The sequence below is a fragment of the Oncorhynchus kisutch genome, linkage group LG7 (assembly GCF_002021735.2).
Source record: "Oncorhynchus kisutch isolate 150728-3 linkage group LG7, Okis_V2, whole genome shotgun sequence".
NCBI classification, from domain to species: Eukaryota; Metazoa; Chordata; class Actinopteri; order Salmoniformes; family Salmonidae; genus Oncorhynchus; species Oncorhynchus kisutch.
Window position 1 is genome coordinate 54,137,488 of NC_034180.2, and position 72,089 is coordinate 54,209,576.

Consider the following 72,089-nt stretch of genomic DNA (forward strand, 5'->3'; position numbering starts at 1 on the left):
ATTAGCCTCCTTCCTCACGAAGCCACACTGACAACATTCTTAACAGAATTAGCCTCCTTCCTCACGAAGCCACACTGACAACATTCTAAACAGAATTAGCCTCCTTCCTCACGAAGCCACACTGACAACATTCTTAACAGAATTAGCCTCCTTCCTCACGAAGCCACACTGACAACATTCTAAACAGAATTAGCCTCCTTCCTCACGAAGCCACACTGACAACATTCTAAACAGAATTAGCCTCCTTCCTCACGAAGCCACACTGACAACATTCTTAACAGAATTAGCCTCCTTCCTCACGAAGCCACACTGACAACATTCTTAACAGAATTAGCCTCCTTCCTCACGAAGCCACACTGACAACATTCTAAACAGAATTAGCCTCCTTCCTCACGAAGCCACACTAACAACATTCTAAACAGAATTAGCCTCCTTCCTCACGAAGCCACACTGACAACATTCTAAACAGAATTAGCCTCCTTCCTCACGAAGCCACACTGACAACATTCTAAACAGAATTAGCCTCCTTCCTCACGAAGCCACACTGACAACATTCTAAACAGAATTAGCCTCCTTCCTCACGAAGCCACACTGACAACATTCTAAACAGAATTAGCCTCCTTCCTCACGAAGCCACACTGACAACATTCTTAACAGAATTAGCCTCCTTCCTCACGAAGCCACACTGACAACATTCTTAACAGAATTAGCCTCCTTCCTCACGAAGCCACACTGACAACATTCTAAACAGAATTAGCCTCCTTCCTCACGAAGCCACACTGACAACATTCTAAACAGAATTAGCCTCCTTCCTCACGAAGCCACACTGACAACATTCTTAACAGAATTAGCCTCCTTCCTCACGAAGCCACACTGACAACATTCTTAACAGAATTAGCCTCCTTCCTCACGAAGCCACACTGACAACATTCTAAACAGAATTAGCCTCCTTCCTCACGAAGCCACACTGACAACATTCTAAACAGAATTAGCCTCCTTCCTCACGAAGCCACACTGACAACATTCTAAACAGAATTAGCCTCCTTCCTCACGAAGCCACACTGACAACATTCTAAACAGAATTAGCCTCCTTCCTCACGAAGCCACACTGACAACATTCTTAACAGAATTAGCCTCCTTCCTCACGAAGCCACACTGACAACATTCTAAACAGAATTAGCCTCCTTCCTCACGAAGCCACACTGACAACATTCTAAACAGAATTAGCCTCCTTCCTCACGAAGCCACACTGACAACATTCTAAACAGAATTAGCCTCCTTCCTCACGAAGCCACACTGACAACATTCTAAACAAACCAAATGATTTTCAGAAAAAAATATAAAAAAAGATGAACAAAACAGACAAAAGGAAACAACTATGAGGTAACAATTAGAAAGGAACCAATCAATGCTCTTATAATGTTCAGTTGTCATTGGTCTGTATGTTAAACTGTCCCCCCGCCCCACCACCTAGGCCCCAGCTGTGTATTTGAACCCTGTCTTTCTCTCCCCCCAAACCCCAGGCCCCAGCAGCCTTTGGCCTGGTCTCTTTCCTAATGCATGCTGGTCTAGAGAGGAACCGAATCCGTAAACACCTGCTGGTCTTCGCCCTGGCAGCACCTGTCCTCGCCATGGTTACCTTCGTAGGACTCAGCCAGGTCAGTTGGGGGGGCAGAATGAGCCCAGAATGCTATTCTGTCCTCTCAGTATTCCTGTCCCCAGAGCCCATAGAATGAAATGAAGCCCTGAGTATTCCTTCCAAATGTTGTTCTCCCTCTATGGCTTTTCAAAAATGTATTCCACTTCATGCTCCAGTCATGAGAATTGATGCTCATTCTAATTCCTCTGTTCTTTTTTCTCTCTTCTTTCTTCCTGGTCTCGTCGACCTCTAGTCCAGTAAAGAGGCACTGTCAGATGTGAATGCCACGGGCGTGGCCATGTTGTTCTCTGCCGGGACCTTCCTGTACGTTGCCACGGTACATGTCCTTCCCGAGGTGGGCGGGACCGGACACAGCCACTCCCCCACACCGGGGAAGGAAACAGCGAAGGGACTGAGCAAGGTGGAGGTTGGGGCTCTGGTTCTGGGCTGTCTGATACCTCTGGTGCTGTCTGTCGGACACCAGCACTAGAGACACACACACAGAGGAGGAGAAGAGAGAACGGGTAGGAAGGAGGAGGGTCTAGAGGGAAAGCAGCCAAACAGATCTCTCTCTTGTGTCTTATGTATCTGTTCTTTGACTGCTGATTGGTTGGAGTGGGACAACGACTGGCGGCCGGATCAAAACCATTTAAAACCCACGCTGGAAGACACAGGGATGACGATGTCATTAATAACAACTTTTTCTACGAGAAGTGTTGTCTGTTGACAAGAGACTTGTACTTGTTTAAATGTTTAAATAAATATATATATATGATTTTGAGCTCTAGGTAGACTGTACAGATAAGCAAGAGAGTTTGGATCGTGGTCGTGTCCTGTTTCAGACGAACTGTCGACTGACTCCTGAACTCTTATAAATAAACTTAAAAACCTAAATATTGTTGACATCTTGCAGTAAAAGTAAAGTTGTTTTTTAAATCAGTGATAAAAATAAAAAAAATAGCTGGTTTTCAGACTTTGAATAACTTTACTCTACTGTAAGATGAAATGTGATAGTTATTTATGTTCTTGCTAGTGGGAATCGAGTATTTAGAAGTTTTACATGTAATTAGTTAAATTTCTATGACTTTTGATCGTACCTAATGGTTACTTATATATATATCTGCTCTACTATGAGACGTCTGAGAGAAATGTGTCTATGAGACTGATTTCCACAGACCCTAACCTTTTGTTAACTGAAATGCCTGTCTACCTTCAGCCACATAAAGGAGCGCTTGCCACACGACCGGCCTCTAAATGATACACTGAAACATCTAAACCTATAACAGCTGTTCTTTCTCACACATTTAGTTCGGTTGTTTACCCCCTGGACCTGCTTCCCTGGTACAGGAAGTGGAGACGTGATTGTGGAGTAGAGTGAGGTTGCCACTATATGCTGATCTTTGGTCAGTTTTGTGTGTGTCCCCCCCCACTCATTGTTAAGGTCAAAGCTGTACCTAGGGGAAACTTCACTCCTGAGCGATGATTATATGGAGACAAAATGGCTACTAGTCATTTTGACGGTGGTGGTGGTGCTCAAATAGACTAGTAGCCATTTTGTCTCCATACAATCTGTGAGTAGTCTTTGTACAGTGTATGAGTAGTCAGAGAGATGCATTATAATGACCTCTGAACTGAGGGACCAGCATTATGGAGTGTAGGGAGACAGACCAGCAGACAGACAGCTTTGTCTGGACCACTTTTGTTTTAATCTATCAAATCAGATGTTATTAGTCACATGTGCCTAATACAACAGGTGTAGACTTTACCGTTAAATGTTTACTTACCCTAAACCAATAATACAGAGATAAAAAGTAAGAAAGATTAGCAAAGTAAGAAAGATTAGCAAAGTAAGAAAGAATAGCAAAGTAAGAAAGAATAGCAAAGTAAGAAAGATTAGCAAAGCAAGAAAGAATAGCAAAGTAAGAAAGATTAGCAAAGTAAGAAAGAATAGCAAAGTAAGAAAGAATAGCAAAGTAAGAAAGATTAGCAAAGTAAGAAGTTTTTCACAATTCCTGACATTTAATCCTCGTAAAAATTCCCTGTCTTAGGTCAGTTAGGATCACTGGTTTATTTTAAGAATGTGAAATGTCAGAATAAAAGTAGAGAGAATGATTTATTTCAGGTTTTATTTCTTTCATCACATTCCCAGTGGGTCAGAAGTTTACATACACTCAATTAGTATTTGGTAGCATTGCCTTTAAACTGCTTAACGTTTTGGGTAGCCTTCCACATGCTTCTCACAATAAGTTGGGTGAATTTTGGCCCATTCCTCCTGACAGAGCTGGTGTAACTGAGTCAGGTTTGTAGGCCTCCTTTTTCAGTTCTGGTGTAACGGTGTAACTGAGTCAGGTTTGTAGGCCTCCTTTTTCAGTTCTGGTGTAACGGTGTAACTGAGTCAGGTTTGTAGGCCTCATTTTTCAGTTCTGGTGTAACGGTGTAACTGAGTCAGGTTTGTAGGCCTCCTTTTTCAATTCTGGTGTAACGGTGTAACTGAGTCAGGTTTGTAGGCCTCCTTTTTCAGTTCTGGTGTAACGGTGTAACTGAGTCAGGTTTGTAGGCCTCCTTTTTCAGTTCTGGTGTAACGGTGTAACTGAGTCAGGTTTGTAGGCCTCCTTTTTCAGTTCTGGTGTAACGGTGTAACTGAGTCAGGTTTGTAGGCCTCCTTTTTCAGTTCTGGTGTAACGGTGTAACTGAGTCAGGTTTGTTATTTTAATTGTATCTTTATTTAACAAGTCAGTTAAGAACGACAGATTTGTACCTTGTCAGCTCGGGGGTTTGAACTTGCAACCTTCCAGTTACTAGTCCAACGCTCTAACCACTAAGCTACCCTTCTGCCCGTGTGCTCACACACGCTTTTTCAGTTCTGCCCACAAATGTTCTATAGGATTGAGGTCAGGGCTTTGTGATGGCCACTCCAATACCTTGACTTTGTTGTCCTGAAGTCATTTTGCCACAACTTTGGAAGTATGCTTGGGGTCATTGTCCATCTGGAAGACCCATTTGTGACCAAGCTTTAACTTCCTGACTGATGTCTTGAGATGTTGCTTCAATATATCCACATAATTTTCCACCCTCATGATGCCATCTATTTTGTGAAATGCACCAGTCCCTCCTGCAGCAAAGCACCCTCACAACATGATGCTGCCACCCCCGTGCTTCACGGTTGGGATGGTGTTCTTCGGTTTGCAAGCCTCCACCTTTTTCCTCCAAACATAACAATGGTCATTATGGTCAAAGAGTTCTATTTTTGTTTCATCAGACCAGAGGACATTTTTCCAAAAAGTACGATCTTTGTCCCCATGTGCAGTTGCAAACCGTAGTCTGGCTTTTTTACAGTCGTTTTGGAGCAGAGGCTTCTTCCTTGCTGAGCGGCCTTTCGGGTTATGTCGATATAGGACTCATTTGACTGTGGATATAGATACTTTTACCAGCACCTTCACAAGGTCCTTTGCTGTTATTGTACACCCCCAATTGGCTCAAATTATGTCAATTAGCCTATCAGAAGCTTCTAAAGCCATGACATAATTTTCTGGAATTTTCCAAGCTGTTTAAAGGCACAGTCAACTTAGTGTATGTCAAATCAAATAAAATTTATTTATATAGCCCTTCGTACATCAGCTGATATCTCAAAGTGCTGTACAGAAGCCCAGCCTAAAACCCCAAACAGCAAGCAATGCAGGTGTAGAAGCACGGTGGCTAGGAAAAACTCCCTAGAAAGGCCAATACCTAGGAAGAAACCTAGAGAGGAACCAGGCTATGTGGGGTGGCCAGTCCTCTTCTGGCTGTGCCAGGTGGAGATTATAACAGAACATGGCCAAGATGTTCAAATGTTCATAAATGACCAGCATGGTCGAATAATAATAAGGCAGAACAGTTGAAACTGGAGCAGCAGCACAGTCAGGTGGAAGTTGAAACTGGAGTATGTAAACTTTTGACCCACTGGAATTGTGATACAGTGAATTATAAGTGAAATAATCTGTCTAAACAATTGTTTGAAAAATTACTTGTGTCATGCACAAAGTAGATGTCCTAACCGACTTGACAAAACTATAGTTTGTTATTTAACACATGTACATGTATTTAGGGTGAAGTGACTAGGATAATATAATATATAATATAATAATAGGATAGATAATAAACAATAGCAGCAGCGTATGGGAAGAGTAAAAGTGTGTGGCGTCAACATGCATTCGTATGTGTGTGGGTGCATATGTAGTGTGTGTGTGTGTGAGCGTATGTTGTGAGTGTCAGTGTAGTGTGTGTGTGTGTGTGAGCATGTGTGTGTGTGTGTGTGTGAGCATATGTTGTGTGTGTGTGTGTGAGCATATGTTGTGTGTGTGTGTGTGTGTGTGTGTGTGTGAGCATATGTTGTGTGTGTGTGTGTGTGTGAGCATATGTTGTGTGTGTGAGCATATGTTGTGTGTGTGCGTGTGTGAGCATATGTTGTGTGTGTGCGTGTGTGAGCATATGTTGTGTGTGTGTGTGAGCATATGTTGTGTGTGTGTGTGTGTGTGAGCATATGTTGTGTGTGTGTGTGTGTGTGAGCATATGTTGTGTGTGTGTGTGTGTGAGCATATGTTGTGTGTGTGTGTGTGAGCATATGTTGTGTGTGTGTGTGTGAGCATATGTTGTGTGTGTGTGTGTGTGTGAGCATATGTTGTGTGTGTGTGTGTGTGAGCATATGTTGTGTGTGTGTGTGTGTGAGCATATGTTGTGTGTGTGTGTGTGTGAGCATATGTTGTGTGTGTGTGTGTGAGCATATGTTGTGTGTGTGTGTGAGCATATGTTGTGTGTGAGCATATGTTGTGTGTGTGTGTGAGCATATGTTGTGTGTGTGTGTGTGTGTGTGAGCATATGTTGTGAGTGTCGGTGTAGTGTGTGTGACTGTGTGGGTTGAGTCCAGCATAGAGCCAGTACAAGAAAATGGGATAAATAGATAGAATTTGATGAACTGTTCAGCAGTTTTATGGCTTAGGGGTAGAGCCTTTTGGTCCCAGACTTCTGCGCTCTGGTTCAAACACATCAACACAGTCATGACGAGTGCACGAAAATGCCTCTTACCCCTCAGGAGGCTGAAAAGATTTGGCACGGGCCCTCAGATCCTCAAAAAGTTCTGCACTCATGAGAGCATCTTGACTGGCAGCATCACCGTTTGGTATGGCAACTGCTTGGCATCCGACCACAAGGGAACTAAAGGTGCTCTGGTTCCACTTGTCACCTGGTAGCAGAGAGAACAGACTTGGATGGCTGGAGTCTTTGACAATGTTAACTTGTTTAAAGTTCTTACGTCAGCTACGCAGAACATGATCACGCAGTCATTTGTAACAGCTGGTTCTCTCATGTATGGTTCAGTGTTGCTTACCTCGAAGTGAGCATAGAAGGCATTTCGCTTGTCTGGTAGGCTCGCGTCATGGGTCAGCTCGCAGCTCGGTTTCCCTTTGTAATCCGTGATAGTTTTCAAGCCCTGCCACATCCAACGAGCATCAGAGCCGGTGTAGTAGGATTCGATCTTAGTCCTGTATTAACGCTTTGCCTGTTTGATGGTTCGTCGGAGGATGTAGCGGGATTTCTTATAAGCGTCTGGGTTAGAGTCCTGCTCCTTGAAAGAGGTAGCTCTAGCCTTTAGCTCAGTGCAGATGTTACCTGTAATCCATGGCTTCTGGTTGGGATATGTACGTACGGTCACTGTGGGGATGACATCGTTGATGACTTATGTAGTAAACTCCTCATAGCCTTCAGATGAATCCCGGAACATATTCCAGTCTGTGCTAGCGAAACAGTCCTGTAGCTTAGCGTCCGCTTCCTCGGACCACTTCCTGTTTGAGTTTTCGCTTGTAAGCAGGAATAAGGATAGATTTATGGTCAGATTTGCCAAATGGAGGGCGAGCTTTGTACACATCTCTGTGCGGAGTAAAGGTGATCTAGAGTTTTTGTGCTTCTAGTTGCACAGATGACATGCTGGTAGAAATGAGGTAAAAACGGATTTGAGATTTCCTGAATTAAAATCACGAGGAGCACCACCTCTGGGTGAGCATTTTTCTTTTTTTGCTTATGGCCCTATATCGCTCGTAAGTGCCAGCATCCGTTTTTGGTCGTAAATAGACAACTACAAGAAATATAGATGAAAAGTCTCTGGGTAAATAGTATGTTCTACAGCTTATCATGAGGTATTCTAACTCAGAAGAGCAGAACCTCAAGACTTACTTAATATTAGAGATCGTTCACCAGCTGTTGTTGACAGAGTCACAAACCACCCCCATTGAGTTTGCCCGACGCTACCCTTCTATCAGATGAATAGGAAAACCACTAATAATATTAACCATGTCCTTGTTCAGCCACGACTCGGAGAAACATTGGATATTACAGTTCTTCAGATCATGTTGATCTCGAATGGAGCTTGTCCAGTTTATTCTCCAGTGATTGCACCTTTGCCAATAGAACGGTGGAGGGAAGCGGGTTTATCCACTCGCCTACATAGTCTCGTCAGGTATCGCCGGCCTCTATAGCGTCACCTCTTCCTTCTTTGAGTGTCTGGGATTTGGGCCTGGTCCGGGTTGAGCCGTATCGCGGCCTGAATCACTGAGGCAGAAATCCTCATCATCGCTGTTCTGATGTCCAGAAGCTCTTCTCAGTCGTAGGAAATGAAGGTGGGAAAATGTAGGTACTGTAGAGAAATGCTATTTCTTATGCAGGTGACCAACCTATTGCTAATGCAGGGCTACAACTCAAAGTAAAGCCTGTGGGGTCCCCTACAGGATAGCTCCCGCATTACACTAACTGCCAAAACCAGCGCACACACATAATCTCCTTTGTAGCTGAACATTGTGTGCCCGAAGAGGATTCTACGATGACGGACAGACAACTGAGCCAATGGCGGAAGACTACAGACTACACCCCAGCTGAACCAATCCAAAGATCCGATCTTCCAGAATCAACCTACTTTCTGTTCTATATATAAGTGGTGTACTGATTGTAACGGTCTCTTTGCCTGCAGTTCCGTACGAACTAGCGGAGGAGCCGTAATTACGCTGTTCTAGATATCTTCACTCTGAATAAACTGTAGCTTGTCATACAATTTACCACCTTGTCTGAATCGATCCTTGACCGACTCGCCCGTCTACATATCTAATTTCTAACAGTACAAAAAAAAGGTATGATCAGCGTAAAAATAAATACACAGGAGCCTCGTCACTGTTCAGTCTGTAAAAAGTTTATTTAATTTAATTTGGACCAATCAAAACAGCAGTTATGACGTAGATGTGTTTCGTTTTTTTTTCTTCTCTCGGATTGCTTTCGTTTATCTTCAGCCGTTAAAAGATCTTCATTCGTTTGAAACAGCGCGCTTGTCACCCCAGGCACATCGTGGTAAAAATCATAGTACATGATCGCGCGTGCAATGATGTCTGGGGGAAAAAAACGGTTTTGTTGTTTTAAAGTAACGTATTTTCCTTTGTAAGATCGCAAACGGACGTGGCAGTTTCACCACTATGGATTCCAGCTCTTAAAGGGATACTGCGAGATTTTCAGGATTTTTCTCATTTTTATGTCTCTGCGTGCAGTTTGGACATTATTGAAATTAAGATATCGATAGCGTAACGCAATAGCTGAAAGACTCCCAGTACAGTAGTCAGCTCCTCTCAGAAGCATGGAAACAGTCCTTCTAACATCTCCAAAGCTGGGTCATTTATAGTCTTACAAAGATAGACATTAGTAATCAATATTTGATAAATTTGTAAATTTTTACTGATAATCATAAGAAACAAGATTCCACTCATGTTGTATCTGTCTCAATGGCGCTGCCCGTGCTCTAACAGACGAGGAAGTGGATAGAATCTCATTCCTTATGACTATCAGAAAAAATGATCTATTTTATAAAATCTCAGTTACTATGAATAACTTTGTTTTTACCCCCGTAGTATCCCTTTAAGAGCAATAATCATGTTCCTGGTGTACGTCCAGAGAGTTGGTCCCTGCTCTGCCAGGAGAGAGGCATTGGATTAATCATGTTCCTGTTGTACGTCCAGAGGGTTGGGCTCTGGTCTAAAGTAGTGCTCTATATAGGGAATAGGGCTCTGGTCTAAAGTAGTGTACTATATAGGGAATAGGGCTCTGGTCTAAAGTAGTGCACTATATAGGGAATAGGGCTCTGGTCTAAAGTAGTGCACTATATAGGGAATAGGGCTCTGGTCTAAAGTAGTGCTCTATATAGGGAATAGGGCTCTGGTCTAAAGTAGTGCTCTATGTAGGGAATAGGGCTCTGGTCTAAAGTAGTGCTCTATATAGGGAATAGGGCTCTGGTCTATAGTAGTACCACTATATAGGGAATAGGGCTCTGGTCTAAAGTAGTGCTCTATGTAGGGAATAGGGCTCTGGTCTAAAGTAGTGCACTATATAGGGAATAGGGCTCTGGTCTAAAGTAGTGTACTATATAGGGAATAGGGCTCTGGTCTAAAGTAGTGCACTATATAGGGAATAGGGCTCTGGTCTATAGTAGTGCACTATATAGGGAATAGGGCTCTGGTCTAAAGTAGTGCACTATATAGGGAATAGGGCTCTGGTCTAAAGTAGTGCACTATATAGGGAATAGGGCTCTGGTCTAAAGTAGTGCACTATATAGGGAATAGGGCTCTGGTCTAAAGTAGTGCACTATATAGGGAATAGGGCTCTGGTCTAAAGTAGTGCACTATATAGGGAATAGGGCTCTGGTCTAAAGTAGTGCACTATATAGGGAATAGGGCTCCATTTGGGATTCACCCTTTGCCGCTTACATTGGGAAAGGACCTCTGCTAAATATCCTGCTTTAAGTCTGACTTTGTTATCATGGGGGATTTACCTGCTTGTTCTTTTCATGGGGGATTCATCTTTGTTTTCGTGGTAGATTTAACCTCCATGAACAAATGGCTCACAGTACTTATGTGATGGCTCTTTGGTTCTCATATCAAGATGGAATTAACTACAGGCTACGTCCCAAATGGCACCCTTTTGACCAGAGCCCGATGGGTCGTAGTGCACTATGAAGGGAATTGGGTTGCATTTGGGACAGAAACAGACTCCTGGCTTTAACAATGTGTCTGTATTCCTAAGGATTTTAGCGCTGGCTACAGAAGGAAGTCGTCTGATGTCGTAGACCTGCGTATTATCACACGCCCCTGTGACGGGAGCTGTTTCTATTGGTTGATGTGGAGGCTGGCTGCTGCCCTCCTCATTTCTGATTGGCTGGGGTTTGTAGGTGTCACTGTAACCGTGCCTACCCAGCAGAGTTCGTATGTATTTATGATGTATGTACGTGTATCACAGGAAGTTGGTGGCACCTCAGTTGGGTTTGGACGGGTTTTGTGGTAATGACTGGAGCGGAATTAGTGGAATGGGATCAAATACATGGTTTCCATGTGGTTGATGCCATTCCATCTGCTCCGTTCCAGACATTATGAGCCGTCCTCCCCTCGGCAGCCTCCACTGACATGTATGTGTTGATGCTGTACATAATAACTTTGTATCTCTGTGCATCCCAAATGGCACCCTATTCTCTATATAGTGCACTACTATAGACCAGAGCCCTATTCCCTATGTAGTGCACTACTTTAGACCAGGGCCCTATGGCACCCTATTCCCTATATAGTGCACTACTTTAGACCAGGGCCCTATTCCCTATGTAGTGCACTACTTTAGACCAGAACTCTATGGGCCCTGGTGTAGGTAGTGCACTTAAAAGGTCATGCTTGTCATGAAATGTGATGATATTTGAAAGAAACCAGATCAAAGAAGGAATATAAAAGTATGAGCAATGACTGTTTCTTCTACATTGATCAACGTTTGATCATAAAGTTACTAGTCCCCTCCTCCATGTCAAACACTTGGATTCATTATTCATGGGATAGAGTGATGTCACCTTAACTCATTTAAATAAACCAAATGGGTAACATGCTATTCTCTGAACTCATTTAAATACACCAAATGGGTAACATGCTATTCTCTGAACTCATTTAAATACACCAAATGGGTAACATGCTATTCTCTGAACTCATTTAAATACACCAAATGGGTAACGTGCTATTCTCTGAACTCATTTAAATACAACAAATGGGTAACATGCTATTCTCTGAACTCATTTAAATACACCAAATGGGTAACATGCTATTCTCTGAACTCATTTAAATACACCAAATGGGTAACATGCTATTCTCTTAACTCATTTAAATACACCAAATGGGTAACATGCTGTTCTCTGAACTCATTTAAATACACCAAATGGGTAACATGCTATTCTCTGAACTCATTTAAATACACCAAATGGGTAACATGCTATTCTCTGAACTCATTTAAATACACCAAATGGGTAACATGCTATTCTCGGAACTCATTTAAATACACCAAATGGGTAACATGCTATTCTCTGAACTCATTTAAATACACCAAATGGGTAACATGCTATTCTCTGAACTCATTTAAATACACCAAATGGGTAACATGCTATTCTCTGAACTCATTTAAATACACCAAATGGGTAACATGCTATTCTCTGAACTCATTTAAATACACCAAATGGGTAACATGCTATTCTCTGAACTCATTTAAATACACCAAATGGGTAACATGCTGTTCTCTGAACTCATTTAAATACACCAAATGGGTAACATGCTATTCTCTGAACTCATTTAAATACACCAAATGGGTAACATGCTATTCTCTGAACTCATTTAAATACACCAAATGGGTAACATGCTATTCTCTGAACTCATTTAAATACACCAAATGGGTAACATGCTATTCTCTGAACTCATTTAAATACACCAAATGGGTAACATGCTATTCTCTTAACTCATTTAAATACACCAAATGGGTAACATGCTGTTCTCTGAACTCATTTAAATACACCAAATGGGTAACATGCTATTCTCTGAACTCATTTAAATACACCAAATGGGTAACATGCTATTCTCTGAACTCATTTAAATACACCAAATGGGTAACATGCTATTCTCTGAACTCATTTAAATACACCAAATGGGTAACATGCTATTCTCTGAACTCATTTAAATACACCAAATGGGTAACATGCTATTCTCTGAACTCATTTAAATACAACAAATGGGTAACATGCTATTCTCTGAACTCATTTAAATACACCAAATGGGTAACATGCTATTCTCTGAACTCATTTAAATACACCAAATGGGTAACATGCTATTCTCTGAACTCATTTAAATACACCAAATGGGTAACATGCTATTCTCTGAACTCATTTAAATACACCAAATGGGTAACATGCTATTCTCTGAACTCATTTAAATACACCAAATGGGTAACATGCTGTTCTCTGAACTCATTTAAATACACCAAATGGGTAACATGCTATTCTCTGAACTCATTTAAATACACCAAATGGGTAACATGCTATTCTCTGAACTCATTTAAATACACCAAATGGGTAACATGCTGTTCTCTGAACTCATTTAAATACACCAAATGGGTAACATGCTATTCTCTGAACTCATTTAAATACACCAAATGGGTAACATGCTATTCTCTGAACTCATTTAAATACACCAAATGGGTAACATGCTATTCTCTGAACTCATTTAAATACACCAAATGGGTAACATGCTATTCTCTGAACTCATTTAAATACACCAAATGGGTAACATGCTATTCTCTGAACTCATTTAAATACACCAAATGGGTAACATGCTATTCTCTGAACTCATTTAAATACACCAAATGGGTAACATGCTATTCTCTGAACTCATTTAAATACACCAAATGGGTAACATGCTATTCTCTGAACTCATTTAAATACACCAAATGGGTAACATGCTATTCTCTGAACTCATTTAAATACACCAAATGGGTAACATGCTATTCTCGGAACTCATTTAAATACACCAAATGGGTAACATGCTATTCTCTGAACTCATTTAAATACACCAAATGGGTAACATGCTATTCTCTGAACTCATTTAAATACACCAAATGGGTAACATGCTATTCTCTGAACTCATTTAAATACACCAAATGGGTAACATGCTATTCTCTGAACTCATTTAAATACACCAAATGGGTAACATGCTATTCTCTGAACTCATTTAAATACACCAAATGGGTAACATGCTATTCTCTGAACTCATTTAAATACACCAAATGGGTAACATGCTATTCTCTGAACTCATTTAAATACACCAAATGGGTAACATGCTATTCTCTTAACTCATTTAAATACACCAAATGGGTAACATGCTGTTCTCTGAACTCATTTAAATACACCAAATGGGTAACATGCTATTCTCTGAACTCATTTAAATGAGTACAAGTGAACAACATCGGAGAAGGCATTTGCAGAGGGTCGTGGTTTTATATAACTAGGTAGCTACTCTACTCGTGGCAAAATGTGACTGTAGAGTGTCCGCAAATATAGTTAAATAGTTTACCGTATCTATGGCAACGATAATGATATGTTTCCCATTACGTCTGTGTCTGGTGATTAGCTATTTACTAGTGAGCTAGGTCTACAGCATGGAACACAAGTGGAGGAGAAGGCTCGTTCATCCGCCAGTACTGGTGTGAACCGCATCACGAGAGACACGCCGAATGGGAGCTGTATACAAACATTTCGATATCATTCACGCAAAATTTTCTTGATGATTTTACTGCAACGCCGCATCCAAGTGTCTTGACGTAGGCCTTTTTTTTTCAAAGAGCCGTCTGTCAAAACGAGCTCATGAATATAAGCCCACTCAGTTTGTCTTTTTTTCAAACTTCCTGGTAGTTAGCCATGAGAGGAAAAAGTACTTTTCAGAATGACCGTTCAGAACCTTTTTTTAATGGGGTTTGCCATTGGAACGCCTTCCAAGAATACTTAGAGGTGCTCTACTCATCTTTACCCACAGAGGGGGTGTGTGAGGCTCGCTCTCATTCTGTTGGCCTGGGCAGCATAGGCTACAGTGCTTCAGTGGTTTCTGGCCTTGCAGAGCAGGGGGAATAGGAAGGATCAGGTCACAAAAGGTTTGAGTGGGGAGTCCAGTCTAAATATAAATACCATTTTATTATAAGTTATCTCTGAATTGAGTTTTACATGGGAATAGTTAATTTAACTAATATTATATTATGAGAACACAAGAAAAACAACCATTGTATACAAGCAGAATAGACAGAAACCAAAGATGCTTTTCTGGGGTCAGGGAGAGGGTTGCTTATCACAGTAGAGAGGAGAGAGTAGCTTATGACAGTAGAGCGGGGAGTAGCCTATGACAGTAGAGAGGAGAGGGTAGCCTATGACAGTAGAGAGGAGAGGGTAGCCTATCACAGCAGAGAGGAGAGGGTAGCCTATGACAGGCTACTCCCCTCTCTACTATCACAGGATCGGATCCCAGCCGGCGAACCAAAACAACGTCGCCGTAAAAGGGGGAAACGAAGCGGTCTTCTGGTCAGGCTCCGGAGACGGGCACATCGCGCACCGCTCCCTATCATACTACTCGCCAATGTCCAGTCTCTCGACAACAAGGTAGATGAAATCTGAGCAAGGGTAGCATTCCAGAGAGACATAAGAGACTGTAACGTTCTTTGCTTCACGGAAACATGGCTAACTCGAGAGACGCTATCGGAGTCGGTGCAGCCAGCTGGTTTCTTCACGCATCGCACCGACAGAAACAAGCATCTTTCTGGTAAGAAGAGGGGCGGGGGGGGGGGGGGGGGGGGTATGCCTTATGATTAACGAGACGTGGTGTGGTCACAACAACATACAGGAACTGAAGTCCTTCTGTTCACCTGATTTAGAATTCCTCACGATCAAATGTCGACTGCATTATCTACCAAGGGAATTCTCTTCGATTATAATCATATTCCCTCCAAGCAGACACATCGATGGCCCTGAACGAACTTTATTTGACTCTATGTAAACTAGAAACCACATATCATGAGGCTGCATTCATTGTAGCTGGGGATTTTAACAAGGCTAATCTGAAAACAAGACTCCCTAAATTCTATCAGCATATCGATTGTGCTACCAGGGCTGGTAAAACCCTGGATCATTGTTGTTCTAACTTCCGCAACGCATATAAGGCCCTCCCCCGCCCTCCTTTCGGAAAAGCTGATCACGACTCCATATGTTTCGCATTGCGTCCAACAACATTGACGAATACGCTGATTCGGTGAGTGAGTTCATTATACCCACAGCAACGATTAAAACATTCCCAAACAAGAAACCGTGGATTAATGTCAGCATTCGCGTGAAACTGAAAGCGCGAACCACAGCTTTTAACCAGGGCAAGGTGACCGGAAACATGACCGAATACAAACAGTGTAGCTATTCCTTCCGCAAGGCAATCAAACAAGCTAAGTGTCAGTATAGAGACAAAGTAGAATCTCAATTCAACGGCCTAGACACAAGAGGTATGTGGCAGGGTCTACAGTCAATCACGGATTACAAAAAGAAAACCAGCCCCGTCGCGGACCAGGTTGCTCCCAGACAGACTAAATAACTTTTTTGCTGGCTTTGAGGACAATACAGTGCCACTGACACGGCCCGCTACCAAACCTGCGGGCTCTCCGTCACTGCAGCCAACGTGAGTAAAACATTTAAACGTGTTAACCCTCGCAAGGCTGCAGGCCCAGACGGCATCCCCACCCACGTCCTCAGAGCATGCGCAGACCAGCTGGCTGGTGTGTTTACGGATATATTCAATCAATCCTTATCCCAGTCTGCTGTTCCCACATGCTTCAAGAGCGCCACCATTGTTCCCGTTCCCAAGAAAGCTAAGGTAACTGAGCTAAACGACTACCGCTCTGTAGCACTCACTTCCGTCATCATGAAGTGCTTTGAGAGACTAGTCAAGGACCATATCACCTCCACCCTACCTGACACCCTAGACCCACTCCAATTTGCTTACCACACCAATAGGTCCATAGATGACGCAATCGCAACCACACTGGACACGGCCCTAACCCATCTGGACAAGAGGAATACCTATGTGAGAATGCTGTTCATCGACTACAGCTCAGCATTTAACACCATAGTACCCACCAAACTCGTAACCGAGCTCGAGACCCTGGGTCTCGACCCCGCCCTGTGCAACTGGGTACTGGACTTCCTGACAGGCCGCCCCCAGGTGGTGAGGGAAGGTAACAACATCTCCACCCCGCTGATCCTCAACACTGGGGCCCCACAAGGGTGCGTTCTGAGTCCTCTCCTGTACTCCCTGTTCACCCACGACTGCGTGGCCATGCACGCCTCCAACTCAATCATCAAGTTTGCGGACGACACTACAGTGGTAGGCTTGATTACCAACAACGACGAGACGGCCTACAGGGAGGAGGTGAGGGCCCTCGGAGTGTGGTGTCAGGAAAATAACCTCACACTCAACATCAACAAAAGAAAGGAGATGATTGTGGACTTCAGGACGGAGGCACAGCAGCGCCTCTTCAACCTCAGGAGGCTGAAGAAATTCAGCTTGTCACCAAAAGCACTCCCAAACTTCTACAGATGCACAATCGAGAGCATCGTGTCGGGCTGTATCACCGCCTGGTACGGCAACTGCTCCGCCCACAACCGTAAGGCTCTCCAGAGGGTAGTGAGGTCTGCACAACACATCACCGGGGGCAATCTACCTGCCCTCCAGGACACCTACACCACCCGATGTCACAGGAAGGACAAAAAGATCATCAAGGACAACAATCACACTGAGCCACAGCCTGTTCACCCCGCTATCATCCAGAAGGCGAAGTCAGTACAGGTGCATCAAAGCAGGGACCGAGAGACTGAAAAACAGCTTCTATCTCAAGGCCATCAGACTGTTTAACAGCCACCACTAACATTGAGTGACTGCTGCCAACATACTGACTCAACTCCAGCCACTTTAATAATGGAAATTGATGGAAATTTACGTAAAAATGTATCACTAGCCACTTTAAACAATGTCACTTAATATAATGTTTACATACCCGACATTACTCATCTCATATGTATATACTGTACTCTATACCATGTACTGCATCTTGCCTATGCTGCTCTGTACCATCACTCATTCATATATCTTTATGTACATATTCTTTATTCCTTTACACTTGTGTGTATACGGTAGTAGTTGTGGAATTGTTAGGTTAGATTACTCGTTGGTTATTACTGCATTGTCGGAACTAGAAGCACAAGCATTTCGCTACACTCGCATTAACATCTGCTAACCATGTGTATGTGACAAATAAAATTTGATTTGATTTGAAATCCCTGAGCAGTTTCCTTCCTCTCCGGCAACTGAGTTATGAAGGACGCCTGTATCTTTGTAGTGACTGGGTGTATTGATATACCATCCAAAGTGTAATTAATAACTTCACCATGCAACACTACATGTTATAGCTGGGACCCTTTGGATGACAAATCAGAGGAAGATTTTCAAAAAGTAAGTGAATATTTGATCCCTATTTGTGAATTTATGACACCTGTGCCGGTGGAAAAATATTTTGTGGGGAACTGTCCTCCAACAATCACATGGCATGCTTTCGCTGTAATGGCAGTTAGATGAACAAGAATTTAAGCTTTCAGCTGATATAAAACACTTATATGTACCTACGTGTTTAATATTCATAATTGTTATGATTATTTAATTGAATTGGGCAGCCCTCCAGTTTCCCCGGAAGTTGTCTCGCTAGCGGGATGCCTAGCCCTAAAGCAAATGTTTACTCCTGATCTTATTTAGGCTTGCCTTAACAAAGAGGTTAAATACTTATTGACTCAAGACATTTCAGGTTTTTATTTGTATTCATTTGTAGAAATAATTCCACTTCATGGGGTACTGTGTGAAGGCCAGTGGGTGTGAATAGTTTCTGAAGGCACTGTAGCTTCCTAACCAAGTACAGCCATTTGGGATGGGGACCAGTATGTTCAGCAACATGAAGTTGGTAGAACATTCTTTTTAAACTGTAGAAATGTGAACCTACTGTCTCCAGCATCTTATGTTCTCACTCCTTCTTCAGGTGTGTCACGCTGAGCTGCACCTGGCCACCTGTTTCCAGCCTGTTAACAGACACCTGGCCACCTGTTTCCAGCCTGTTAACGGACACCTGGCCACCTGTTTCCAGCCTGTTAACGGACACCTGGCCACCTGTTTCCAGCCTATTAACGGACACCTGGCCACCTGTTTCCAGCCTGTTAACGGACACCTGGCCACCTGTTTCCAGCCTATTAACGGACACCTGGCCACCTGTTTCCAGCCTGTTAACGGACACCTGGCCACCTGTTTCCAGCCTGTTAACGGACACCTGGCCACCTGTTTCCAGCCTATTAACGGACACCTGGCCACCTGTTTCCAGCCTGTTAACGGACACCTGGCCACCTGTTTCCAGCCTGTTAACGGACACCTGGCCACCTGTTTCCAGCCTGTTAACGGACACCTGGCCACCTGTTTCCAGCCTGTTAACGGACACCTGGCCACCTGTTTCCAGCCTGTTAACGGACACCTGGCCACCTGTTTCCAGCCTGTTAACGGACACCTGGCCACCTGTTTCCAGCCTGTTAACGGACACCTGGCCACCTGTTTCCAGCCTGTTAACGGACACCTGGCCACCTGTTTCCAGCCTGTTAACGGACAGCTGGCCACCTGTTTCCAGCCTGTTAACGGACACCTGGCCACCTGTTTCCAGCCTGTTAACAGACACCTGGCCACCTGTTTCCAGCCTGTTAACGGACACCTGGCCACCTGTTTCCAGCCTGTTAACGGACACCTGGCTACCTGTTTCACGGACGCATCCGACTACAGGCTCTCGTTGCCATAACAAAGGGGTTGAATACTTACTGACTTAAGACGTTTCAGGTTTTCATTTTAAATTAGTTTGTAAACATGAAAAGCATTTTATTTAATAAAATATGTTTTTATTAAAAATAAATATATGTTTATAGTATATGTCCTCTATTAATGATTCAAGGACATCTGGAAAAAATAATGTATATAGTTATTGAGCCAATAGGATGTGAGCAGCTTTTTAACCACTGTGACATGATGGTATAAACAAACTAGCTACATACATTACAGGCAGTTTGACCTGACCTCTACACCAAAGATGTACTCTTGAAAATAGAAATGCAATTGTGAATCACCCATATAGCCAACACACACACACACACACACACACACACAATTTCAAGTCGACTTGGAAACCACGTTGGGATTTATTTTTCTCGTCTTTGATTGTTGATTTGTATTTACATAGATTGCCAAGTTTTGAAAAAAAAGAGCTTTGAATAAATTTTGAAGGTAAACTGACAGAGATAGATTTGTATCTGATATAATTATAATATGAAACCAGTTTCTAACTTAGCCTGGTCACAGATCTGTTTGTGCTGTATTGCTTGACAATGACCACAGGATTTGACAAGACAACACAAACAGATTTGGGACAGGAATAGGTTCAATGCTACATGGGTATATTCTGTTCTCGATCAGAAACACAAGGTAAGAAACACTCATCACACTCACTGCTAAACAAGCATCTCACTGTAAATTATACAAATTAATATATACATAGTATTCAACTTGTCTTTATCCACATTTTGTTACATTACAGCCTTATTCTAAAGTGAATTAAATCCCCCAAAAATTCAGCTCATCAATCTACACACAATGCACCATAATGACGAAGCAAAAAACAGGTTTTTAGAAATGTTAAATTTATCCAAATAAAAAACTGAAATATAACATTTACATAAGTATTCAGACCTTTTACTCAGGGGGATGGTGATGCTGCTACCACCATGCTTCACCGTAGGGATGGTGCCAGTTTTCCCCTCGATCCTGACTAGTCTCCAAGTCCCTGCCGCTGAAAAACATCCCCACAGCATGATGCTGCCACCACCATGCTTCACCGTAGGGATGGTGTCAGTTTTCCTCCAGACGTGACGCTTGAGATTCAGGCCAAAGTGTTCAATCTTGGTTTCATCAGAGAATCTTGTTTCTCATGGTCAGATTCCTTTAGATGTCATTTGGCAAACTCCAAGCGGGCTGTCATGTGCCTTTTACTGAGGAGGAGCCAGCTCTAGGAAGAGTCTTGGTGGTTCCAAACTTCTTCCATTTAAGACTGATGGAGGCCACTGTGTTCTTGGGGACCTTCAATGCTGCAGAAATGTTTTGGTACCCTTCCCCAGATCTGTGCCTCGACACAATCCTGTTTCGGAGCTCTTCGGACAATTCCTTCGCCTTCGACTTCATGACATGGTTTTTTCTCTGACATGCACTGTTAACTGTGGGACCTTTATATAGACAGGTGTGTGTCTTTCCAAATCATGTCCAATCAATTGAATTGACCACAGATGGACTCCAAAGAAGTTGTAGGTACATCTTAAGGATGATCAATGGAAACAGGATGCACCTGAGCTCAAATTCAAGTCTCATAGCAAAGGGTCTGAATACTTGTGCAAATAAAGGTATGTCTGTTTTTCGCTTTGTCATTATGGGGTATTGTGATGTCATTATGGGGTATTGTGATGTCATTATGGGGTATTGTGATGTCATTATGGGGTATTGTGTGTAGATTGATGAGGACCATTTTTATTTAATCTATTTTAGAATAAGGCTGTAACGTAACAAAATGTGGAACTAGTTAATGGTTCTGAATACTTTCTGAATGCACTGTTTATCTTAACACATGACCACGGTGGAAAATAAGCCCTCATGTTTTAGGGCAGGGAAACATAACATCATATTGAACCTAATATTGTGGTAATAATGTTCAACCTAGGCCTTGTTCTGGTTCAATACATTACAGACCCATAACTCTAACCTAGGCCTTGTTCTGGTTCAATACACTACAGACCCATAACTCTAACCTAGGCCTTGTTCTGGTTCAATACATTACAGACCCATAATTCTAACCTAGGCCTTGTTCTGGTTCAATACATTACAGACCCATAACTCTAACCTAGGCCTTGTTCTGGTTCAATACATTACAGACCCATAATTCTAACCTAGGCCTTGTTCTGGTTCAATACACTGAAGCCCTTTAAGAGCCCATTGAGGATAGCCCTGCGGGTCAGCGTTCTGTAGGTCGGCGTTCTGTAGGTCGGCGTTCTGTAGGTCGGCGTTCTGTAGGACAGTGTTCTGTAGGTCGGTGTTCTGTAGGTCGGTGTTCTGTAGGACATTCAGGACAGTTCTCCAGGGCATCGTGGTAGGAGGCAGAGATCTATTGGCTGTAGGTCGGTGTTCTGTAGGTCGGTGTTCTGTAGGTCGGTGTTCTGTAGGTCGGTGTTCTGTAGGACAGTGTTCTGTAGGACAGTGTTCTGTAGGTCGGTGTTCTGTAGGTCGGTGTTCTGTAGGTCGGTGTTCTGTAGGACAGTGTTCTGTAGGTCGGTGTTCTGTAGGTCGGTGTTCTGTAGGTCGGTGTTCTGTAGGTCGGTGTTCTGTAGGACATTCAGGACAGTTCTCCAGGGCATCGTGGTAGGAGGCAGAGATCTATTGGCTGTAGGCGTGGCTGTAGTGTTCTGTAGGACATAGACTATTAGGTTATTTTGGCAATAGATGTGTTCTGTAGGGTGTGGTAGGTAGAGGTGGAGGTGGGGGGCACTAGGTAGGTGGAGAACGTCATCGCCCTTTCCATCCTTGCCATGATCTGCAACACATATAACACTATATAAAACTATATAACACATATAACACTATATAACACTATATAACACTATATAACACATATAACACTATATAACACTATATAACACTATATAACACTATATAACACTATATAACACATATAACACTATATAACACTATATAACACTATAAACACTATATAACACTATATAACACTATATAACACTATATAACACATATAACACTATATAACACTATATAACACTATATACACTATATAACACTATATAACACAACACTATATAACACTATATAACACATATGTCACTATATAACACATATAACACTATATAACACAACACTATATAACACTATATAACACAACACTATATAACACTATATAACACACATGTCACTATATAACACTATATAACACTATAACACTATATAACACTATATAACACTATATAACACTATATAACACTATATAACACATATAACACTATATAACACTATATAACACAACACTATATAACACTATATAACACAACACTATATAACACTATATAACACACATGTCACTATATAACACATATAACACTATATAACACTATATAACACAACACTATAGAACACAACACTATATAACACTATATAACACTATATAACACAACACTATATAACACTATAACACTATACAACACTATATAACACATATGTCACTATATAACACATGTAACACTATATAACACTATAGAACACATATGTCACTATATAACACATGTAACACTATATAACACTATATAACACAACACTATATAACACATATAACACTATATAACACTATATAACACAACACTATATAACACATGTCACTATATAACACTATATAACACTATATAACACTATATAACACATATACCGCTATATAACTATATAACACTATATAACACTATATAACACTATATAACACTATATAACACAACACTATATAACACATATGACACTATATAACACTATAACACATATGACACTATATAACACATAACACCATATAACACTATATAACACTATATAACACAACACTATATAACACTATATAACACACATGTCACTATATAACACTATATAACACTATAACACTATATAACACTATATAACACTATATACACTATAACACTATATAACACTATATAACACATATGTCACTATATAACACTATATAACACTATATAACACAACACTATATAACACTATATAACACAACACTATATAACACTATATAACACACATGTCACTATATAACACTATATAACACTATAACACTATATAACACTATATAACACTATATAACACTATATAACACTATATAACACTATATAACACATATAACACTATACAACACTATACAACACTATATAACACATACAACACTATATAACACTATATAACACTAACACTATATAACACTATATAACACTATATAACACTATATAACACATATAACACTATATAACACTAACACTATATAACACTATATAACACTAACACTATATAACACTATATAACACATATAACACTATATAACACTAACACTATATAACACTATATAACACTATATAACACTATATAACACTATACAACACTATATAACACTATAACACTATATAACACTATAACACTATATAACACTATAACTCTATATAACACTATAACACTATATAACACTATAACTCTATATAACACTATAACACTATATAACACTATAACACTATATAACACTATAACTCTATATAACACTATAACACTATATAACACTATATAACACTATATAACACTATATAATACATAACTCTATATAACACTATATAACACTAACACTATATAACACTATAACACTATATAACACTAACACTATATAACACTATAACACTATATAACACTATATAACACTATATAACACTATAACACTATATAACACTATATAACACTATAACTCTATATAACACTATATAACACTATAACACTATATAACACTATATAACACTATATAATACATAACTCTATATAACACTATATAACACTAACACTATATAACACTATAACACTATATAACTCTATATAACACTATATAATACATAACTCTATATAACACTATATAACACTAACACTATATAACACTATATAACACTATATAACACTATAACACTATATAACACTATATAACACTAACACTATATAACACTATATAACACTATATAACACTATAACACTATATAACACTATATAACACATATAACACATATAACACTATATAACACTATATAACACTATAACACTATAACACTATATAACACTATAACACTATATAACACTATAACACTATAACACTATATAACACTATAACACTATAACACTATAACACTATAACACTATATAACACTATAACACTATATAGCACTATAACACTATATAACACTATATAACACTATATAACTCTATATAACACTATATAACACTATATAACACATATAACACATATAACACTATAACACTATATAACACTATATAGCACTATAACACTATATAACACTATATAACACTATATAACTCTATATAACACTATATAACACTATATAACACATATAACACATATAACACTATAACTCTATATAACACTATATAACACTATAACACTATATAACACTATAACACTATATAGCACTATAACACTATATAACACTATATAACTCTATATAACACTATATAACACTATATAACACATATAACACATATAACACAATAACACTATATAACACTATATAACACTATATAACACATATAACACTATATAACACTATATAACTCTATATAACACTATATAACACTATAACACTATATAACACTATAACACATATAGCACTATAACACTATATAACACTATATAACACTATATAACTCTATATAACACTATATAACACTATATAACACTATAACACTATATAACACTATATAACACTATATAACACTATATAATACATAACACTATATAACACTAACACTATATAACTCTATATAACACATAAACACTATATAACACTATATAACACTATATAACACTATATAACACTATATAACACTATAACACTATATAACACTATATAACACTATATAACACTATATAACACTATACACTATAACACTATATAACACTATATAACACATATAACACTATATAACACATATAACACTATATAACACTATATAACACTATAACACTATATAACACTATAACACTATATAACACTATATAACTATATAACACTAACACTATATAACACTATAACACTATATAACACTATATAACACTATATAACACTATATAACACTATAACACATATAACACTATATAACACTATATAACACATATAACACTATATAACACATATAACACTATATAACACTATATAACACTATATAACACTATATAACACTATAACACTATATAACACTATATAACACTATAACACTATATAAAACTATAACACTATATAACACTATATAACACTATAACACTATATAACACTATATAACACTATAACACTATATAACACTATAACACTATATAATACATGTAACACTATATAACACTATATTAAACACTATATAATCACTACATATAACACTATATAACACTATAACACTATATAACACTATATAACACTATAACACTATATAACACTATAACACTATATAACACTATATAACACTATATAACACTATAACACTATATAACACTATATAACACTATATAACACTATAACACTATAATAACACTATATAACACTATAACACTATAACACTATATAACACTATAACACTATAACACTATATAACACTATAACACTATAACACTATATACCTAATATAACACTATATAACAACTATATAACACTATAACACTATATAACACTATATAACACTATAACACTATATAACACTATAACACTATAACACTATATAACACTATATAACACTATAACACTATAAACACTATATACACTATAACACTATAACACTATATAAAACTATAACACTATATAACACATATAACACTATAAACACTATATAACACTATATAACTCTATATAACACTATATAACACTATATAACACTATATAACACTATATAACACTATATACACTACTATATAACACTATATAACACTATATAACACTATAACACTAATAACACTATATAACACTATAACACTATATAACACTATATAACACTATAACACTATATAACACTATATAACACTATAACACTATATAACTCTATATAACACTATAGACACTATATAACACTATATAACACTATATAACACATATAACACTATATAACACATATAACACTATATAACACATATAACACTATATAACACATATAACTCTATATAACACTATATAACTATATAACACTATATAACACTATATAACACTATATAACACTATATAACTCTATATAACACTATATAACACTATAACACTATATAACACTATTTAACAACTATAACACTATATAACACTATATAACACTATAACACTATATAACTCTATATAACACTATATAACACTATAACACTATAACACTATATAACACATATAACACTATATAACACATATAACACTATATAACACTATAACACTATATAACACTATAACACTATAACACTATATAACACTATATAACACTATAACACTATAAACACTATATAACACTATAACACTATATAACACTATATAACACTATATAACACTATATAACTCTATATAACACTATATAACACTATAACACTATATAACACTATATAAACACTATAACTATATAACACTATATAACACTATAACACTATATAACACTATATAACACTATATAACTATATAACACTATATAACACTATAACACTATATAACACTATATAACTCTATATAACACTATATAACACTATAACACTATATAACACTATATAACACTATAACACTATATAACACTATATAACACTATATAACTCTATATAACACTATATACACTATAACACTATATAACACTAATATAACACTATAACACTATATAACACTATATAACACTATATAACTCTATATAACACTATATAACACTAACACTATATAACACTATATAACACTATAACACTATATAACACTATATAACACTATAACACTATATACACTATATAACACTATAACACTATATACACTATATAACTCTATATAACACTATATAACACTATTTAACACTATAACACTATAACACTATATAACACTATATAACACTATATAACACTATAACACTATATAACCACTATAACACTATATAACACTATATAACACTACTATAACACTATATAACACATATAACACTATATAACACATATAACACTAAATAACACTATAACACTATATAACACTATATATAACTATATAACACTATATAACACTATATAACACTATATAACTCTATATAACACTATATAACTCTATATAACACTATATAACACTAACACTATATAACACTATATAACACTATATAACTATATATCACTATATAAACACTATATAACACTATATAACACTATAACACTATATAAACTATACACTATATAACACTATATAACACTATATAACACTATATAACACTATATAATCTATATAACACTATAACACTATATAACACTATAACACTATATAACACTATATAACTCTATATAACACTATATAACTCTATATAACACTATATAACACTATAACACTATATAACACTATATAACTCTATATAACACTATATAACACTATAACTCTATTATAACACTATATAACTCTATATAACACTATATAACTCTATATAACACTATATAACACTATAACACTATAAACACTATATAACACTATATAACACTATAACACTATAACACTATATAACACTATATAACACTATAACACTATAACACTATATAACTCTATATAACACTATATAACACTATAACACTAACACTATATAACACTAACACTATATAACACTATAACACTATATAACACTATATAACACTATATAAACACTATATAACTCTATATAACACTATATAACACTATATAACTATATAACACTATACCACTATATAACACTATATAACACTATATAACACTATATAACACTATATAACACTATATAACTCTATATAACACTATATTAACTATACACTATATAACACTATATAACACTATATAACACTATAACACTATATAACACTATATAACACTATAACTCTATATAACACTATAACACTATATAACACTATAACACTATATAACACTATATAACTCTATATAACACTATATAACTCTATATAACACTATATAACACTATAAACATATATAACTCTATATAACACTATATAACACTATAACACTAACACTATATAACACTAACACTATATAACACTATAACACTATATAACACTATATAACACTATATAACACTATATAACTCTATATAACACTATATAACACTATATAACTATATAACACTATAAACACTATAACACTATATAACACTATAACACTATATACACTAACACTATATAACACTACTATTAACACTATATAACACTATAACACTAACACTATATAACACTAACACTATATAACACTATAACACTATATAACACTATATAACACTATATAACACTATATAACTCTATATAACACTATATAACACTATATACTATATAAACACTATAACACTATATAACACTATATAACACTATATAACACTATATAACACTATAACACTATATAACACTATAACACTATATAACACTATATAACACTATATAACACTATATAACACTATATAACACTATAACACTATAACACTATATAACACTATATAACACTATATAACACTATAACACTATATAACACTAACACTATATAACACTATAACACCATAACACTATATAACACTATATAACACTATATAACACCATAACACTATATAACACTATATAACACTATAACACTATATAACACTATATAACACTATAACACTATATAATACTATACATATATAACACTATAACACTATATAACACTATATAACACTATAACACTATATAACACTATATAACACTATATAACACTATATAACACTATATAGCACTATATAACTCTATATAACACTATATAACACTATATAACACTATATAACACTATATAACACTATAACACTATATAACACTATAACACTATATAACACTATAACACTATATAACACTATATAACACTATATAACACTATATAACACATATAACACATATAATCCATTATGACATTTAATATTGAAGTTAAGGTAAAGATGTTCCCTTTAAATACTTATTTTCCACCATAATTTGCAAATTAATTCATTAAAACTCTACAATGTGATTATCTGGATTTTTTTTCTTCTAATTGTGTCTGTTATAGTTGAAGTGTACCTAGGATGAAAATTACAGGCCTCTCTCATCTTTTTAAGTGGGAGAACTTGCACAATTGGTGGCTGACTAAATACTTTTTTTGCCCCACTGTATATTTTTCCTTTACAGGCAGATAAAAAGCCCATGTTTGTAATTCTGCCAGCTGACTCCAGTTCACCTCCCCTCTGGCCAGCTGAAGGACACACACAATTTACATCCCAAATGGCACTCTATTCCCTATTTAGTACACTACTTTTAACCAAAGCCCATGGTCAAAAGTAGTGCACTAAATAGGGAATAGGGTGCAGGCAGAGGGGACGCAGGCAGAGGTCTGCAGTCAGTATAGTACGCCTAACATACTCCTCTCTGCCAGACCGGTCTAATGCGACAGGGAACAGCTCTAATATATTTCAGACTTTATATTTCATCTCATCATTTAGAATCGAGATGTTGGCAGATTTTCTAGTCTGTTAAAAGCAAAATAATACAGGACAGGTGCCAGTCTGAGAGAGGGATCTGTGCAGATGGATGAGAGAGGATCTGTGCAGATGGAGAGAGAGGGATCTGTGCAGATGGATGAGAGAGGGATCTGTGCAGATGGATGAGAGAGGGATCTGTGCAGATGGATGAGAGAGGGATATGTGCAGATGGATGAGAGAGGGATCTGTGCAGATGGATGAGAGAGGGATCTGTGCAGATGGATGAGAGAGGGATCTGTGCAGATGGATGAGAGAGGGATCTGTGCAGATGGATGAGAGAGGGATCTGTGCAGATGGATGAGAGAGGGATCTGTGCAGATGGAAAGAGAGAGGAAGGGAGAGAGAGGGATCTGTGCAGGTGGATAGAGAGAGGAAGGGAGAGAGAGGGATCTGTGCAGATGGAGGTAGAGAGGGATCTGTGCAGATGGAGAGAGGGATCTGTGCAGATGGAGCGAGAGAGGGAGGGATCTGTGCAGATGGAGGGAGAGAGGGAGGGATCTGTGCAGATGGAGAAAGAGGGCTCTGTGCAGAGAGAGAGAGAGAGGGAGGGAGGAATCTGTGCAGAGAAAGAGAGGGATGGAGAGATACAGAGGGTAGGAGAGAGAGAGAGAGAGAGAGAGAGGGAAAGAGAGAGGGAGAGAGAGAGAGAGAGGCTAACTGACTAGGTTTTTTTGTGTTTGTTTCATTAGTCTATTATTGACACAGTCCAAACATGTTTTGCTTGTCAGCAATCAAGTTTTCAAAATATAGCAATCTGGCAGGTATGATCGACTAATGAACAAATACCAGTTTTCCTTTAAGGGATTTCTCTCCCACACTGAACCCTGTTCGGGAATGAGCAGAAAGCTCTGCAGTAATGTCCCTCCCTGCTCCACACAGTCGTCAATGTTATTATGTCTCCAATAAATGTCCTTTAGGAATCTACTTTCTAGATGAGAGAAATCTGCAACTGTAAGTCAGTTGAGAGACACACTTTCTGCTGTGTGCAGGAATGAAAAGCTGGAGGCGTTTGCCCCCCCCCCCTGTCTCTCCAGCCTGCAGCCTGCCAGCAGCCCTCCCCTCCTCTCCCTCCCCCTTTTTTCCAGCCTGCCAGCTCCCCCTCCCCTTCAACCGCCTCTTCTCCTGCCAGCACCATTCCCCTCCTCTCCCTCCTCTCTCCAGCCTGCCAGCACCACCCTCCCTTCTCCAACCAGCACCAACACTGACAGCCCCTCCCCTTCTCCAATCAGCACCAACACTGACAGACCCTCCCCTTCTCCAACCAGCACCCCTCCCCTTCTCCAACCAGCACCAAAACTGACAGCCCCTCCCCTTCTCCAACCAGCACCCCTCCCCTTCTCCAACCAGCACCAAAACTGACAGCCCCTCCCCTTCTCCAACCAGCACCCCTCCCCTTCTCCAATCAGCACCAAAACTGACAGCCCCTCCCCTTCTCCAACCAGCACCCCTCCCCTTCTCCAACCAGCACCAAAACTGACAGCCCCTCCCCTTCTCCAACCAGCACCAACACTGACAGCCCCTCCCCTTCTCCAACCAGCACCAACACTGACAGCCCCTCCCCTTCTCCAACCAGCACCAACACTGACAGCCCCTCCCCTTCTCCAACCAGCACCAAAACTGACAGCCCCTCCCCTTCTCCAACCAGCACCAACACTGACAGCCCCTCCCCTTCTCCAATCAGCACCAACACTGACAGCCCCTCCCCTTCTCCAATTAGTACCAACACTGACAGCCCCTCCCCTTCTCCAACCAGCACCAACACTGACAGCCCCTCCCCTTCTCCAATTAGCACCAACACTGACAGCCACTCCCCTTCTCCAACCAGCACCAACACTGACAGCCCCTCCCCTTCTCCAACCAGCACCAACACTGACAGCCACTCCCCTTCTCCAACCAGCACCAACACTGACAGCCCCTCCCCTTCTCCAACCAGCACCCCTCCCCTTCTCCAACCAGCACCAACACTGACAGTCCCTCACGTTCCCACGTACCCCTGCCCTCTCTGTCTCAGCTCTAACTTCTGCCACCCCTCAGCTCCGCCCCATCCCCTGGTGCTGTTACCATGGTAACCCTTACATCGGAGGCCAAATCACCGCCGTGTGTATTTCTCTTTCTGTTTTAATCAGAGAGACACTGGCCTCTAAAGCTTGTTGGCTACGATGGCAGGTTGTGTGTGTGTGTGTGTGTAGCGTGTTTTGTGTGTGTGTGTAGCGTGTTTTGTGTGTGTGTGTGTAGCGTGTTTTGTGTGTGTGTGTGTGTAGCGTGTTTTGTGTGTGTGTGTAGCGTGTGTTTGGTCACGGATGTAGTAAGGAGGAATAACACACATACTGAACACGATACATATGATATGTAAAACCAACTACTACATTTAATTGGATAACATCGTAAAAAGCTTGTACATACCTGTTAAACTTCACACAGAGAGGCAAACTGGATGGTTGCCGGGGATAGAAGGTGGGGATTTGGGGTTCGAGGGTCTCTGGCTAGAACACAGCACTTTCCTGTTAAGTCACGTGACATGAGGAAGGTCCAGGAGGAGAGACTGGAGCAGAGACTTGAGGAGAGACAGGAGGAGGGTCTAGGAGTGTATAAAACATAGTGATATCTAATCTCTATGGTATAGAATGTACTCCACTGCAGAACCAGGAGGGTATAGAATGTACTCCACTGCAGAACCAGGAGGGTATAGAATGTACTCCACTGCAGAACCAGGAGGGTATAGAATGCCCTCCACTGCAGAACCAGGAGGGTATAGAATGTCTTCCACTGCATAACCAGGGGGGTATAGAATGTACTCCACTGCAGAACCAGTGGGGTATAGAATGTCCTCCATTGCAGAACCAGGGGGGTATAGAATGTCCTCCACTGCAGAACCATAGGGGGTATAGAATGTCCTCCACTGCAGAACCAGGAAGGTATTGATGTACTCCACTGTAGAACCAGGAGGGTATAGAATGCCCTCCACTGCAGAATCAGGAGAGTATAGAATGTCTTCCACTGCAGAACCAGGGGGGTATAGAATGTCCTCCACTGCAGAACCAGGGGTGTATAGAATGTCCTCCACTGCAGAACCATAGGGGGTATAGAATGTCCTCCACTGCAGAACCAGGGGGGTATAGAATGTCCTCCACTGCATAACCAGGGGGGTATAGAATGTCCTCCACTGCAGCACCATGGGGGGTATAGAATGTCCTCCACTGCATAACCAGGGGGGTATAGAATGTCCTCCTCTGCAGAACCATCGGGGGTATAGAATGTCCTCCACTGCAGAACCAGGAGGGTATGGAATGTCCTCCACTGCAGAACCATAGAGGGTATAGAATGTCCTCCACTGTAGAACCAGGAGGGTATAGAATGTCCTCCACTGCATAACCAGGGGGGGTCTAGATTGTCCTCCACTGCAGAACCATGGGGGGTATCGAATGTCCTCCACTGCAGAACCAGGGGGGTCTAGATTGTCCTCCACTGCAGAACTAGGAGGGTATAGAATGTCCTCCACTGCAGAACCAGGGGGGTCTAGATTGTCCTCCAATGCAGAACCAGGAGGGTATAGAATGTCCTCCACTGCAGAACCAGGAGGGTATAGAATGTCCTCCACTGCAGAACCAAGAGGGTATAGAATGTCCTCCACTGCAGAACCAGGAGGGTATAGAATGTCCTCCACTGCATAACCAGGAGGGTATAGAATTTCCTCCACTGCAGCACCATGGGGGGTATAGAATGTCCTCCACTGCAGCACCATGGGGGGTATAGAATGTCCTCCACTGCAGAACCAGGAGGGTAAGGAATGTCCTCCACTGCAGAACCAGAAGGGTATAGAATGTCCTCCACTGCAGAACCATGGGGGGTATAGAATGTCCTCCACTGCAGAACCAGGAGGGTATAGAATGTCCTCCATTGCAGAACCAGGAGGGTATTGAATCCATAATAGCAGCAGAGGGGATGGAACAGGAGAGAGTGTCCAGGAGGGTATAGAAAACCTCTGCAGCAAAACTAGGAAGGTTCTATACTACACTCCACTGCACAACCAAGGCTCGGATGTTTCCTGTTATATGACATGAGGAGAGACAGGCATAGGATCCTGGAGGACAGTCCAGGAGTGTTTATAGAACATACCGGTCTCTATACTATAGAACACCTCTACAGTAGAATCAGGTTCCAGGTAGATTATATTCTACAGTAGAATCAGGGGCCAGGTAGATTCTATACTGCAGTACAATCAGGGGCCAGGTGGATTATATTCTACAGTAGAATCAGGGGCCAGGTAGATTATATTCTACAGTAGAATCAGGGTCCATGTAAATTATATTCTACAGTAGAATCAGGGGCCAGGTAGATTATATTCTACAGTAGATTCAGGGGCCAGATAGATTATATTCTACAGTAGATTCAGGGGCCAGATAGATTATATTCTACAGTAGAATCAGGGGCCAGATAGATTATATTCTACAGTAGATTCAGGGGCCAGGTAGATTATATTCTACAGTAGAATCAGGGGCCAGGTAGATTATATTCTACAGTAGGATCAGGGGCCAGGTAGATTATATTCTACAGTAGAATCAGGGGCCAGGTAGATTATATTCTACATTAGAATCAGGGGCCAGTTAGATTATATTCTACAGTAGAATCAGGTTCCAGGTAGATTATATTCTACAGTAGAATCAGGGGCCAGGTAGATTCTATACTGCAGTACAATCAGGGGCCAGGTAGATTATATTCTACAGTAGAATCAGGGGCCAGGTAGATTATATTCTACAGTAGAATCAGGGTCCATGTAAATTATATTCTACAGTAGAATCAGGGGCCAGGTAGATTATATTCTACAGTAGATTCAGGGGCCAGATAGATTATATTCTACAGTAGAATCAGGGACCAGATAGATTATATTCTACAGTAGATTCAGGGGCCAGGTAGATTATATTCTACAGTAGAATCAGGGGCCAGGTAGATTATATTCTACAGTAGGATCAGGGGCCAGGTAGATTATATTCTACAGTAGAATCAGGGGCCAGGTAGATTATATTCTACATTAGAATCAGGGGCCAGTTAGATTATATTCTACAGTAGAATCAGGGGCCAGGTAGATTCTATACTGCAGTAGAATCAGGGTCCATGTAAATTATATTCTACAGTAGAATCAGGGGCCAGGTAGATTATATTCTACAGTAGAATCAGGGGCCAGGTGGATTATATTCTACAGTAGAATCAGGGGCCAGGTAGATTCTATTCTACAGTAGAATCAGGGGCCAGGTAGATTATATTCTACAGTAGAATCAGGGGCCAAATAGATTATATTCTACAGTAGAATCAGGGGCCAGGTAGATTATATTCTACAGTAGAATCAGGGGCCAGGTAGATTCTATACTGCAGTAGATTCAGGGGCCAGGTAGATTCTATTCTACAGTAGAATCAGGGGCCAGGTAGATTCTATACTGCAGTAGAATCAGGGGCCAGGTAGATTATATTCTACAGTAGAATCAGGGGCCAGGTAGATTATATTCTACAGTAGAATCAGGGGCCAGGTAGATTCTATACTGCAGTAGAATCAGGGTTCTCTCTGATGCCTCATCAGCAGCTGGCTGGGTTGTGTTGTGCTGACATCACTCTGAGTGATGTCACGTTGCTCTGCCACAGCTGCTTCGTCAGCGGTTGGTTGGTCGGCTCGGCCGTACGGTGAAGACAGGAGGCGAGTACAGCCAAGGGCTCAGAAACAGCACAGTACAGAATACACTACACACTTAGAAAAACAACTTCCAAACAGGTTATTTGGCTGCCACCATAGGAGAACTCTTTTTGATTCCAGGTAGAACCCTTTTCGGTTCCGGGTAAAAACTCTTTTGGATTCCATGTAGAACCCTCTCTGGGAAGGGTTCTACCTGGAACCAAAAATGGTTCTTCAAAGGGTTATCCTATGGGGACAGCCGAAGAACCCTTGTAGATTCTAGATTGCACCTTTTTTCTAAGAGTGTACAACACACAGTTTCTCCATCTGCATCACAACACACAAAAGAGTCCCTGGTCTGCTTTAGGGCTCTCAGACCACTCACTTGTGCTTCCTTTCCCCTTTCTATCTGATTCTCTCTCCCCCTAAAGAGAGAGAAGGGCTCCGTTAAAAGCAGCCAATGTGGCTAGTTGTCATGGAGTTGTGCTTCCCGGGGCAACAATGGTTCTTTTCATTCCAACAGCACAGCTCTCAGTTGGGTAGATCTGATAAAGAGGGAGCATGGAGGGGGCTGTGTTACTAGGTGGAACACTCTGATCCACATAATATATTATGTCCCAAACTGTTGGTTTATAATCCACAAGAGCAGATCTTTGTCCAAGTCAACCTGCATACACTATTTTATTTTATTTATTATTATTCTTCATTGATTTGCATATTATAAAGTGTACTTTTGGCATTAAGATAATTTGTCTAAACAATACAAAGGAATGATTCTGATTTCACCAAATAAATGGGTGAGGTGTAAAGAGGAAAGGGTAGGACAGGAGACACCATTCCTCATGAGAGACATATGTTTTAAAGCTGTGCAGCATTTGCAGCTAGTTAGGAGGCTATAAGCAGTCAGAGAGCACTATGATGACACACCAAATGATGACCACCAATCAGAGAGCACTATGATGACACACCAAATGATGACCTCCAATCAGAGAGCACTATGATGACACACCAAATGATGACCACCAATCAGAGAGCACTATGATGACACGCCAAATGATGACCACCAATCAGAGAGCACTATGATGACACACCAAATGATGACCACCAATCAGACACCATTATGATGACCACCAATCAGAGAGCACTATGATGACACACCAAATTATGACCACCAATCAGAGAGCACTATGATGACACACCAAATGTGTTGGATGGATCCTTTTAGACCTCTTCTAATGCCTCTTAATAAGGGAAAAGTAATCCAAAAGAATCAGATTACGTTACTGAGTTTGGGTAATCCAAAAGTTGATTTTGCACAGGTAGCTAGCAACTGTAATGAATTACATTTACAAAGTAACCTGTCCAACCCTGGCTATAGCCTGGTTAACCAGTAGTAACCACTAATCCAGGGTAGTAACCAGTAGTTAACAGCAGTAACTAGTTACCAGGAACCAGTAGTCCCGGGTAGTAACCAGTAGTTACCGATGGTCCAGGGTAGTCAGTAGTTACCAGGAACCAGTAGTCCCGGGTAGTAACCAGTAGTTACCAGTAGTCCAGGGTAGTCAGTAGTTACCAGGAACCAGTAGTCCAGGGCAGTAACCAGTAGTTACCAGTAGTCCAGGCTAGTCAGTAGTTACCAGTAGTCCAGGGTAGTCAGTAGTTACCAGGAACCAGTAGTCCAGGGTAGTAACCAGTAGTTACCAGTAGTCCAGGGTAGTCAGTAGTTACAACTAACCAGTAGTCCCGGGTAGTAACCAGTAGTTACCAGTAGTCCAGGGTAGTCAGTAGTTACCATTAACCAGTAGTCCCAGGTAGTAACCAGTAGTCCAGGGTAGTCAGTAGTTACCAGGAACCAGTAGTCCAGGGTAGTCAGTATTTACCAGGAACCAGTAGTCCCGGGTAGTAACCAGTAGTTACCAGTAGTCCAGGGTAGCCAGTACTTACCAGGAACCAGTAGTCCAGGGTAGTAACCAGTAGTTACCAGTAGTCCAGGGTAGTCAGTAGTTACCACTAACCAGTAGTCCAGGGTAGTAACCAGTAGTTACCAGTAGTCCAGGGTAGTCAGTAGTTACCAGGAACCAGTAGTCATGGGTAGTAACCAGTAGTTACCAGTATTAGAGGGTAGTCAGTAGTTACTAGGAACCAGTAGTCCTGGGTAGTAACCAGTAGTTACCAGTAGTCCTGGGTAGTAACCAGTAGTCCAGGGTAGTAACCAGTAGTTACCAGTAGTCCTGGGTAGTAACCAGTAGTTACCAGGAACCAGTAGTCCAGGGTAGTAACCAGTAGTTACCAGTAGTCCAGGGTAGTCAGTAGTTACCAGGAACCAGTAGTCCCGGGTAGTAACCAGTAGTCGAGGGTAGTCTGTAGTTACCAGAAACCAGTAGTCCCAGGTAGTTACCAGCAGTTACCAGTAGTCCAGGGTAGTCAGTAGTTACCAGGAACCAGTAGTCCAGGGTAGTAACCAGTAGTTACCAGTAGTCCAGGGTAGTCAGAAGTTACCAGGAACCAGTAGTCCTGGGTAGTAACCAGTAGTTACCAGTAGTCCAGGGTAGTCAGTAGTTTCCAGGAACCAGTAGTCCCGGGTAGTAACCAGTAGTTACCAGTAGTCCAGGGTAGTCAGTAGTTACCAGGAACCAGTAGTCCCGGGTAGTAACCAGTAGTTACCAGTAGTCCAGGGTAGTCAGTAGTTACCAGGAACCAGTAGTCCCGGGTAGTAACCAGTAGTTACCAGTAGTCCAGGGTAGTCGGTAGTTACCAGTAGTTACCAGTAGTCCAGGGTATTAACTAGTAGTAACCAGTAGTTACCAGGAACCAGTAGTCCCGGGTAGTAACCAGTAGTTACCAGTAGTCCAGGGTATTAACTAGTAGTAACCAGTAGTTACCAGGAACCAGTAGTTACCAGGAACCAGTAGTCCCGGGTAGTAACCAGTAGTTACCGGTAGTCCAGGGTATTAACTAGTAGTAACCAGTAGTTACCAGTAACCAGTAGTCCCAGGTAGTAACCAGTAGTTACCAGTAGTCCAGGGTATTAACTAGTAGTAACCAGTAGTTACCAGGAACCAGTAGTCCCAGGTAGTAACCAGTAGTTACCAGTAGTCCAGGGTAGTCAGTAGTTACGAGGAACCAGTAGTCCCAGGTAGTAACCAGTAGTTACCAGTAGTCCAGGGTATTAACTAGTAGGAACCAGTAGTTACCAGGAACCAGTAGTCCCGGGTAGTAACCAGTAGTTACCGGTAGTCCAGGGTATTAACTAGTAGTAACCAGTAGTTACCAGTAACCAGTAGTCCCGGGTAGTAACCAGTAGTTACCAGTAGTCCAGGGTATTAACTAGTAGTAACCAGTAGTTACCAGGAACCAGTAGTCCCAGGTAGTAACCAGTAGTTACCAGTAGTCCAGGGTAGTCAGTAGTTACGAGGAACCAGTAGTCCCAGGTAGTAACCAGTAGTTACCAGTAGTCCAGGGTATTAACTAGTAGTAACCAGTAGTTACCAGGAACCAGTAGTCCCAGGTAGTAACCAGTAGTTACCAGTAGTCCAGGGTATTAACTAGTAGTAACCAGTAGTTACCAGTAACCAGTAGTCCCGGGTAGTAACCAGTAGTTACCAGTAGTCCAGGGTATTAACTAGTAGGAACCAGTAGTTACCAGGAACCAGTAGTCCCAGGTAGTAACCAGTAGTTACCAGTAGGCCAGGGTAGTCAGTAGTTACGAGGAACCAGTAGTCCCAGGTAGTAACCAGTAGTTACCAGTAGTCCAGGGTATTAACTAGTAGTAACCAGTAGTTACCAGGAACCAGTAGTCCCAGGTAGTAACCAGTAGTTACCAGTAGTCCAGGGTATTAACTAGTAGTAACCAGTAGTTACCAGTAACCAGTAGTTCACCAGTAGCATGAAGGTGTGCCTCATCACTTGTCATCCAGGCTGGCTTTGAACTGGAATTGGGCCTCTAGATCCATCTTATCAAATGTCCTCATGTTGGTCTCCTCCCTGACCCGGTCCCGTACGTGGAAGGAGGCGCGGGCGGTAGAGCGAGCGCTCTCCAGCACGGCTCTCTTCTCCCTGAAGATCTGCTCACTCTTCTCCAGCTTCCTCTCGATGGACTGGAGGAGCTCCATCCTCCTGGCTAGCTCTTCCCCTTCCACACGCTGTCTGTTGAGTCGTTGTAGTCTCTCCTTCTCCTGCCTGCTCTGTACTGCTCTCTGGGATTTCTCCTTGGCCCTCTCCTCTGCCACCAAAGCTGCCTGCTGGGCCCGTCTCTCTGCTTCCTTGGCCCGGGCCTCCACCTGCTGTTGCTGCTGTTTCTCCCTCTTCTCCGCAGACCTCCTTGCCTTCTGAATCTGTTGCTCCTCCCTCTTAGCCTTCTCCTTCAGCTCCTTGTCTCTCCTCTCTACGATCTGTTCATAGTTCTCCAGGGAACGGCTCAGCTTCTCCTCAGCAGCCTTCCGTGCATCCTCCCGCTCCTCCTCCTCTCTCCGGGCGATCTCCCTGATCAGGGCTGCGTGGCGCCTCCTCTCGGCCCGGTTCAGTCCCCGGCGCTCCTCGTGGGCCTGGTGCTCCTTCTCCTGCTTCTTCAGCTCAGCAATGGTAAGTTTCTCCTTGAGGAGTAGCTGCTCCTGCTCCAGCACTGCAGCCCTGTCCTCCTCTAGAGCCTTGAGGTTCTGCTCCTGCTGTTCCTTCTTCTGTTTCTCCTCCCTGGCAGCCTGCTGGAGCCTCTGCTGCCTACTGCGCTCTTGCAGCTCTGCCAGCTCCCTCCACCGCTCCTCGCTCTCCGCCACCTGACGCAGCTTAGCGGCCGACGACTCTCTCTCCTGCTGGCTGAGCCGACGCTGGCGGTGGGACACCTGCGACTGCCACGCCCGCTGGCACTGCAGCACCGCCCGTTGCTTCTCCCGGTCCTCCCGCTCCCGCTGCAGGTCCCCCAGGCGCTTCTCGCTGTCCCACTGCAGGTGAGCCACGTAGCGCGTCTGGCTCATGATGTCCTCCTCCTGGTACCGAGCCAGCATCAGAGCAGCGATCTTCCTGTCCCGCTCCGGCACCGCCTTCAGCCCCCGCCGCCGCACCTCCTTGACGATACGCTCCACCTTCTGGGTGGTCTGGAGGGAGTGGCTGAGGTCCCCAAGGCTAAGGCTCCTCCCCATCAAGGAGTTGAAGGTGGCCAGGGTGCGGGCACGGGGGGAGGAGGACTTGGCCCAGGGGTCTCTGGGTCCATCCCAGCTGTAGGAGGAGGAGGCGCCAGACTCCTCTCCAGAGGAGGTGCAGGTGGTGGTGGAGGTGGTGGTAGAGGTGGAGATTGTATCCATCCTCCTTTGTAGGGACTCAAGGGAGTGGCTCTTCCCTCTGCCCTTTGGAGTGGACACAGGGTGGCCGTTGTGGTGAGGGAACGGCCCTCCTAGACCCCCTGTGATGCCATTGAGAGCTGCTGTAGTCGGGGTGACTGGGCTCTGCACGGAACTCTTGAAGATGGTGGATGTCATGGAGGTGGTTGTTCTGGGGAAAGAGGAAGGTTTGGAGGCTGATCTGGGGAAGGTGTTGGAGGCTTTCGGCGTGGTGGTCGTGCTGCTGCTGGGGATCTTTCTGACCACTGGAGGTGGACCTGAGACAGGGCGGGGTGCCTTGGTTAGTTCTGAGGATTTAGGATGTTTAGCAGAACCAAAACCACAGTCCAGACCTTTAGAAGATGAGGAAGCAGAGCTGAATGAGCTGGTCTTAGAAGACTGCAGAGAGCTACTTTTAGCTAGAAGATTTGCACTAGTTTTATTAATGCTTGGACCTGGTGTTGTAGAAGAAGCTCTAGAGGCCTGTCCTGCACTACTGGGGGAAGGTTTAGATTTAGTAGGACTAGAGGCCACAGGGCCTGGTTTAGATAGCGGAGTTAAGCTGGATGTGACTGGTGCTCTGTGCTGTTCCTCTGTTGATGATGCAGCATGTCCGTTGACTGCAGCCTGAAGGATTCTCCTCTTATCTTCCCGTATGATCCTCTCTCTCTCCTCCCGGCATGCTCTCAGCTTGGCGTGCCTGTCCTTCTCATACACCTCAAACATGCCCGTCGCCACGCGCATGGACCGTCCCGGGGCCTCACGGGCGAAGTCTGACAACGGGCGCGACAAGATCTCCACGGGTTTGACCCCGCAGCGGGCGCAGGCCTCCAAGGAGCGGGGGCTGGTCAGGACATAACGGCTTCCCTCTGCCACCGGGGTGTCGAAGTTATATAGGTCCAGGTGCAGCTTGGGGCATGGTTCTCTGGGCTCTGGGTCGCTGCTTGGAGGCTGGAGGTCTTGAGGTAGAGGGTTCAGAGCTTGGCTGCTGTTCGACAGGGAGGTTGCTGCCTCCAGACTGACCTGAGGGCTCTGTGGCTGGGTGTGTGGACTGGGAGGCTGGAAGTCTGGAGGGCCTTGAAGCTGGAGCTGGGTGTGTGGACTGGGAGGCTGGAAGTCTGGAGGGCCCTGAAGCTGGGTGTGTGGACTGGGAGGCTGGAAGTCTGGAGGGCTTGGAGATTGAAGCTGCCTGTACGGAGGGCCCTGAAGCTGGGGCTGGGTGTGTGGACTGGGAGGCTGGAAGTCTGGAGGGCCCTGAAGCTGGAGCTGGGTGTGTGGACTGGGAGGCTGGAAGTCTGGAGGGCTTGGAGAATGAAGCTGCCTGTCCTGAGGGCCCTGAAGCTGGGGCTGGGTGTTTGGACTGGGAGGACTGGCCTCCTGTGCAACAGGGGGAGGAGCTACCATCCTCTCCCACAGCCCAGCAGAGTGTATGGGTGTGGTCTCTGCATCATTGCCACCCACACCCTCGCCCTCCTCTGTTGCTTTCCCATCAGCCTGGTCTGGTAGTCTGGTGGGTGCAGAGGCCTTGTCTGGTAGTCTGGTGGGTGCAGAGGCCTGGTCTGGTAGTCTGGTGGGTGCAGAGGCCTGGTCTGGTAGTCTGGTGGGTGCAGAGGCCTGGTCTGGTAGTCTGGTGGGTGCAGAGGCCTGGTCTGGTAGTCTGGTGGGTGCAGAGGCCTGGTCTGGTAGTCTGGTGGGTGCAGAGGCCTGGTCTGGTAGTCTGGTGGGTGCAGAGGCCTGGTCTGGTAGTCTGGTGGGTGCAGAGGCCTGGTCTGGTAGTCTGGTGGGTGCAGAGGCCACCGGCAGGGCATCCATCTGTTTCCCTTTGGTCTGGTCCTCTGGCTCAGACGGGTCAACCATAGCTGGCTAATATTAGAACAAGAGAGGGAGGAGGGAGGGAGGAGGGGGGGAGGAGGGGTGGGAGGGAATTAATGTAGAGGAATGGGGTGAATAGAAGACAGAAATTTAAGCAGCAGGATTATATCAGGCCATCTCTGTCCTACTCTGTCCAGGGCTTAATCTGTCTGTATGTCTGTCTGTGTGGGTGAGGGAATATCTAGCGCATATTTGACATGCGACAGACGGTGCTTCCTGCTGTAGACATTCATACATGACTCACATTCACTGATTATGTTCCTGTTGAGGCCCTTCTATCTTCAGGGGACTTTCATTAACCGACAAACAAGAAGTAATGGCATTATCCTACGATGAGGGAGGAACCTATTCATTGATATGAATTATTTTACATGGCTATGAACAAGCACAGGATGCCTGCTGCAATGCACATATCATACACAGCCTAACAGACTGACCCCTTGTTACAGCCAATTTTTTCCACATCCCAATTAAATGTGCATTACAGAGAATAGAATAGAGCCGTATAATAAAATTTAAAAAATTAAAGATGACTTTAAATAATACTATTTTATTACATATTAATAAGTAATTCATAGGCCTACACACATCAAACATAGTGTATTCCCATGTTAAAGCTGATATACTAGTCTATGTCTGCAGGCCTCCGTTTGCCAAAACAACTCCTGTCACATTGCATCAACAGATTATCAACACAGATGACACATCTCACCCCAAACCGAGATAGTTGTTTCCCCCCCCCAGATTAAAACAATGATCATTAATATGTATAGGCTATAACCTACTGACTGAAACAAAACCGTCACTAACCTGCCACTTTAACGATTGTTTCCTAAACCGATGCTATCTAGTTCCAAATGAGTGCGTTTAGTCCCCTCCACACCCTGCATACTACCAGGTGACGGAGGAATTACTCTGTGCGCTGACAGACCCAGCGATGGAAGATCACAGACGTCACCGCGACCTCTGAGCGACGCGACACAGACGGCGTCTTTCTCCCTCTGTTACACAGGGCCGTTGTTGATGACACGACTCGATGCATGTCTTTCAACTCTTCGTGTTTACATTTATCTGCAGCTTCTATTAGTAATAATAATAATTATTATAATATATTTTTAACCGCAAATAGCTAGGCTGTGGGGTCGGTCTTGGTCTCTGTGCTAGGCTGGTGTGCTCAGTCTCCACCTGCTGTTCTACTCTCTCCCGCATCTCTCCACCCCTCCATCTCTTCTCTTCATCCGCTACTACAGCCCCCGCCTGCTTCTGCTGCTGCTTGTGACAATATGGTAAAAATATATATATATATTGTGCAATGGCACTGCAATGCAATCTCCCCTTCTCCCTTTGTCTGCTCATTTTACATTATAAAACGACAATATTATATTACTGCAACAATATAATAATATTGGATTATTATATTAGATTATTTCCAAAATATTATATTAATGCAGTATTGCATTTCTTATCTATTTTGCAGCAATATACCTAAGGCCTATGTAGGCCATATGAAGCCTATACTTGTAAACGATTGACCACTAGGATTTTTATACAATGTTACATTTCCTAGGCTTTAGCAGAAAACAAATCGAAAACAGTAGTTACCCAGTAACTCGCTTACCTTATTAAAGATCCCGAAAGCTTCCAAAAAATACATGTTTATTATTCAAGCTATTAATAGACAGGATGCTGTGTTCAACGTTCTAATTCTGTGTTATTTCATCCATCTGCAGCTAGCCATCTGCCATAGACAGTATATATCTGCCCGGGGGCTTTGGTGGGGGTGGCCAAGACTGCAATGAACCCATATAGCCACTAGGGGATGCTGTAAGCTCATTGTATGAGCTTTACAGCGCTGGAATTTACAGTGCCTTCAGAAAGAAGGACTTATTCCGCATTTTGTTACGTTACAACCTGAATTCAAAATGGATTAAATCACCCATCTACACACAATACCCCATAATGACAAAGTGAACAAAATATTTTTTGGCATTTATGCAAATCTTATTTGCATAAATATTCACACCCCTGAGTCAATTGTTTGTAGAAGCACCTTTGACAGTGATTACAGCTGTGAGTCTTTCTGGGTACGTATCTAAGAACTTTCCACACCTGGATTGTGGCTGAGAAGGAAATGCCCGAGATAGCATATGGTCTGCCTGTTGGTACCTGTTGTCTATCATATTGTGATTGTCTTGTATATATTAGGGATTGATTGCTTTATATATTAAGGGTATGTGAGACAAGGGAGATGTACTGTACCTGTCTGTAGTTGTTTATTAGGAAAGGGAATTGTACTAATTATCTCATGTTATCAAACAAACAACCATTTTGTCTGTCATTGTCTGTTGCTGCTACTATTACTGCCTAACCTGCCTAACCTCGCCTCCCACTTCGCTCTTCCCCCTTCCCTCTTCCCCCCCTTCCCTCTTCCCCCCCTCCCCCTTCCCTCTTCCCCCCCTCCCCCTTCCCTCTTCCCCCTTCCCCATTCCTCCTTCCCCATTCCCTCTCTCCTCTTCCCTCTTCAAAAGGACCACAATGGAAATAAGTTGTTCAGCTTTATCATGTTATCCTTGATGATTTTCTTAAATTGTGTGTGGAGGCGTCACCAGCTGGAGGGCCCTTTTCCTATTGGTTTTTAAAATGAAATCAATCAATCAATTGTGCAACATTTGCCCATTATTATTTTCAAAATTCTTCAAGCTCTGTCAAATTGGTTGTTGATCATAGCTAGGCAACCATTTTTAGGTCTTGTCATAGATGTTCAAGTAGATTTAAGTCAAAACTGTAACTTAGCCACTCAGGAACATTCACTGTCTTCTCCAGTGTAGATTTGGCCTTGCGTTTAAGGTTATTGTCCTGCTGAAAGCTAAATTAATCTCTCAGTGTCTGGTAGAAATCAGGTATTGTGGAGTAACAGCAATGTTCTTTTCTCCTATCACAGCATTCAACTCTGTAACTGTTTTAAAGTCACCATTGGCCTCCTGGTGAAATCCGTGAGCAGTTTCCTTCCTCTCTGGCAACTGAGTTAGGAAGGACTTCTTTATCTTTGTAGTGACTGGGTTTATTGATACACCATTCAATGTGTAATTAATAACTTCACCATGCTCAAAGGGATGTTCAATAAATCTGTGTTTGAAATTCACTGCTCGACTAAAGGACCGTACGGATTCCCTTGCCATATGCGCAGAGCAGCTGGCTGAAGTGTTTATGGACATATTCAATCTTCACTATCCCATTCTGTTGTCCCCACTTGCTTCAAGATGTCCACCATTGTTCCTGTACCCAAGAAAGCAAAGGTAACTGAAGTAAATTACTATCGCACCGTAGCACTCACTTCCGTCATCATGAAGTGCTTTGAGAGACTAGTCAAGAATCACATCACCTTTACCTTACCTGTCACCCTAGACTCACTTCAATTTGCTTATCGCCACCACACTGCACACTGCCCTATCCCATCTGGACAAGAGGAATACCAATGTAAGAATGCTGTTCATTGATTATAGCTCAGCATTCAACACCAAGTACCCTCCAAGCTCATCATTAACAACTCGGTCATAGACTTCCTGACTTCCTGATACAACAGTTGTAGGCCTGATTACCAACAACGATGAGGAGGTCATTGTTGGTAATCCTACAAGGAGGAGGCGAGGGTCCTGGCAGAGTGGTTCCAGGAAAATAACCTCAACGTCAATAAAACGAAGAAGCTGAACGTGAAGGAAACAACAGAGCGAGCTCGCCCCACATCGACGTGACCGCAGTGGAGAAGGTGAAAAGCTTCAAGTTCCTCGACATACACATCACCGACGATCTGAAATGGTCCACCCACACAGACAGTATGGTGAAGAAGGCGCAACAGTGCCTCTTCAACCTCAGGAGGCTGAAGAAATTTGGCTTGTCACCTAAAACCCTCAAAAACTTGTACAGATGCACAATTTTCAGCTCGGCCTGTTCAAGCCGCTATCATCCAAAAGGCGAGGTCACTACAGGTGCATCAAAGCTGGGACCGAGAGACTGAAAAACAGCTTCTATCTCAAGGCCATCAGACTGTTAAATAGCCATCACTAGCTGACAACTACCCGGTTACACAACCCTGCACCTTAGAGTCCGCTGCCCTATACACAGTTGAAGTCGGAAGTTTACATACACTTAGGTTGGAGTCATTAAACCTTGTTTTTCAACCACTCCAAAAATTCTTGATAACTAACTATAGCTTTGTCAAGTTGGTGGTCCTTTGTGCATGACACAAGTTATTTTCCAACAATTGTTTACAGACAGATTATTTCACTAATAATTCACTGTATCACAATTCCAGAAGTTTACATACACTAAGTTGTCTGTGCCTTTAAACAGCTTGGAACCTGCACGGTCCGGTCTATCCAGTGCCACCTCCACGCACCAGCCCTCCGGTGGCAGCTCCCCGCACCAGGCTTCCTGTGCGTGTCCAGAGCCCAGTACTCCCTGTTCCTCCTCCACGCACTCACCCTGAGGTGCGTGTCCTCGGCCCTGTACCACCAGCGCCGGCACCACGCACCAGGCCTACAGTGCGCCTCGCAGGTCCAGCACTGCTAGAGCCTCCCTCCTCTCCAGCGCCGCTAGAGTCTCCCGCCTGTCCAGAGCTGCTAGAGTCTCCCGCCTGTCCAGAGCTGCTAGAGTCTCCCGCCTGTCCAGAGCTGCTAGAGTCTCCCGCCTTTCCAGAGCTGCTAGAGTCTCCCGCCTGTCCAGAGCTGCCAGTCTGCAAGGAGCAGCCAGAGCCGCCAGTCAGACAGGATCCGCCAGAGCCGCCCGTCAGACAGGATCCGCCAGAGCCGCCAGTCAGACAGGATCCGCCAGAGCCGCCAGTCAGCCAGGATCCGCCAGAGCCGCCAGTCAGCCAGGATCCGCCAGAGCCGCCAGTCTGCAAGGAGCCGCCAGAGCCGCCAGTCTGCAAGGAGCCGGCAGAGCCGACAGTCTGCAAGGAGCAGCCAGAGCCGCCAGTCTGCAAGGAGCCGCAAGAGCCGCCAGTCAGACAGGATCCGCCAGAGCCGCCAGTCAGACAGGATCCGCCAGAGCCGCCAGTCAGCCAGGATCCGCCAGAGCCACCAGTCAGCCAGGATCTGCCAGAGTCGCCTTTCAGCCAGGATCCGCCAGAGCCGCCATTCAGCCAGGATCCGCCAAAGCCGCCATTCAGCCAGGATCCGCCAGAGCCGTCAGTCAGCCAGAAGCTGCCAGAGCCGTCAGTCAGCCAGAAGCTGCCAGAGTCGTCAACCAGCCTGAGCTACCGCTCAGTCCTGAGCTACCTCTCAGTCCTAAGCTACCTCTCAGCTACCTCTCAATCCTAGGTCGGCGGCGAGGGTCACCGTTCCTAGGAGGAGACTAAAGCGGACAAAGACTAAGGTGGAGTGGGGTCCACGTCCCGCGCCAGAGCCGCCACCATGGACAGACGCCCACCCAGACCCTCCCCTATGGATTTAGGTGTGCGGCCGGGAGGGGGGGGGGGGGTACTGTCACGCCCTGGCCTTAGTTATCTTTGTTTTCTTTATTATCTTGGTTAGGTCAGGCTGTGACGAGGGGGATTTATGTGTTTGTCTTGTCTAGGGGTTTTGTAAATTTATGGGGCTGTGCCCGTTCTAGGTAATTGTATGTCTATGGTTGCTTAGATTGGTTCTCAATCAGAGGCAGGTGTTTATCGTTGTCTCTGATTGGGAACCATTTTTAGGCAGCCATATTCTTTGGGTATTTTGTGGGTGATTGTTTCCTGTCTTTGTGTTTTCTGCACCAGTTGTTTCAGGTTTTTCCACGTTTATTGTTTTGTATTCTGTTCATGTGTAGTTTTTCTTATTAAAGAACCATGAACTTTAACCACTCTGCATTTTGGTCCTCCTCTCCTTCCCAGGAAGAAAGACGTTTCATTTACTCATCTCATATGTTTATACTGTATTCTATTTAACTGTCTTGTAGTCAATTTCACTCCAACACGTCCTAATATTTATATATTTCTTAACTCCATTTACTTTAGATATGTGTATATTGTTGTAAATTGTTAGATATTACTGCACTGTTGGAGCTAGAAACACAAGCATTTAGTTAGATATTACTGCACTGTTGGAGCTAGAAACACAAGCATTTAGTTAGATATTACTGCACTGTTGGAGCTAGAAACACAAGCATTTAGTTAGATATTACTGCACTGTTGGAGCTAGAAACACAAGCATTTAGTTAGATATTACTGCACTGTTGGAGCTAGGAACACAAGCATTTAGTTAGATATTACTGCACTGTTGGAGCTAGGAACACAAGCATTTAGTTAGATACTACTGCACTGTTGGAGCTAGGAACACAAGCATTTAGTTAGATATTACTGCACTGTTGGAGCTAGGAACACAAGCATTTCGCTACACCCGCAATAACATCTGCTAAATATGTGTACGTTACAAATAACATTTGATTTGATTAGAACCCTTTTTTGGTTGCATGTAGAATGCTTTTGGTTCTAGGTAGAACCCAATTGGGTTCCATGTAGGACCCTTTCCCCAGAGTGTTTTACCTGGAACCAAAACGGGTTCGAATCCCCGAGCTGACAAGGTAAAAATCGGTCATTCTGCACCCTGAGCAAGGCAGTTAACCCACTGTTCCCCTGAACAAGGCAGTTAAGCCACTGTTCCCCTGAGCAAGGCAGTTAACCCACTGTTCCCCTGAGCAAGGCAGTTAACCCACTGTTCCCCTGAGCAAGGCAGTTAACCCACTGTTCCCCTGAACAAGACAGTTAACCCACTGTTCCCCTGAACAAGGCAGTTAACCCACTGTTCCCCTGAACAAGACAGTTAACCCACTGTTCCCCTGAACAAGGCAGTTAACCCACTGTTCCCCTGAACAAGGCAGTTAACCCACTGTTCCCCGGTAGGCCGTCATTGTAAATAAGAATTTGTTCTAGTTAAATAATGGTTAAAGAAAAAAATCGAAAATAATTCGACCTGGAACCAAATCTCTGTGGGGACGAAGTGTATAATCTCCACCCCTCATAGCCTGGTTCCTCTCTACCCGGCACAGCCAGTAGAAGACTGGCCACCTCTCATAGCCTGGTTCCTCTCTACCCGGCACAGCCAGTAGAAGACTGGCCACCTCTCATAGCCTGGTTCCTCTCTACCCGGCACAGCCAGTAGAAGACTGGCCACCTCTCATAGCCTGGTTCCTCTCTACCCGGCACAGCCAGCCAGCCAGTTCCTCTCTAGTTATCTTCCTAGATTCCCACTTTTCTAGGTAGTTTTTCCTTAGCCAGCGTGCTTCTACATCTGTATTGCTCTTTGGGGTTTCAGCCCTCAGCCCTGTTATGTAAGGATATAACATTTTATTTGCGGCCTGCACGCACTAAGTATTTAAAACATCAATTAATTTACTATTTGCTCTGGGGCCTGAGTTTAGCAACTACCAAGTAGTCTGAGAGCCAAAAACTCTTGAAATGTAGCCTAATGTTTATTTGATATTAGAGCTAGGCCCAGGCCTATATTTCATTTTCGGTCCTCCTTGTACTTTCCAGGCAGCCCTTGATGTCAACAAAGGAGGTATTCTACAAACACACTTCAAAATCCCGTTGGCTCCCTTTTTCTCTACCACATTTTCCTTTGTTGTTGACCAGGATTCAGCTATGTCAGCCTTATTCCCTCTTCACACAATAAGCCCCATCACTTATGAAATCATCTTTACTATGCAGAAGATGTCTAAATATTTTTGATATCCAACAAGGATTTTTTCCAGAGCTGAAAGTCTGTGTTTACAGAGTGAACATTTCCATGATCCTGAACCTGAAGGGTTAGTTAAGGTTTAGAGGACAGAAAGACATTGCTAATGAGGAGACCTCAAGAGTTTCACTGTCTCTCTATCCTATTCTAAAAACTCCTGATCTCTCTACAGTATATAAGAGATATTTACTTACTTTTATGCACAGCTTGGTGTTTGTGTAGAAGTTGCATTTCACACTGACATGTACATCCAGTGACAGGCGCTTCCTCTGACTTGTGAAGTGAACTTTATTTTGATTTATTTCACTTTTATTTAACCAGGTTCTGTCTGTGGTAACCAGTGGTGTTTTCTGTCTGTGGTAACCAGTGGTGTTTTCTGTCTGTGGTAACCAGTGGTGTTTTCTGTCTGTGGTAACCAGTGGTGTTTTCTGGCTGTGGTAACCAGTGGTGTTTTCTGGCTGTGGTAACCAGTGGTGTTTTCTGTCTGTGGTAACCAGTGGTGTTTTCTGGCTGTGGTAACCAGTGGTGTTTTCTGTCTGTGGTAACCAGTGGTGTTTTCTGTCTGTGGTAACCAGTGGTGTTTTCTGGCTGTGGTAACCAGTGGTGTTTTCTGGCTGTGGTAACCAGTGGTGTTTTCTGTCTGTGGTAACCAGTGGTGTTTTCTGGCTGTGGTAACCAGTGGTGTTTTCTGGCTGTGGTAACCAGTGGTGTTTTCTGGCTGTGGTAACCAGTGGTGTTTTCTGTCTGTGGTAACCAGTGGTGTTTTCTGTCTGTGGTAACCAGTGGTGTTTTCTGTCTGTGGTAACCAGTGGTGTTTTCTGTCTGTGGTAACCAGTGGTGTTTTCTGGCTGTGGTAACCAGTGGTGTTTTCTGGCTGTGGTAACCAGTGGTGTTTTCTGGCTGTGGTAACCAGTGGTGTTTTCTGGCTGTGGTAACCAGTGGTGTTTTCTGGCTGTGGTAACCAGTGGTGTTTTCTGTCTGTGGTAACCAGTGGTGTTTTCTGTCTGTGGTAACCAGTGGTGTTTTCTGGCTGTGGTAACCAGTGGTGTTTTCTGGCTGTGGTAACCAGTGGTGTTTTCTGTCTGTGGTAACCAGTGGTGTTTTCTGGCTGTGGTAACCAGTGGTGTTTTCTGTCTGTGGTAACCAGTGGTGTTTTCTGTCTGTGGTAACCAGTGGTGTTTTCTGTCTGTGGTAACCAGTGGTGTTTTCTGTCTGTGGTAACCAGTGGTGTTTTCTGGCTGTGGTAACCAGTGGTGTTTTCTGTCTGTGGTAACCAGTGGTGTTTTCTGGCTGTGGTAACCAGTGGTGTTTTCTGTCTGTGGTAACCAGTGGTGTTTTCTGTCTGTGGTAACCAGTGGTGTTTTCTGTCTGTGGTAACCAGTGGTGTTTTCTGTCTGTGGTAACCAGTGGTGTTTTCTGTCTGTGGTAACCAGTGGTGTTTTCTGGCTGTGGTAACCAGTGGTGTTTTCTGGCTGTGGTAACCAGTGGTGTTTTCTGGCTGTGGTAACCAGTGGTGTTTTCTGTCTGTGGTAACCAGTGGTGTTTTCTGTCTGTGGTAACCAGTGGTGTTTTCTGTCTGTGGTAACCAGTGGTGTTTTCTGTCTGTGGTAACAAGTGGTGTTTTCTGGCTGTGGTAACCAGTGGTGTTTTCTGGCTGTGGTAACCAGTGGTGTTTTCTGGCTGTGGTAACCAGTGGTGTTTTCTGTCTGTGGTAACCAGTGGTGTTTTCTGTCTGTGGTAACCAGTGGTGTTTTCTGGCTGTGGTAACCAGTGGTGTTTTCTGGCTGTGGTAACCAGTGGTGTTTTCTGGCTGTGGTAACCAGTGGTGTTTTCTGGCTGTGGTAACCAGTGGTGTTTTCTGTCTGTGGTAACCAGTGGTGTTTTCTGTCTGTGGTAACCAGTGGTGTTTTCTGTCTGTGGTAACCAGTGGTGTTTTCTGGCTGTGGTAACCAGTGGTGTTTTCTGTCTGTGGTAACCAGTGGTGTTTTCTGTCTGTGGTAACCAGTGGTGTTTTCTGTCTGTGGTAACCAGTGGTGTTTTCTGTCTGTGGTAACCAGTGGTGTTTTCTGGCTGAGTTTTTTATTTATTTATTTATTTCACCTTTATTTAACCAGGTAGGCTAGTTGAGAACACCTTTATTTAACCAGGTAGGCTAGTTGAGAACAAGTTCTCATTTACAACTGCGACCTGGCCAAGATAAAGCGTAGCAATTCGACACATACAACAACACAGAGTTACACATGGAGTAAACAAAACATACAGTCAATAATACAGTAGAACAAAACAAAACAAAAAGTCTATATACAGTGAGTGCAAATGAGGTAAGTTAAGGAAATAAATAGGCCATGGTGGCGAAGTAATTACAATATAGCAATTAAACACTGGAATGGTAGATCGGCAGAAGATGAATGTGCAGGTAGAGATACTGGGGTGCAAAGGAGCAAAATAAATAAATAAATACCAGTATGGGGATGAGGTAGGTAGATAGATGGGCTATTACAGATGGGCTATGTACAGGTGCAGTGATCTGTAAGCTGCTCTGACAGCTGGTGCTTAAAGCTAGTGAGGGAGATATGAGTCTCCAGCTTCAGTGATTTTGTTCCAACAATTCGTTCCAGTCATGGGCAGCAGAGAACTGGAACTGGAACGAAAGACGACCAAAGGAGAAATTGGCTTTGGGGATGACCAGTGAGATATACCTGCTGGAGCGCGTGCTACGAGTGGGTGCTGCTATGGTGACCAGTGAGCTGAGATAAGGCGGGGCTTTACCTAGCAGAGACTTGTAGATAACCTGTAGCCAGTGGGTTTGGCAACGAGTATGAAGCGAGGGCCAATCAACGAGAGCGTACAGGTTGCAATGGTGGGTAGTGTATGGGGCTTTGGTGACAAAACAGATGGCGCTGTGATAGAATGCATCCAGTTTGTTGAGTAGAGTGTCGGAGGCTATTTTATAGATGACATCACCGAAGTCGAGGATCGGTAGGATGGTCAGTTTTACGAGGGTATGTTTGACAGCATGAGTGAAGGATGCTTTGTTGCGATATAGATTTAATTTTGGATTGGAGATGCTTAATGTGAGTCTGGAAGGAGAGTTTACAGTCTAACCAGACACCCAGGTATTTGTAATTGTCCACGTATTCTAAGTCAGAGCCGTCCAGAGTAGTGATGTTGGACAGGCGAGCAGGTGCGGGCAGTGATCGATTGAATAGCATGCATTTAGTTTTACTTGCGTTTAAGAGCAGTTGGAGGCCACGGAAGGAGAGTTGTATGGCATTGAAGCTCGTCTGGAGGGTTGTTAACGCAGTGTCCAAGGAGGGGCCAGAAGTATACAGAATGGTGTCGTCTGCGTAGAGGTGGATCAGAGAATCACCAGCAGCAAGAGCAACATTATTGATGTATACAGAGAAGAGAGTCGGCCCGAGAATTAAACCCTGTGGCCCACCCATAGAGACTGTCGGAGGTCCGGACAACAGGCCCTCCGATTTGACACACTGAACTCTATCAGAGAAGTAGTTGGTGAACCAGGCAAGGCAATCATTTGAGAAACCAAGGCTGTCGAGTCTGCCAATAAGAATGTTTGACAGAGTCGAAAGCCTTGGCCAGGTCGATGAATACGGCTGCACAGTATTGTCTCTTATCGATGGCGGTTATGATATCGTTTAGGACCTTGAGCGTGGCTGAGGTGCACCCACGACCAGCTCGGAAACCAGATTGCATAGCGGAGAAGATATGGTGGGATTCGAAATGGTCAGTGATCTGTAACTTGGCTTTCGAAGACCTTAGAAAGACAGGGTAGGATAGATATAGGTCTGTAGCAGTTTGGGTCTAGAGTGTCCCCCCCTTTGAAGAGGGGGATGACGGCGGCAGCTTTCCAATCTTTGGGAATCTCAGACGATACGAAAGAGAGGTTGAACAGGCTAGTAATAGGGATTGCAACAATTTCGGCAGATAATTTTAGAAAGAGAGGGTCCAGATTGTCTAGCCCGGCTGATTATTAGGGGTCCAGATTTTGCAGCTCCTTCAGAACATCAGCTATCTGGATTTGGGTAAAGGAGACATGATGGGGGCTTTGGCGGGGTGCTGTGGAGGGTGCCGGGCAGTTGACCGGGGTAGGGGTAGCCAGATGGAAAGCATGGTCAGCCGTAGAGAAATGCTTATTGAAATTCTCAATTATAGTGGATTTATCGGTGGTGACAGTGTTTCCTAGCCTCAGAGCAGTGGGCAGCTGGGAGGAGGTGCTCTTATTCTCCATGGACTTTACAGTGTCCCAGAACTTTTTTGAGTTAGTACAACAGGATGCAAATTTCTGTTTGAAAAAGCTTGCCTTAGCTTTTCTAACTGCCTGTTCTAGCTTCCCTGAACAGCTGCATATCACGGGGGCTATTCGATGCTAATGCAGAACACCACAGGATGTTTTTGTGTTGGTTAAGGGCAGACAGGTCTGGAGGGAACCAAGGACTATATCTATTCCTAGATCTACATTTTTTGAGAGGGGCATGCTTATTTCAGATGGTGAGGAAGGCACTTTTAAAGAATAGCCAGGCATGATCTACTGACGGGATGAGGTCAATGTCATTCCAGGATTCCCCGGCCACGTCGATTAGAAAGGCCTGGTCGCAGAAGTGTTTCAGGGAGCGTTTGACAGTGATGAGTGGAGGTCGTTTGATCACAGACCCATTACGGATGCAGGCAATGAGGCAGTGATCGCTGAGATCTTGTTTGAAAACAGCAGAGGTGTATTTGGAGGGCAAATTAGTTAGGATGACATCTATGAGGGTGCCCGTGTTAAGTGATTTGGGGTTGCCCCTGGTAGGTTCATTGATAATTTGTGTGAGATGGAGGGCATCAAGCTTAATTTGTAGGATGGCCGGGGTGTTAAGCATGTCCCAGTTTAGGTCACCTAGTAGCACGAGCTCAGAAGATAGATGGGGGGCAATCAATTCACATATGGTATTGAGGGCACAGCTGGGGGCAGAGGGAGGTCTATAGCAAGCGGCAACAGTGAGAGACTTGTTTCTGGAAAGGTGCATTTTTAGAAGTAGAAGCTCAAATTGTTTGGGTACAGACTTAGCCTGCAGAGTTCTGTATTACTATCTTTGCAGTAGATTGCAACACCGCCCCCTTTGGCAGTTCTATCTTGGCGGAAAACGTTACAGTTAGCAAAGGAGATTTCAGGGTTTTTGGTGGTTTTCCTAAGCCATGATTCAGACACGACTAAGACATCAGGGTTGGCAGAGTGTGCTAAAGCAGTGAGTAAAACAAACTTAGGGAGTAGGCTTCTAATGTTAACATGCATGAAACCAAGGCTTTTACGGTTACAGAAGTAAACAAATGAGAGCACCTGGGGAGTAGGAGTGGAGCTAGGCACTGCAGGACCTGGATTAACCTCCACATCACCAGAGGAACAGAGGAGAAGTAGGATAAGGGTACGGCTAAAGACTATACGAACTGGCCGTCTAGCACGTTCAGAACAGAGGAGGAGTAGGATAAGGGTACGGCTAAAGACTATAAGAACTGGTCGTCTAGCACGTTCAGAACAGAGAGTAAAAGGAGCAGGTTTCTGGGCACGATAGCATAGATTCAAGGCATAGTGTACAGACAAAGGTAAGGTAGGATGTGAGTACATTGAAGGTAAACCTAGGCATTGAGTAATGAAGAGAGAGATATAGTCTCTAGAGATGTTTAAACCAGGTGATGTCATCGCATATGTAGGAGGTTGAACAACATGGTTGGTTAAGGCATATTGAGCAGGGCTAGAGGCTCTACAGTGAAATAAGACAGTAATCACTAACCAGGACAGTAATGGACAAGGCATATTGATATAAGAGAGAGGCATGCGTAGCCAAGTGAACATATGGGTCCAGTGAGTGGTTGGGCTGGCTGGGGACACGGCGATTCAGACAGTTAGCAGGCTAACAAGCTAACAGTTAGTAGGCCGGGGCTAAACAAACTAGCAGCTAGTAGACCGGGGCAAGCTAGCAGTTAGCAGGCCGGGTTAGCAAGCAAGCAGTTAGCATGTGCTAGCAGTTACAGACCGGGCAGGTAAGCTAGCAGTTAGCAGGCCGGGGCCGGCAGCTAGCACGTTAGGGCAACACCCTTTGTCAGTGTTCAGTTAACCACTTTTGGGCAACACCCTTTGACAGTGTTCAGTTAACCACGTTAGGGCAACACCCTTTGTCAGTGTTCAGTTAACCACGTTAGGGCAACACCCTTTGTCAGTGTTCAGTTAACCACTTTTGGGCAACACCCTTTGTCAGTGTTCAGTTAACCACTTTTGGGCAACACCCTTTGACAGTGTTCAGTTAACCACGTTAGGGCAACACCCTTTGTCAGTGTTCAGTTAACCACGTTAGGGCAACACCCTTTGTCAGTGTTCAGTTAACCACTTTTGGGCAACACCCTTTGTTAGTGTTCAGTTAACCACGTTAGGGCAACACCCTTTGTTAGTGTTCAGTTAACCACGGTGGGCAGCATAAATTGTCAGCGTTAAGTCACGTTTGGGCAACACATTGTCAGCGTTAAGTCACGTTTGGTCGACACCCTTTGGCAGTGTTCAGTCATGTTTGGGCAAGGACCTTTGGCAGTCTTCATTTAACCATGTTTTGGCAACACCCTTTGGCAGTCTTCATTTAACCATGTTTTGGCAACACCCTTTGGCAGTCTTCATTTAACCATGTTTTGGCAACACCCTTTGGCAGTCTTCATTTAACCATGTTTTGGCAACACCCTTTGGCAGTCTTCATTTAACCATGTTTTGGCAACACCCTTTGGCAGTCTTCATTTAACCATGTTTTGGCAACACCCTTTGGCAGTCTTCATTTAACCATGTTTTGGCAACACCCTTTGGCAGTCTTCATTTAACCATGTTTTGGCAACACCCTTTGGCAGTCTTCATTTAACCATGTTTTGGCAACACCCTTTGGCAGTCTTCATTTAACCATGTTTTGGCAACACCCTTTGGCAGTCTTCATTTAACCATGTTTTGGCAACACCCTTTGGCAGTCTTCATTTAACCATGTTTTGGCAACACCCTTTGGCAGTCTTCATTTAACCATGTTTTGGCAACACCCTTTGGCAGTCTTCATTTAACCATGTTTTGGCAACACCCTTTGGCAGTCTTCATTTAACCATGTTTTGGCAACACCCTTTGGCAGTCTTCATTTAACCATGTTTTGGCAACACCCTTTGGCAGTCTTCATTTAACCATGTTTTGGCAACACCCTTTGGCAGTCTTCATTTAACCATGTTTTGGCAACACCCTTTGGCAGTCTTCATTTAACCATGTTTTGGCAACACCCTTTGGCAGTCTTCATTTAACCATGTTTTGGCAACACCCTTTGGCAGTCTTCATTTAACCATGTTTTGGCAACACCCTTTGGCAGTCTTCATTTAACCATGTTTTGGCAACACCCTTTGGCAGTCTTCATTTAACCATGTTTTGGCAACACCCTTTGGCAGTCTTCATTTAACCATGTTTGGGCAACACCCTTTGGCAGTCTTCATTTAACCATGTTTTGGCAACACCCTTTGGCAGTCTTCATTTAACCATGTTTTGGCAACACCCTTTGGCAGTCTTCATTTAACCATGTTTGGGCAACACCCTTTGGCAGTCTTCATTTAACCATGTTTTGGCAACACCCTTTGGCAGTCTTCATTTAACCATGTTTTGGCAACACCCTTTGGCAGTCTTCATTTAACCATGTTTTGGCAACACCCTTTGGCAGTCTTCATTTAACCATGTTTTGGCAACACCCTTTGGCAGTCTTCATTTAACCATGTTTGGGCAAGGACCTTTGGCAGTCTTCATTTAACCATGTTTTGGCAACACCCTTTGGCAGTCTTCATTTAACCATGTTTTGGCAACACCCTTTGGCAGTCTTCATTTAACCATGTTTTGGCAACACCCTTTGGCAGTCTTCATTTAACCATGTTTTGGCAACACCCTTTGGCAGTCTTCATTTAACCATGTTTGGGCAAGGACCTTTGGCAGTCTTCATTTAACCATGTTTTGGCAACACCCTTTGGCAGTCTTCATTTAACCATGTTTTGGCAACACCCTTTGGCAGTCTTCATTTAACCATGTTTTGGCAACACCCTTTGGCAGTCTTCATTTAACCATGTTTTGCTGCTATATTGATAGAGATGTTTAACTATCCACCCAGAGGATACAGGCAGGCTAAGAGGAGAGATGTTTAACTATCCACCCAGAGGATACAGGCAGGCTAAGAGGAGAGATGTTTAACTATCCACACAGAGGATACAGGCAGGCTAAGAGGAGAGATGTTTAACTATCCACCCAGGGGATACAGGCAGGCTAAGAGGAGAGATGTTTAACTATCCACCCAGAGGATACAGGCAGGCTAAGAGGAGAGATGTTTAACTATCCACACAGAGGATACAGGCAGGCTAAGAGGAGAGATGTTTAACTATCCACCCAGAGGATACAGGCAGGCTAAGAGGAGAGATGTTTAACTATCCACCCAGAGGATACAGGCAGGCTAAGAGGAGAGATGTTTAACTATCCACCCAGGGGATACAGGCAGGCTAAGAGGAGAGATGTTTAACTATCCACCCAGAGGATACAGGCAGGCTAAGAGGAGAGATGTTTAACTATCCACCCAGACGATACAGGCAGGCTAAGAGGAGAGATGTTTAACTATCCACCCAGAGGATACAGGCAGGCTAAGAGGAGAGATGTTTAACTATCCACCCAGAGGATACAGGCAGGCTAAGAGGAGAGATGTTTAACTATCCACCCAGAGGATACAGGCAGGCTAAGAGGAGAGATGTTTAACTATCCACCCAGAGGATACAGGCAGGCTAAGAGGAGAGATGTTTAACTATCCACCCAGAGGATACAGGCAGGCTAAGAGGAGAGATGTTTAACTATCCACACAGAGGATACAGGCAGGCTCTGGAGAGATGTTTAACTATCCACACAGAGGATACAGGCAGGCTAAGAGGAGAGATGTTTAACTATCCACCCAGAGGATACAGGCAGGCTAAGAGGAGAGATGTTTAACTATCCACACAGAGGATACAGGCAGGCTAAGAGGAGAGATGTTTAACTATCCACCCAGAGGATACAGGCAGGCTAAGAGGAGAGATGTTTAACTATCCACCCAGAGGATACAGGCAGGCTAAGAGGAGAGATGTTTAACTATCCACCCAGAGGATACAGGCAGGCTGAGGAGAGATGTTTAACTATCCACCCAGAGGATACAGGCAGGCTAAGAGGAGAGATGTTTAACTATCCACCCAGAGGATACAGGCAGGCTGAGGAGAGATGTTTAACTATCCACCCAGAGGATACAGGCAGGCTCTGGAGAGATGTTTAACTATCCACCCAGAGGATACAGGCAGGCTAAGAGGAGAGATGTTTAACTATCCACCCAGAGGATACAGGCAGGCTAAGAGGAGAGATGTTTAACTATCCACCCAGAGGATACAGGCAGGCTGAGGAGAGATGTTTAACTATCCACCCAGAGGATACAGGCAGGCTAAGAGGAGAGATGTTTAACTATCCACACAGAGGATACAGGCAGGCTAAGAGGAGAGATGTTTAACTATCCACCCAGAGGATACAGGCAGGCTAAGAGGAGAGATGTTTAACTATCCACACAGAGGATACAGGCAGGCTAAGAGGAGAGATGTTTAACTATCCACCCAGAGGATACAGGCAGGCTAAGAGGAGAGATGTTTAACTATCCACCCAGAGGATACAGGCAGGCTAAGAGGAGAGATGTTTAACTATCCACCCAGAGGATACAGGCAGGCTAAGAGGAGAGATGTTTAACTATCCACCCAGAGGATACAGGCAGGCTAAGAGGAGAGATGTTTCACTATCCACCCAGAGGATACAGGCAGGCTGAGGAGAGATGTTTAACTATCCACCCAGAGGATACAGGCAGGCTAAGAGGAGAGATGTTTAACTATCCACCCAGAGGATACAGGCAGGCTAAGAGGAGAGATGTTTAACTATCCACCCAGAGGATACAGGCAGGCTAAGAGGAGAGATGTTTAACTATCCACCCAGAGGATACAGGCAGGCTAAGAGGAGAGATGTTTAACTATCCACCCAGAGGATACAGGCAGGCTAAGAGGAGAGATGTTTAACTATCCACCCAGAGGATACAGGCAGGCTAAGAGGAGAGATGTTTAACTATCCACCCAGAGGATACAGGCAGGCTAAGAGGAGAGATGTTTAACTATCCACCCAGAGGATACAGGCAGGCTAAGAGGAGAGATGTTTAACTATCCACCCAGAGGATACAGGCAGGCTAAGAGGAGAGATGTTTAACTATCCACCCAGAGGATACAGGCAGGCTAAGAGGAGAGATGTTTAACTATCCACCCAGAGGATACAGGCAGGCTAAGAGGAGAGATGTTTAACTATCCACCCAGAGGATACAGGCAGGCTAAGAGGAGAGATGTTTAACTATCCACCCAGAGGATACAGGCAGGCTAAGAGGAGAGATGTTTAACTATCCACCCAGAGGATACAGGCAGGCTAAGAGGAGAGATGTTTAACTATCCACCCAGAGGATACAGGCAGGCTAAGAGGAGAGATGTTTAACTATCCACCCAGAGGATACAGGCAGGCTAAGAGGAGAGATGTTTAACTATCCACCCAGAGGATACAGGCAGGCTAAGAGGAGAGATGTTTAACTATCCACCCAGAGGATACAGGCAGGCTAAGAGGAGAGATGTTTAACTATCCACCCAGAGGATACAGGCAGGCTAAGAGGAGAGATGTTTAACTATCCACCCAGAGGATACAGGCAGGCTAAGAGGAGAGATGTTTAACTATCCACCCAGAGGATACAGGCAGGCTAAGAGGAGAGATGTTTAACTATCCACCCAGAGGATACAGGCAGGCTAAGAGGAGAGATGTTTAACTATCCACCCAGAGGATACAGGCAGGCTAAGAGGAGAGATGTTTAACTATCCACCCAGAGGATACAGGCAGGCTAAGAGGAGAGATGTTTAACTATCCACCCAGAGGATACAGGCAGGCTAAGAGGAGAGATGTTTAACTATCCACCCAGAGGATACAGGCAGGCTAAGAGGAGAGATGTTTAACTATCCACCCAGAGGATACAGGCAGGCTGAGGAGAGATGTTTAACTATCCACCCAGAGGATACAGGCAGGCTAAGAGGAGAGATGTTTAACTATCCACCCAGAGGATACAGGCAGGCTAAGAGGAGAGATGTTTAACTATCCACCCAGAGGATACAGGCAGGCTGAGGAGAGATGTTTAACTATCCACCCAGAGGATACAGGCAGGCTAAGAGGAGAGATGTTTAACTATCCACCCAGAGGATACAGGCAGGCTAAGAGGAGAGATGTTTAACTATCCACCCAGAGGATACAGGCAGGCTAAGAGGAGAGATGTTTAACTATCCACCCAGAGGATACAGGCAGGCTAAGAGGAGAGATGTTTAACTATCCACCCAGAGGATACAGGCAGGCTAAGAGGAGAGATGTTTAACTATCCACCCAGAGGATACAGGCAGGCTGAGGAGAGATGTTTAACTATCCACCCAGAGGATACAGGCAGGCTGAGGAGAGATGTTTAACTATCCACCCAGAGGATACAGGCAGGCTGAGGAGAGATGTTTAACTATCCACCCAGAGGATACAGGCAGGCTGAGGAGAGATGTTTAACTATCCACCCAGAGGATACAGGCAGGCTAAGAGGAGAGATGTTTAACTATCCACCCAGAGGATACAGGCAGGCTAAGAGGAGAGATGTTTAACTATCCACCCAGAGGATACAGGCAGGCTAAGAGGAGAGATGTTTAACTATCCACCCAGAGGATACAGGCAGGCTGAGGAGAGATGTTTAACTATCCACCCAGAGGATACAGGCAGGCTAAGAGGAGAGATGTTTAACTATCCACCCAGAGGATACAGGCAGGCTAAGAGGAGAGATGTTTAACTATCCACCCAGAGGATACAGGCAGGCTAAGAGGAGAGATGTTTAACTATCCACCCAGAGGATACAGGCAGGCTAAGAGGAGAGATGTTTAACTATCCACCCAGAGGATACAGGCAGGCTAAGAGGAGAGATGTTTAACTATCCACCCAGAGGATACAGGCAGGCTGAGGAGAGATGTTTAACTATCCACCCAGAGGATACAGGCAGGCTAAGAGGAGAGATGTTTAACTATCCACCCAGAGGATACAGGCAGGCTAAGAGGAGAGATGTTTAACTATCCACCCAGAGGATACAGGCAGGCTAAGAGGAGAGATGTTTAACTATCCACCCAGAGGATACAGGCAGGCTGAGGAGAGATGTTTAACTATCCACCCAGAGGATACAGGCAGGCTAAGAGGAGAGATGTTTAACTATCCACCCAGAGGATACAGGCAGGCTAAGAGGAGAGATGTTTAACTATCCACCCAGAGGATACAGGCAGGCTAAGAGGAGAGATGTTTAACTATCCACCCAGAGGATACAGGCAGGCTAAGAGGAGAGATGTTTAACTATCCACCCAGAGGATACAGGCAGGCTGAGGAGAGATGTTTAACTATCCACCCAGAGGATACAGGCAGGCTAAGAGGAGAGATGTTTAACTATCCACCCAGAGGATACAGGCAGGCTAAGAGGAGAGATGTTTAACTATCCACCCAGAGGATACAGGCAGGCTGAGGAGAGATGTTTAACTATCCACCCAGAGGATACAGGCAGGCTGAAGAGAGATGTTTAACTATCCACCCAGAGGATACAGGCAGGCTAAGAGGAGAGATGTTTAACTATCCACCCAGAGGATACAGGCAGGCTGAGGAGAGATGTTTAACTATCCACCCAGAGGATACAGGCAGGCTAAGAGGAGAGATGTTTAACTATCCACACAGAGGATACAGGCAGGCTAAGAGGAGAGATGTTTAACTATCCACACAGAGGATACAGGCAGGCTAAGAGGAGAGATGTTTAACTATCCACCCAGAGGATACAGGCAGGCTAAGAGGAGAGATGTTTAACTATCCACCCAGAGGATACAGGCAGGCTAAGAGGAGAGATGTTTAACTATCCACCCAGAGGATACAGGCAGGCTAAGAGGAGAGATGTTTAACTATCCACCCAGAGGATACAGGCAGGCTAAGAGGAGAGATGTTTAACTATCCACCCAGAGGATACAGGCAGGCTGAGGAGAGATGTTTAACTATCCACCCAGAGGATACAGGCAGGCTGAGGAGAGATGTTTAACTATCCACCCAGAGGATACAGGCAGGCTAAGAGGAGAGATGTTTAACTATCCACCCAGAGGATACAGGCAGGCTAAGAGGAGAGATGTTTAACTATCCACCCAGAGGATACAGGCAGGCTAAGAGGAGAGATGTTTAACTATCCACCCAGAGGATACAGGCAGGCTAAGAGGAGAGATGTTTAACTATCCACACAGAGGATACAGGCAGGCTAAGAGGAGAGATGTTTAACTATCCACCCAGAGGATACAGGCAGGCTAAGAGGAGAGATGTTTAACTATCCACCCAGAGGATACAGGCAGGCTAAGAGGAGAGATGTTTAACTATCCACCCAGAGGATACAGGCAGGCTAAGAGGAGAGATGTTTAACTATCCACACAGAGGATACAGGCAGGCTAAGAGGAGAGATGTTTAACTATCCACCCAGAGGATACAGGCAGGCTAAGAGGAGAGATGTTTAACTATCCACCCAGAGGATACAGGCAGGCTAAGAGGAGAGATGTTTAACTATCCACCCAGAGGATACAGGCAGGCTAAGAGGAGAGATGTTTAACTATCCACACAGAGGATACAGGCAGGCTAAGAGGAGAGATGTTTAACTATCCACCCAGAGGATACAGGCAGGCTAAGAGGAGAGATGTTTAACTATCCACCCAGAGGATACAGGCAGGCTAAGAGGAGAGATGTTTAACTATCCACCCAGAGGATACAGGCAGGCTAAGAGGAGAGATGTTTAACTATCCACCCAGAGGATACAGGCAGGCTAAGAGGAGAGATGTTTAACTATCCACCCAGAGGATACAGGCAGGCTAAGAGGAGAGATGTTTAACTATCCACCCAGAGGATACAGGCAGGCTGAGGAGAGATGTTTAACTATCCACCCAGAGGATACAGGCAGGCTGAGGAGAGATGTTTAACTATCCACCCAGAGGATACAGGCAGGCTAAGAGGAGAGATGTTTAACTATCCACACAGAGGATACAGGCAGGCTAAGAGGAGAGATGTTTAACTATCCACACAGAGGATACAGGCAGGCTAAGAGGAGAGATGTTTAACTATCCACCCAGAGGATACAGGCAGGCTAAGAGGAGAGATGTTTAACTATCCACCCAGAGGATACAGGCAGGCTAAGAGGAGAGATGTTTAACTATCCACCCAGAGGATACAGGCAGGCTAAGAGGAGAGATGTTTAACTATCCACCCAGAGGATACAGGCAGGCTAAGAGGAGAGATGTTTAACTATCCACCCAGAGGATACAGGCAGGCTAAGAGGAGAGATGTTTAACTATCCACACAGAGGATACAGGCAGGCTGAGGAGAGATGTTTAACTATCCACACAGAGGATACAGGCAGGCTAAGAGGAGAGATGTTTAACTATCCACACAGAGGATACAGGCAGGCTAAGAGGAGAGATGTTTAACTATCCACACAGAGGATACAGGCAGGCTGAGGAGAGATGTTTAACTATCCACCCAGAGGATACAGGCAGGCTAAGAGGAGAGATGTTTAACTATCCACCCAGAGGATACAGGCAGGCTAAGAGGAGAGATGTTTAACTATCCACCCAGAGGATACAGGCAGGCTAAGAGGAGAGATGTTTAACTATCCACCCAGAGGATACAGGCAGGCTAAGAGGAGAGATGTTTAACTATCCACCCAGAGGATACAGGCAGGCTAAGAGGAGAGATGTTTAACTATCCACACAGAGGATACAGGCAGGCTGAGGAGAGATGTTTAACTATCCACACAGAGGATACAGGCAGGCTAAGAGGAGAGATGTTTAACTATCCACACAGAGGATACAGGCAGGCTAAGAGGAGAGATGTTTAACTATCCACACAGAGGATACAGGCAGGCTGAGGAGAGATGTTTAACTATCCACCCAGAGGATACAGGCAGGCTAAGAGGAGAGATGTTTAACTATCCACCCAGAGGATACAGGCAGGCTAAGAGGAGAGATGTTTAACTATCCACCCAGAGGATACAGGCAGGCTAAGAGGAGAGATGTTTAACTATCCACCCAGAGGATACAGGCAGGCTGAGGAGAGATGTTTAACTATCCACCCAGAGGATACAGGCAGGCTAAGAGGAGAGATGTTTAACTATCCACCCAGAGGATACAGGCAGGCTAAGAGGAGAGATGTTTAACTATCCACCCAGAGGATACAGGCAGGCTAAGAGGAGAGATGTTTAACTATCCACCCAGAGGATACAGTCAGGCTCTGGAGAGATGTTTAACTATCCACCCAGAGGATACAGGCAGGCTAAGAGGAGAGATGTTTAACTATCCACCCAGAGGATACAGGCAGGCTGAGGAGAGATGTTTAACTATCCACCCAGAGGATACAGGCAGGCTGAGGAGAGATGTTTAACTATCCACCCAGAGGATACAGGCAGGCTAAGAGGAGAGATGTTTAACTATCCACACAGAGGATACAGGCAGGCTAAGAGGAGAGATGTTTAACTATCCACACAGAGGATACAGGCAGGCTAAGAGGAGAGATGTTTAACTATCCACCCAGAGGATACAGGCAGGCTAAGAGGAGAGATGTTTAACTATCCACCCAGAGGATACAGGCAGGCTAAGAGGAGAGATGTTTAACTATCCACCCAGAGGATACAGGCAGGCTAAGAGGAGAGATGTTTAACTATCCACCCAGAGGATACAGGCAGGCTAAGAGGAGAGATGTTTAACTATCCACCCAGAGGATACAGGCAGGCTAAGAGGAGAGATGTTTAACTATCCACACAGAGGATACAGGCAGGCTGAGGAGAGATGTTTAACTATCCACACAGAGGATACAGGCAGGCTAAGAGGAGAGATGTTTAACTATCCACACAGAGGATACAGGCAGGCTAAGAGGAGAGATGTTTAACTATCCACACAGAGGATACAGGCAGGCTGAGGAGAGATGTTTAACTATCCACCCAGAGGATACAGGCAGGCTAAGAGGAGAGATGTTTAACTATCCACCCAGAGGATACAGGCAGGCTAAGAGGAGAGATGTTTAACTATCCACCCAGAGGATACAGGCAGGCTAAGAGGAGAGATGTTTAACTATCCACCCAGAGGATACAGGCAGGCTAAGAGGAGAGATGTTTAACTATCCACCCAGAGGATACAGGCAGGCTAAGAGGAGAGATGTTTAACTATCCACACAGAGGATACAGGCAGGCTGAGGAGAGATGTTTAACTATCCACCCAGAGGATACAGGCAGGCTGAAGAGAGATGTTTAACTATCCACCCAGAGGATACAGGCAGGCTAAGAGGAGAGATGTTTAACTATCCACCCAGAGGATACAGGCAGGCTGAGGAGAGATGTTTAACTATCCACCCAGAGGATACAGGCAGGCTAAGAGGAGAGATGTTTAACTATCCACACAGAGGATACAGGCAGGCTAAGAGGAGAGATGTTTAACTATCCACACAGAGGATACAGGCAGGCTAAGAGGAGAGATGTTTAACTATCCACCCAGAGGATACAGGCAGGCTAAGAGGAGAGATGTTTAACTATCCACCCAGAGGATACAGGCAGGCTAAGAGGAGAGATGTTTAACTATCCACCCAGAGGATACAGGCAGGCCTAAGAGGAGAGATGTTTAACTATCCACCCAGAGGATACAGGCAGGCTAAGAGGAGAGATGTTTAACTATCCACCCAGAGGATACAGGCAGGCTGAGGAGAGATGTTTAACTATCCACCCAGAGGATACAGTCAGGCTGAGGAGAGATGTTTAACTATCCACCAGAGGATACAGGCAGGCTAAGAGGAGAGATGTTTAACTATCCACCCAGAGGATACAGGCAGGCTAAGAGGAGAGATGTTTAACTATCCACCCAGAGGATACAGGCAGGCTAAGAGGAGAGATGTTTAACTATCCACCCAGAGGATACAGGCAGGCTAAGAGGAGAGATGTTTAACTATCCACCAGAGGATACAGGCAGGCTAAGAGGAGAGATGTTTAACTATCCACCCAGAGGATACAGGCAGGCTAAGAGGAGAGATGTTTAACTATCCACCCAGAGGATACAGGCAGGCTAAGAGGAGAGATGTTTAACTATCCACCCAGAGGATACAGGCAGGCTAAGAGGAGAGATGTTTAACTATCCACACAGAGGATACAGGCAGGCTAAGAGGAGAGATGTTTAACTATCCACCCAGAGGATACAGGCAGGCTAGAGGAGAGATGTTAACTATCCACCCAGAGGATACAGGCAGGCTAAGAGGAGAGATGTTTAACTATCCACCCAGAGGATACAGGCAGGCTAAGAGGAGAGATGTTTAACTATCCACCAGAGGATACAGGCAGGCTAAGAGGAGAGATGTTTAACTATCCACCCAGAGGATACAGGCAGGCTAAGAGGAGAGATGTTTAACTATCCACCCAGAGGATACAGGCAGGCTAAGAGGAGAGATGTTTAACTATCCACCCAGAGGATACAGGCAGGCTAAGAGGAGAGATGTTTAACTATCCACCCAGAGGATACAGTCAGGCTCTGGAGAGATGTTTAACTATCCACCCAGAGGATACAGGCAGGCTAAGAGGAGAGATGTTTAACTATCCACCCAGAGGATACAGGCAGGCTGAGGAGAGATGTTTAACTATCCACCCAGAGGATACAGGCAGGCTGAGGAGAGATGTTTAACTATCCACCCAGAGGATACAGGCAGGCTAAGAGGAGAGATGTTTAACTATCCACACAGAGGATACAGGCAGGCTAAGAGGAGAGATGTTTAACTATCCACACAGAGGATACAGGCAGGCTAAGAGGAGAGATGTTTAACTATCCACCCAGAGGATACAGGCAGGCTAAGAGGAGAGATGTTTAACTATCCACCCAGAGGATACAGGCAGGCTAAGAGGAGAGATGTTTAACTATCCACCCAGAGGATACAGGCAGGCTAAGAGGAGAGATGTTTAACTATCCACCCAGAGGATACAGGCAGGCTAAGAGGAGAGATGTTTAACTATCCACCCAGAGGATACAGGCAGGCTAAGAGGAGAGATGTTTAACTATCCACACAGAGGATACAGGCAGGCTGAGGAGAGATGTTTAACTATCCACACAGAGGATACAGGCAGGCTAAGAGGAGAGATGTTTAACTATCCACACAGAGGATACAGGCAGGCTAAGAGGAGAGATGTTTAACTATCCACACAGAGGATACAGGCAGGCTGAGGAGAGATGTTTAACTATCCACCCAGAGGATACAGGCAGGCTAAGAGGAGAGATGTTTAACTATCCACCCAGAGGATACAGGCAGGCTAAGAGGAGAGATGTTTAACTATCCACCCAGAGGATACAGGCAGGCTAAGAGGAGAGATGTTTAACTATCCACCCAGAGGATACAGGCAGGCTAAGAGGAGAGATGTTTAACTATCCACCCAGAGGATACAGGCAGGCTAAGAGGAGAGATGTTTAACTATCCACACAGAGGATACAGGCAGGCTGAGGAGAGATGTTTAACTATCCACACAGAGGATACAGGCAGGCTAAGAGGAGAGATGTTTAACTATCCACACAGAGGATACAGGCAGGCTAAGAGGAGAGATGTTTAACTATCCACACAGAGGATACAGGCAGGCTGAGGAGAGATGTTTAACTATCCACACAGAGGATACAGGCAGGCTAAGAGGAGAGATGTTTAACTATCCACACAGAGGATACAGGCAGGCTAGAGGAGAGATGTTTAACTATCCACACAGAGGATACAGGCAGGCTAGAGGAGAGATGTTTAACTATCCACCCAGAGGATACAGGCAGGCTAAGAGGAGAGATGTTTAACTATCCACCCAGAGGATACAGGCAGGCTAAGAGGAGAGATGTTTAACTATCCACCCAGAGGATACAGGCAGGCTAAGAGGAGAGATGTTTACTATCCACCCAGAGGATACAGGCAGGCTAAAGGAGAGATGTTTAACTATCCACCCAGAGGATACAGCAGGCTAGAGGAGAGATGTTTAACTATCCACCCAGAGGATACAGGCAGGCTGAGGAGAGATGTTTAACTATCCACCAGAGGATACAGGCAGGCTAAGAGAGATGTTTAAACTATCCACCCAGAGGATACAGCAGGCTAAGAGGAGAGATGTTTAACTATCCACCCAGAGGATACAGGCAGGCTAAGAGGAGAGATGTTTAACTATCCACCCAGAGGATACAGGCAGGCCGAGCAGGAGAGATGTTTAACTATCCACCCAGAGGATACAGGCAGCTAAGAGGAAGATGTTTAACTATCCACCCAGAGGATACAGGCAGGCTAAGAGGAGAGATGTTTAACTATCCACCAGAGGATACAGGCAGGCTAAGAGGAGAGATTTTAACTATCCACCCAGAGGATACAGGCAGGCTAAGAGGAGAGATGTTTAACTATCCACACAGAGGATACAGCAAGGCTGAGAGACAGATGTTTAACTATCCACACAGAGGATACAGGCAGGCTAAGAGGAGAGATGTTTAACTATCCACACAGAGGATACAGGCAGGCTAAGAGGAGAGATGTTTAACTATCCACACAGAGGATACAGGCAGGCTGAAGAGAGATGTTTTAACTCCACCCAGAGGATACAGGCAGGCTAAGAGGAGAGATGTTTAACTATCCACCAGAGGATACAGGCAGGCTAAGAGGAGAGATGTTTAACTATCCACCCAGAGGATACAGGCAGGCTAAGAGGAGAGATGTTTAACTATCCACCCAGAGGATACAGGCAGCTAAGAGGAGAGATGTTTAACTATCCACCCAGAGGATACAGGCAGGCTAAGAGGAGAGATGTTTAACTATCCACCCAGAGGATACAGGCAGGCTAAGAGGAGAGATGTTTAACTATCCACCAGAGGATACAGGCAGGCTAAGAGGAGAGATGTTTAACTATCCACCCAGAGGATACAGGCAGGCTAAGAGGAGAGATGTTTAACTATCCACCCAGAGGATACAGGCAGGCTGAGGAGAGATGTTTAACTATCCACCCAGAGGATACAGGCAGGCTAAGAGGAGATGTTTAAACTATCCACACAGAGGATACAGGCAGGCTAAGAGGAGAGATGTTTAACTATCCACCCAGAGGATACAGGCAGGCTAAGAGGAGAGATGTTTAACTATCCACCCAGAGGATACAGGCAGGCTAAGAGAGAGATGTTTAACTATCCACCAGAGGATACAGGCAGGCTAAGAGACAGATGTTTAACTATCCACCCAGAGGATACAGGCAGGCTAAGAGGAGAGATGTTTAACTATCCACCCAGAGGATACAGGCAGGCTAAGAGGAGAGATGTTTAACTATCCACCCAGAGGATACAGGCAGGCTAAGAGGAGAGATGTTTAACTATCCACCCAGAGGATACAGGCAGGCTAGGAGAGATGTTTAACTATCCACCCAGAGGATACAGGCAGGCTAAGAGGAGAGTTTTAACTATCCACCCAGAGGATACAGGCAGGCTAAGAGGAGAGATGTTTAACTATCCACCCAGAGGATACAGGCAGGCTAAGAGGAGAGATGTTTAACTATCCACCCAGAGGATACAGGCAGGCTAAGGAGAGATGTTTAACTATCCACCCAGAGGATACAGGCAGGCTAAGAGGAGAGATGTTTAACTATCCACCCAGAGGATACAGGCAGGCTAAGAGGAGAGATGTTTAACTATCCACCCAGAGGATACAGGCAGGCTAAGAGGAGAGATGTTTAACTATCCACCCAGAGGATACAGGCAGGCTAAGAGGAGAGATGTTAACTATCCACCCAGAGGATACAGGCAGGCTAAGGAGAGATGTTTAACTATCCACCCAGAGGATACAGGCAGGCTAAGAGAAGATGTTTAACTATCCACACAGAGGATACAGGCAGGCTAAGAGGAGAGATGTTTAACTATCCACCCAGAGGATACAGGCAGGCTAGAGGAGAGATGTTTAACTATCCACACAGAGGATACAGGCAGGCTAAGAGACAGATGTTTAACTATCCACCCAGAGGATACAGGCAGGCTGAGGAGAGATGTTTACCTATCCACCCGAGGATACAGGCAGGCTAAGAGGAGAGATGTTTAACTATCCACCCAGAGGATACAGGCAGGCTAAGAGGACAGATGTTTAACTATCCACCC

General features: G+C 43.6%; 2 protein-coding genes across 4 annotated transcripts in view; one reads left to right on the forward strand and one right to left on the reverse strand.

Moving 5' to 3' along the window:
- The window catches only part of LOC109885740 (zinc transporter ZIP9-like), a 12,446-nt gene extending 9,564 nt beyond the window's left edge, over nt 1-2,882 (forward strand). Inside the window, exons 6-7 of the mRNA XM_031829348.1 lie at nt 1,524-1,658; nt 1,893-2,882. Of these exons, the coding sequence (XP_031685208.1) occupies nt 1,524-1,658; nt 1,893-2,129 (372 nt within the window). The 3' untranslated portion in view covers nt 2,130-2,882. The remainder of the gene's footprint in view (nt 1-1,523; nt 1,659-1,892) is intronic.
- Nucleotides 2,883-19,774: 16,892 nt separating this feature from the next.
- ccdc177 (coiled-coil domain containing 177) lies at nt 19,775-44,790 on the reverse strand. 3 transcript variants are annotated; one of them, XM_031829351.1, is made up of 3 exons: nt 44,678-44,790; nt 32,617-43,050; nt 19,775-22,097 (listed from the first exon to the last, which is right to left on the reverse strand). In XM_031829351.1, the coding sequence occupies exons 1-2, from the start codon at nt 44,711-44,713 to the stop codon at nt 39,778-39,780; spliced, it is 3,309 nt and encodes a 1,102-aa protein (XP_031685211.1). In that variant the 5' UTR covers nt 44,714-44,790; the 3' UTR covers nt 19,775-22,097; nt 32,617-39,777. The 3 variants fall into 3 exon arrangements, with proteins under 3 accessions (XP_031685211.1, XP_031685210.1, XP_031685212.1); XM_031829350.1 differs by having other exon boundaries at nt 19,775-22,225; XM_031829352.1 differs by lacking the exon at nt 44,678-44,790 and adding an exon at nt 43,870-44,123 and having other exon boundaries at nt 19,775-22,225.
- Nucleotides 44,791-72,089: the final 27,299 nt, after the last annotated feature.

Coding starts and splice junctions, on each gene's coding strand:
- ccdc177 (XM_031829351.1), bottom strand. CDS start 44,713: ATGTATTTTTTGGAAGCTTTCGGGATCTTTAATAAG. Junction 43,051..44,677: donor CTTTCGGGATCTTTAATAAG/GTAAGCGAGTTA, acceptor TTCTAATATTAG/CCAGCTATGGTTGACCCGTC.